The sequence below is a fragment of the Arachis hypogaea genome, chromosome 7, assembly GCF_003086295.3.
Source record: "Arachis hypogaea cultivar Tifrunner chromosome 7, arahy.Tifrunner.gnm2.J5K5, whole genome shotgun sequence".
NCBI lineage: Eukaryota > Viridiplantae > Streptophyta > Magnoliopsida > Fabales > Fabaceae > Arachis > Arachis hypogaea.
Genome location: NC_092042.1, coordinates 9,909,319 through 9,981,407, shown reverse-complemented (window position 1 = coordinate 9,981,407; position 72,089 = coordinate 9,909,319). Strand labels below are relative to the sequence as shown.

Below are 72,089 nucleotides of genomic sequence, written 5' to 3'. Positions count from 1 at the left end.
CATCACTTTTCCCGCCTGCACATTTTCTGACTTAGGCGTCGGAGTGTCTTTGCAGGTGGCACCCCCCCTCGTCCATTCACCAGTACAAGTGCTCGCTAGCCCGGCAAACCCACAATCAGCGCGACCAAAGCTAAGGCATCCTCACCTATCCACCCCTTCATTTGTATACCCGACCTGTCCGGAATCCGATTACCGAACAATTTTAATTGACATATGTTAATGTGACTAATTAATTATAATTGAATCTATATTTATTATTAATAAAAAAATCTAGATAACAAATAAGTCCATAAAAATTTATCAATATTTTTCTATAAAAAAATACATAAATTGTTTATTAACGAATTACATGTTATTAACATAAACATAAAGACAGAAGAGAGGAGGAGGGATTATTGACTCCAAGAGTGATCTATAGCAACTAGATTCGGTAGAATGATAGATGAAGATTAGGAATACATTTATTTTTGGAGTCACCATCAATAAATTTTTTTATGTATATATATTTATAATTACATATAAATACTTGAGAGAATTTCAACTACCTTAAAAACACTCCTTCAATTCAACAAGGTTGCTATATTCATGAAAAAATCAAAATGTAGTTAATCAGTTAAAAATTACAATTTGGTTAACCAATTTAATAAAATAGTTTTAAAAATTATATCCATATTTTTTAGAATTGGTTAACTAAAACCAAATTAAAAAACTAATTTTTAATCGGTTAACCAAAACCAAAACCAAATTAAAATAAAAATTAAAAACGGTTTTATTCAAATTCCAAAATTAGTTTTTACATATGCTTTCTCTCCCTCTCTCTCTCTCCCTCTCTCTCTCCCTTTCTCTTTCTTTCTCTCTCCCTCCCTTCTTTCTCTTCATCATCTTCTTCTTCTTCTTCTTCTTCTTCTTCTCTCTCTCTCTCTCTCTCTCTCTCTCTCTTTCTCTCCCTTCTCTCTTTTTCTTCCTATCTCTCTCTTTCCCTTCTCTCTCTCCTTCCTCTATCTCTCATTTTTCTCTTTCTCCTCCTCCTCTTTGTCTCTCTCTTTTTTTCTCTCTCTCCCGCTCTTCTCTTTGTCTCTCTCTCTCTCTCTCTCATTCCCCTCTTTCTCTCCCTCCTCTCTCTATTTCTCTCTCCCCTTCTCTCTCTCTTCTTTCTCCCCTCTCTCCCCCTTCCTTCCCCTCTCTCTTCTCTTCTCTCTCTCTCTCTCTATCTCACTCTTTCTCCCTCTCTCTCTCTCCCTTCTCCCTCCTCTCTCTCCCCTCCCTTTTTTTCCTCTCTCTCTTTTTCTCTCATTTTTTCTTTCTGAGCTCCACCTTCCCTTTCTTTCTCTCTCTCTCTCTTGTCTCTCTCTCCATCTCTCTCCTTTGCTATCCCCCTCTCTCTTTTTCTCCTTCTCTTTTTGTCTTTTTCTCCTTCTCTCTCCCCTCTCTCCTTCTCTCTGTCTCTGTCTCTCTCTTCTTGACCTCTTTCTCCCCCTCCCTTCTCTTTTTTTCTCTCTCTTTTCCTTTCTCTCTCTACTCATCTCTCCCCTTCTCCTCTCTCCTCTCCTCTATCTCCTCCTCCTCCTCTCTCTCTCATTTCCCTCCTCTCTCTCCCTTCTCCCTTCTCTCTCTCCCCTCCCATCTTTTTCTTTCTCTCTCTCTCTCTCCTCTTTTTTCTTTTCTCTCTTTCTATTTCTTGCTCCTCTCTCTTTTCTTTCCTTCTTTTTCTCACTCCCCTTCCCTTTCTCTCTTCATCTTCCTCTCTTCCTTCTCTCTCCTTCTCCTCTTTTCTCTCGTACTCTCTCTTTTCTCTCTCTCTCAGCCTTCTCTCATTTTCTATCCCTCTCTTCTCTTTTTTTCATCTTCTCTCCAAAACAAGAGAAAGGGAGAGGAGAGAGACGAGAGAGAGGATGATGAGAGAGGAAAATGAGAGACATAAGAAGAGAAAAAAGGGGAGGAGAGAAAGAAGAAGAGAGAGAAAGAGGACAAGGAGAGAGAGAAAGGGAGAGGGAAGAGATCGAGAGAGGAGGGGGAGAGAGAGGGAGAGAGAGACAGAAAGAGAGAAGGAGAGAGAGAGGGAAAAAGAGAAAGGGAGAGGGAAGGAGAGAGGGAGAGGAGGGGAGAGAGAAAGAGGGAAGGGGGGAAAGAGAGAGAGAGAGAGAGAGAGAGAGAGAGAGAGAGAAAGATCGAGAGCATGGGAGAGAATGTAACACCCTCACTATCAGAATGTCATGCTTCCGGCTACGCCACTCTGATAGCAAGAAGTATTATGACGACTTCATATACTTAATAATATAATAGGAGCTTTAGACTCGAAACTGTACCGCTGATTTTCTTTGAAAACCGAAAAAAACTACTTTATCTTGAAAACAAACAAGCATATACCAATATACATAACTTATTACTCAAGTAGCTTATACATAATATATACATACAACTCATACAACTCCTATTCCTCTTACAAAATTATAATATTAATGGCGAGGGAAGAATAAACAATAACTGAACTAATACATCCATATCGCATAAGCTAAACTCAAAAATTCTTCACGAGCTTTTTTGTCCGTTCCCTGAAAGGAGATGTCTGTAGGGGGTGAGAACATCATCCACGAAAGGGTTCTCAGTAGAGGGTTTTGAGAATTATCGTAAGAAGATATTATAAGGAGAATTGTCGTAATTCCCGAGCTATCAGAGTGGCGCAGCCGGAAGCGTGACATTCTGATAGTAAGGGTGTTACAAGAATAATTTTAAAATCAAATGTACTCCGTTAAAAATATTTAAGAACATTATTTATCAATATATTGTTAAGTTCAATTAATTATTTCTAATTTAAATTATAAAATAAACATATTAATCACATTTTTATAAAATATAGTTTAAACTCAATATTAATTATTCAAATTAAATTATATAACTTTTCATTATTTTTCTATCATTGAAACTTTAATTTTAATTTATAAAATAACTAATTATAATAAAAATTATACATAAATATTAATTGACTTAAACTTAAAGTATTTATAAAAATCAATGTAATCATTTTTAAGAAATTAATTTCTAAGAGTTCAAATTAATAACATAATTCATTCATAATAGAATTTATTTAAATTAAACTATACAATTCTTTCTATTTTTATCAATTACTGAAATTATATGAAACATCCCATTATAATAAAAGTATAATAAAATTCTAATTAATTTAAACTCTAATTATTATTAAAAAATTACATATAGCTCCTAATTATTTTTAAATTCAAAGTATTATAAAGCTTTATTTAATTACTTTTAGTAAAATAATTTTCTTAAAATAAAATCCTCAACAAATATAATAAATTTAATTATCTAAAAACTTGGGATGTTACAGAGAGAGGGAAAGAGGGAGAGAAGGATAGAGAGAAAGAAAGGAAAAGGGGAGAAAGAGGAGAAAGAGGGGAGAAAGAGAAGGAGAGAGAGAAAGAGATAGATAGAGAGGAGGGAGAGAGAGAGAAAAGGAAGAGAGGAGGCAAGAAAGAGAGAGAGAAAAGGAAAAGAGGAGAAGAGAAAGAGGAAAGGGTGAGAGAGAAATGGGAGAGAGAGAAATGAGAGAGAGAGAGAGTGAGAGGAAGACAAAGAGAGGGGAGGGGGAGAAATAGGAGAAGGGAGAGAGAAAGAGAGAGAGAAGGAAGAGATGAGACTAGGGGAGAGAAAAGGAGAGAGATTGAGAGAAGGAGATAAAAAAAATTACTCGTATCATTTAGAAAGAAAATTATTTACATTAGAAAAAATTATTTATAAAAAATGATGAAAAGGGATAATAAAAAAAAACAAAGCAATGGAAGGAATTTCATTATTTACAAATGTTACTTCTATCATTTAGAAAGAAAAAAATTAATTTTTAGATTAAAAAAAAGGTTAAAAATTTGGATTTTTGTATATAAAAAAAATTTTTTTGTGTAAACCAATTGTTAGGTGTAAAAACTAATTATTTGGTATAAAAATCAATTTTGGCGTAAAAAACTGGTTTTTTTTGGTGTAAAAACTGATTTTTTAGTGTAAAAAAACGGTTAAAAACCGATTTCAAATTTTACTAACCGATTAATAACCGGTTTTAACATGTACAATCAATTTGGTTAATTAACTAAGACTATTTTTAGTTAATCAAAAAATTGGTTTGGTTTTTGGATTAACCAAACTATGAACACCCCAATATATATTAGAGAGGAGCAAAACCTAGTTGAGGCAATGGGCCACGGCCTCCTAAATTTTTTATAAAAAAAATTAATAATATTTTTTCAAAAATTAAAAAATAGTTTAATTGGGTTAAATACTTTACTATGACTTAAAGCACCCAAATTTGATCATCGTCTCTTACTTTTATTACACAATAGTTTTTAGTTTTTGTTACGGACCATTGCAAGTCCAGTCCGACTGGCCATCGAGTCGGGACATCACCTCTGACCCAAGCCCGAACTATCCCTCACAGCAGGGAGAATTCGACGGTCGGTTCCTAACACCCGACCCGAGGCACGCCCGACTTGTTATCTGTACGGCTCAAGTCACCGCGACCAGCAACCAGTCGGGTCGGTTCCCTCGGGGCAGCACCCAAAGCCCCGACCTGGAAACCGAAACGACCTGCTCCACCCACACGGACCAGGATAGATCATAGAAGCTTCCTGGCCAGTAGGCTAGGTCACCTATGGGCCCACCCAACACAGTATATAAGGGAAGAGGCTAACTCTTCCCCTAAGGTACGCACTATTTTACCTCATTTGGTAATTACCTCGTACGGACACTAACTTTATCGTCGAAGTGTCCTTGCAGGTAGCCACCCCCTCGTCTACACCACCTCCGGCGTCGCCAGCTTTCAACCCACATCTCGACACCCGCTCCAAGTCACTCCGAGGCCTCACCCTCTCATCCTCTCCTCGCTACCCGACTCGCCGAGCCTCCGACATTTCCAGGTAACAAACAGTTTTAAACATTAAAAATATGTTGGATTTGGATTGAATTGGGTGGACCTTTATTGGCTATCACAAAAAAAAAAGATAAGAATAAAAAAAAAGATCATCTAACAATCAAATCAAATAAAAAAATTATCTATTCAAATAAATTAGGATAAGCAACCCTCTCTCGATCTTTGAGTTCAAATATAAAAAATTAGATATTTTTATTTTTATTTATTTATTTTAATATTATTTTATATTTTATTATTTATTTAATTTAATTTTTTATGATAAAAAATATTAAAATATTTAATAAATATTGATATTATTATACTATTATAAACTATTTTATATTTTTTATCTATAGACTTATTTATTTATTATTTTATTAATAACAAACTTAAAAATTAATGATATTTATAATTTTTATTTTAATATAAATATTGTTATTAAATTTTTATGTTAAATTTTTTGTGTCTCCAAAATTTTGTTTCAAGCATTCAAACTATTATGTTGAAATCTACTTTCCTTTCTTTCTTTTTAGTTTATATTTTTTGTTTGGCAATTGTAAGTCCTAAGACTTTTGAAAAGTCCTTTTTTGTACTAATCTCAAATCATATATTTATTTATAGTTTTAATTTTAGAAATTATTTTTAGTGAAAATAATTAAAGGCAATTAATTGGATTTGAAATAAATTAAGGTTTTTATCCAAACTCTATACTTATGGATTATTTTGCTATTCATGATTAAAGTTCTAGAAATTTGAGAAATAATGAGGTTTGGCTATTTAAATTAGAATTTTGTCTAATTTTATAATTATTGAATTATTTTCTATATTTAAATTATAGAATTGGTAGTTATGAAATAATAAGAATTTTATATGATTTGGTTTTAGATAATTTAATTTATATCATTTAAGACTTTAAGTTAAAGATAAAAAAATTAATTATATTACCATGAATTTTTAATTAGAGTAATTTATTGAGAATTAATTAGTATTTTTATACCACAAATAATATTTTAAAGTAACTTTAGAGATTAAATTAGTTTTTCAAATATTAATACTTTATGCTCCAATTTTATTAAAATTATTCTACTCAAATTAAATCCAAAATTTCCAATTCCATACACAAACCCTTACCCTAATTAAACTACATTTTTTCTATTCCTAATGAAACCCTAAACCGTCTTCCCTTCACCAGTAAACAAAACAGAAACAACACACACACACACCCCCCAACATATGAGCCTTCAACCAAAACAGAAAGGGAAGAGAGGAGAGGGATCTGCGGGAGAAGAGGAGGGGAGAGTAAGGGCGGCGTCGGCGGGCGTCACTGTCGCCGCACCGTCATGTCGCACAGAGAAGAGAGAGGGAGAGCCGAGGAAGGAGAAGAGAGAAGACCGCGCTACTGCCTTGCCGCCGCTCGCCACGCTGTGTTGCGTCGCCGTCCAGCCGTGTCAAAGAAGGAGAGGCGTCACCGTTTTGAACCCGCGTTGCTATCACTATCGATTGGGCCAGCTGAGGGAGAGTGAGAGATGAACGAGAGAGGTCACGATGGAGAAAGGGGAGATGCCGCCACCGTACCAGTCGCCGTCAATCCCGCCGAGCAGAAGCTCATCGCCGCCATTCGCGCCTCTATCATCGTCCGAGAAGCTTCCATGGCCGTTGCCGTCGAGCTCACAAGTGAGAGAAAGAGAGTTCGCAGGTGAGAGAGGAAGGTGTTGCGCCACCGTTCGTTGCTGCGCAACCACCGCCACGCCTTATCATCGCCATATCCTTACTTGATTATGTTCCTAATTGTTGCTTGAATCTTTAAGGAACATTCAACCTTGACACTATTCATAAATTTGGTATTTATTGATTTGATCTTGAATTAGTTTTGGTGCAATGCATAATCCTTGATTCCTAAATCATTTGAAATCTTAAGAGTCGCGATTCGTAGTAAACTAATTATGCGATTTAGTTCTCCTATTTCGTGTTTTGCAACTATTGTGTGTCCTGCTCGGATTACAATCTTTGGTTTTGTATTTCTTTGTAAAAATGATAAAAACTGACCTTGTTTTGATAAAATGTATCAATTTTAGTAGTTTTCTTTTACAACTCTTGGAGTCTCTTTTGAAAATAGTTCTATTTTGGTTCTTTTTCTGTTTGATTCTAATTGTAACCATTATTTGAATTCTGAATACGATAACCTTTGATTTTATAAATACTTCTCTACAAAAAATGAATAATTTCTTTATATAGTTAAAACATGCTTCTATTTAAAAGTACTACTTAGTCTTTATTTATTTTTACAAGAATACATTACTTTAGATTTTCTTATTTGAACATAATTTGATCTTTTTACAACATTTTTCGAATTTTTATGCATAATATATATATATATATATATATATATATATATATATATATATATATATATACTTAATTATGTATCTACGAACTCTTCAAACTTTCTAAACCAAGATTTCTGCTTTCATTCCAGTTAATTTTCATTTAATAAACTTCACACAAATCATTTTAATTTGAATTTGATTTAGCATAACATAAGATTTATCTTTGTTTAGTTTTTTTTTGAAATATATTGAATTTATATACTTTCTTTAGAAAAAGATAAACCAATTCCCTTAGGTTCAATTTGAAGTTGATCTAAACTGCTATACTCTCTTTCCTATTATTGCCCATGTCGAAGCTCTTTGATTCAGAATTCCTTCTTAAGCTTTTGAATTAACTCCCTTTACACTACACCTCATTGCTTATATACATCCTTGTCTGTTGATAATCTCATGTATTCTTTTAAATCCTTGCGAAGTACCATCCTTGTCCAACTGCGAACCTGAGTATTCTCCCGATTTCTTGCAAATACCATTTGTGTGATTTGTAATCTTCTCAAGTTTAGTATTTCTTATGTGTTAGTTTTTAGAGACACAATTTATGCGCGCAGAAAGTGAATTTGGTAAGTGTACGAGGTTATAAGGAGTCGCAGAGTTTCGAGGTAACACAACATCTATACTTTGTTCAGTTCCCTCAATTGTTTATTTCATATCTTCTCTTTTTACTAAGTAAGATGATCTTCCTCTTAAGTTTATCTATTCCTTGTGAACCTTTCATTTGATTGCGTTCCTACACATTCTCTTGGATTTTGCAAACGACGTCCTTGACTCTGGTCATTTTTTTTGTGAATCTTGTACCTTGATTCAGCTTGAATTCAATTCTAATGAATGCACCGTTTTCTTCTTATTGTCTCTATTGAAGTTCTTTAATCTCTCCATACGTCCGTCTCTTATTTATAAATTACTATTGGCTTATGTGTTCTAAATTGTGCCATTCAATTTGATGTGTCGTTCCTCCTTTTCTTTTCTTAGAATGTAATTTAAATTTCCTTGCTTTGCCATTTGTACCTTACGCATATCTTGACTGTTTACACTTCTGACTATGTTAAAACTCTTGCAACACGGCTATTGATTCTATATTCCTCCACGAACTATGAAACCCCATGATCATTTGAAGTTGTTCCGCAGTAATGCGTCACCATAGTCTTTAATCATTCCTTTTCTATGAAATCTCATACTTCTTCAACTCAGCTTGGATATGTTTCAAACTAATGTGCTGATTTTCTTCTTATTGATCCTATTGAATTTCTTTGATTTAAGAGTTATTCTTGAAATTATCAATCGATTTCTTTCTAACAAACTTCATTGCTTGAACATCCTTGTTTACCTGCAATTGCATTTATTCTTTTAAATTCTCGCGAATGCGGTCCTTGTCACTTTTCTTTCTTTTCTATAGTCTATTATCCTTCTGGGTGTACTCCAAATTAGTTTTGGTATCTTGTGCGACCGTTAGACTTAGTAAACGATACATTAGTCCTTTAGGACACGTTTGGTGAATGCAAAAGGTGAAACTCGTGAGTGTACGATGTCACAGGGAGTTGTGAAACATTGTTTTACGTGAAAGAGTTCTGTTGATGTGGGACTTATGACCAGTAGTAAGATTTGCGAAGTGTTTGACAAAGTCGAGAACCTTTGGATGGGTTACTCAATGAAGTATAGTTAAGAATGGTGGAGATAAGTTATGCTGAAGTTTGAATAGTTGAATCTCTGAAGTTGGCATGAGATTAGTATGCGAACGTTAAGCACATCCTTTTAACCCCGACTTGTTTTATAACCTTTTGCCGCCTTACTTTACCATCACATGTTTGAAACATATCACCTTGTACATCAAGCCTATTTTGTAACTTCTGTTTCGCATAACACTTATACCCTTTATACCTTTATGCCATATGAAAATTCTTGTATTTGAAACTATATATATATATATATATATATATATATATATATATATATATATATATATATATATATATATATATATATATATATATATATATATATATATATATATATATATATATATATATATACTTACTGAGAACTTTTTGCTTTTTCTTTAAATGAATTCAAGAGTCAAGTAATATGAAATCTCTTTTATTTTGTATCAATTTTTGAGGACGAAAATTTTTATAAGGTGGGTAGGATGTAAGACCCAAGACTTTTGAAAAGTTCTATTTTGAACTAATCTCAAATCATACATTTATTTATAGTTTTAATTTCAGAAATTATTTTTAGTGAAAATAATTAAAGGCAATTAATTGGATTTGAAATAAATTAAGGTTTTCATCCAAACTCTATACTTATGGATTATTTTTCTATTCATGATTAAAGTTCTAGAAATTTGAGAAATAATGAGGTTTGGCTATTTAAATTAAAATTCTGTCTAATTTTATAATTATTGAATTATATTTTATATTTAAATTATAAAATTGGTAGTTATGAAATAATAAGAATTTTATATGATTTGGTTTTAGATAATTTAATTTATATCATTTAAGACTTTAAGTTAAAGATAAAGAAAATTAATTATATTACCATGTATTTTCAATTAGAGTAATTTATTAAGAATCAATTAGTATTTTTATATCACAAATAATTTTTTAAAGTAACTTTAAAGATTAAATTAGTTTTTCAAATATTAATACTTTATGCTCCAATTATATTAAAATTATTTTACTCAAATTAAACCCAAAATCTCCGATTCCATACACAAACTCTAACCCTAATTAAACTACATTTTTTCTCTATCCCTAATGAAACCCTAAACCGCCTCCCCTCCACCAGTAAACAAAATAGAAACAACACATACACCAACATATGAGCCTTAGCCAAAACAGAAAAGGAAGAGAGGAGAGGGATCTGCGGGAGAAGGGAGGAGAGAGTGAGGGCAGCGCCAGCAGGCGTCACTACCGCCGCGCCGTCATGTCGCATAGAGAAGAGAGAGGGAAAGCCGAGGAAGGAGAAGAGAGAGAAGATCGCGCTGTTGCCTCGCCGCCGCTCGCTGCGCCGTGTCGATTCGCCGTCCAGCCGTGTTGAAGAAGGAGAAGCGTCGTCGTTTTGAACCCGCGTCGCCGTCACTATCGACTGGGCCAGCTGAGGGAGAGTGAGAGATGAACGAGAGAGCTCACGATGGAGAAAGGGGAGATGCCGCCATCGTACCAGTCGCCGTCGCTCTCGCCGAGCAGAAGCTCATTGCTGCCATTCTTGCCTCTATCACCGTCTGAGAAGCTTCCATGGCTGTTGCCGTTGAGCTCACAAGTGAGAGAAAGAGAGTTCGCAGGTGAGAGAGGAAGGTGTTGTACCGCCGTTCGTTGCTGCGCAACCACCGCCACGCCTTGTCGTCGCCAGGGTTGCCACCACCACGTCTCACCGCCAAGGGGAACCTTGCCTACGCTGTTGCCGAACCGGGCCAAATTCAACGATTAATGCTACCACCACCAGAACGGATTTTCTGGTCTGATTTCTGCTTCTTGTGGCTCTATCATTTTGTTTTTCTGTAGCTACAGTGAGTTTTCGATGTAGAACCCTTATTATTATTGTTGTCATATGCTTGTTCTGATTCGATTTTTGATATATGTCCTTGTCTTGGGTTTCTTGAAACTGTTTCAGTCGCTGTAATTGCAATTTATATTAACACGGCTATTATAAGAGGCGTCGGGGCTGTTGCTGTCCCGTGGGGTTATTGTTGTCAAAAGGGAATTATCACGATAAGTTACGCGGACTCAGCTAATTGAGGTAGAGTTTTTCTTAAAATCTATTTTATATTATAGAGTTGTTATAAATGGATATTGATGCAAAAAAATATACTTTTGTGATTATATTTATCTTGTGAATGTGATGATTTGTTAGACTGAATTATTGGTTGCTTGATTGCATGAGTGGTATATGGTTGTTGATAAGAAATTGGTTTGAAATATTATTTACTTGATTATTATGAGAAGTGAATTTTTTTGGTTTTGGAATTTATTTGGTAATGTAAATGAATCGATTTTTTTGGAAATGATTTGAGATACGAAAATAAATTGATTATGGAAGCGGTTTGATTTTGAATTAGTCTGATTTTATAAACGATTTAATATTTGAGCTGATTTGATTTAAAAAAAAAGTTTTATTATTGAAATTGGTTCAATTTAAAAATAATTTGATATTGGAACTAGTTGAATTTTAGAAAATGATTGAGATTTGAAAATGGTTGAGAAAAGGTTTGAGAATTATTTAGATGGGACCCGAAAAGGGTAGCAGAGTCTGAGTTTTAGAGGAGATATGTTGGCAAAATTTTATAAAATTGGAAGTTTCGTTTGAAGTATTTATTTAAAAAGATTTAGTTTTTAAACATTATATGTTTTAAGATTGATTTATTTAGAAAGGAAAGAATTATGGTTTGGAATGGGATTGTTGATGAACGGAATGGAAAGAAGGATGATGAGAATTTTCTTTGAAACCTGATTTTTGAATGAATTTGAAAATGAGACATGGATTGACGAATGATGATGATATTGAGAATGGCTTAGACATTGATGAATGTTAAATGAATTATTCATATGGCTTATAAATTTGAATTGTCTAAGACACAAGTTTTCCTAGGTAGACGCAGTGGCTTGCCACCACTTGCTCCAGGTTGAAACTGATACTCTGTTGATCTTACGACGTAAGGGTGACCGGGCACTTATAAATTCTCGAAAATGGTACCCCCATTGAGCGATTTGATATATATATATATATATATATATATATATATATATATATATATATATGAGAAAAAGTTATGCATAGACTCATCAGGATGCGCGTCAGGGGACAGTCTAAGGTTTTCGGACTTGTCGGGTTGGCTGGATAACCGACAGATGAGCTCATTAGCCAAGGACAGGCATACATCATATGCATTTGTATGCTTTGCTTGGGTTTGAACTTGTTTTGGTTTGCCTAATTGTTAAACTGTTCTTAACTGCTACCTGAACTATTTGCTGTAACTGCTACCTAAACCTGTGCTTTCCTTGTCTGTCTTGTCTGTGTTTGTCCTGATGTGCTACATTTAAGAATGAACTTTGGTGCTAAATTGATTATTGTGTTGATTGATTGCATGGTTGGTTTCTTATTGAGATTTTCTTATAAGAAAAGAAAGATTTTTTTGGATTTATGAAGGATTAAACATTGTTTCTTTGAAAAGGTTTTGAACGATTAGCTATTGGTTTTTAAAAGGATTCATAAGGCAATGGTAATCAATGAGCTTGAAAATAGTTTTTTTAGTAAATATCTTCTTATGACAATTCTAAAACTCCGTGGTGAGACCGTGTGATTAGGTTCTCACCCCTTTACAGCTTTACCTTTTCAGGAATCAAATGAAGAACTATTATGAAGAGTTATACTGCGTTTTGGTTTATATGATGTTGTATTAATTAAGTTACTTTTCTTCCCTCGTCTTTGTTATTACAATTTTGTAAGAAGGATAGGAGTTTTGTGTTTTATATGTATATTATTTTATAAGCTATTATATAAAAAATATTGTATATGAATCTATACGTTTGTGTCTTTTAGATAAAATATTTATTTTTGGTTTTCAAAGAAATTAGCGATAAGGTGTCGAGTCACAAGCTCCTATTTTAACATTAAGTATATAAAGTGGTCGTAATATTTTTTGCTATCAAAATAATACGGCTGGAAGCGTAACATTCTTGTAATGAAAGTGTTACAGCAATGGTTTTCTAGGTTGGATTGTACATTGATATAAATTATAAGTAATGAAGAATGCGACAAAAATAAATTTATGTGTTGGCTTTCCCTAATAAATGATAGAAAAATTAAATCAAAGTGCAAACCCCAAAACATAGTAAATAGAAATCCAAGTAAAAATCAAATCTAAGTTTCAAATTATTAAGTATTCATATTTAACAAAATTACGTTAAATTACAGCTCAAACTAGAAAAAAAAGTTCAAATTTACTTTTTTTTTAATATTTACAATTAATAAATATTAAATAAAATAAATTTAGATTATTTTTACTATTATTTTTTTGTGTCTCAAACATTATTGCTCGGTAAAATTAATATTAAATTTTCAATTAGCATAAATGAAAAACAAAATAAATCTATATTTTTGTTAAAGATTTTTCTTTTAAAACTAAATTTTAAAATATCCAAGATCCAACCCATATTATTATTCAGTTCTCAACAAATTTCACATTAATCTTATAACAGAAAAGTGAAAATAAACAACTTGAAATACACATTAATCTGTAAAAATAATTAGCTTTAAAATAAATAAAGCAATGGTTGAGAATTGATTGGTTTAAGCTTTCAAACACCAACTTCTTGCTAAGCAAATCATACGGTTTTGATAATTTTTTCCTTATCAAACAGAAACTGTATCATGTAAAGATATTCTGATAATAGTTTTTTTTATCCTCGAATGGAAAGAGTAAGATAAATAAAAAAAAATAGAAAGTTTGTAGAATAAGAGAATGTACTTTTATAGTTTTATGTCAATGTATCTAAATATTTTATTATAAATATTCCAAAAGTCACAGAAAAATCAGAATCCAAACTCATATTTAATTCCAAGTTCCAACAAACAAGAATAAATTAAACTAAACTACCTCTAATACTAACTATAAAAAATTATCAGAATTAATTACTCTCTTTATGTTTCATTCCTTGCTCTCTCACTGTCACGCTATTAAGACCTCTTCTAGTCAACGCAATCAACAAACCTTCAAAAAAAAAAAGTAAAGAGGAGAATTTTGAGTTTTGATGAATAATATATTCCATCAACTTATTCATTTGTATATTTCTTGACATGTAGTTGAACTAAAATTAATCGAATCTAATTCAATATTAAAAACTAGCTTAATAACCAAAAACAAAAAATCATTAATAAAATCAGTCTTTTCACATACCTTATGGATTAGGCTTCTTCGAATCAGATTGACTAGGTCCCCGATAATAACCATGACTCCCAAAATACTCTGGATACTGATAATAATAATCATTAATAAAATAAAAAGGTTAATGATTGCACTAATAATCAAGAATTATAAAAGAAAAAAAAAAGAGAACTGGTTTGAATTGAATTGAATTTAAGAGTTTTACCTCTCTAACGAAAAACGACCCAGGTTGAAATTGATGGTAGCTTTTTCTTCCTTGTTGGTTTGAAGAACTTGAATGAGAACTGGAACCCGAACTCCAAGGAGTAAGAAAAGAATTATCTTTCTCAAGAAAAGATGTCAGACGAGGAGCAATGTCCACTGCCTTGGGCGTCGCGGTTGCACCACCACCACCAACGGTTGTTCTTTCTTCCACAGAGTAACCACCTTGTTGTTCTTGGTTCTTCTTCTCTTGCTCCTCTATTATTTTCTTTATCAATTGTTGATGCTCGTAATTCTCCATCTGTTTCTCTTCATTATAACATATGCCAATTAGAATAAAAATTAGTTTAGTTTGCTAGTTATTTAATGTATTCCTCTACAATTAATTATAATCTTGCATTAAATAACTAACGACTTAAACTAATTTAAACTAATGCTGAAGTTAAAATTTGGAATTGAAGGAACAACGTGAAGAACCCAATCGCGGAACCCGCAGCCACCGCAGCCACCACAGCCCTGCAGCATCGCGTCGTCGCCTAGCTCTTTCTCTCTCTGTTTGCCGATGTCGCCGTCTGTTCTGTTGTCGCCGTCACTCCCCTTCCTCCTGGTCGCCGGTAAGCAATGTGCTTGGATTTTGATAGTACTTGATTTTAAAATTGAAACTGAAACTGAAATCCAGTCCCATTCCCACCCCTCTCCTCTCTGAAACAGAAGAAAATTTGAAATTGAAAGAACAAAGAACCCTAGCCACCCACAGAAAATTTGAAATTTAAAATTGATTAGCTGGGTTGTGTATATTATAATGATCATCCCGTCTGCCTTTCTGCTTGAAAGCTTTGAACCAGGTCTTGGAACGAACATAGGGGCGCTCAAACGCTTTCAAAACTATAGTAGCGACTAGCTCACTAGCCGATAGAGATGCTACCTAAGCAGAGAAGCAGCCTAATACTAAAGTATAGGATGAAAAGCAAGAATCGATTTTCCCAAGTTCTAACTACAGGAAAGAGGAAAGCCTCGTAGGAGAGAGTGATTCAGCGGTATTCCATTCATAACAAGGCAGATACAATAGTTTAGTAAAGGACAAAAAAAACTTACATCAGTATGTAAACAATTGTTCAAAAGTTATAGCATATAAAGGAATATTATTTAAATATTTAAGACATCTAATAATAGGTACATGCCATGATGAAGAGAAAAAAAATAACAAATTTTTTCATGAATTACTGGATAATTATTTTCACTGCTGTTTGAAATTATTTTTGTTATTTAAAATTATTTTATTTAATATTTAATTAAATTGATTAAATTTTAATTTAACCAATAAATTATTGAACCAGTAATTTTATTAGTTTATTGATTGATTTGAATTTCTCGTAACTTTAAAAGAGTGGAGAGAATTATTGACTCAAAGAGTAATAAATAGTAACTAAATTCAGTCAAATAATAGGTAAAGATTAAAAATATATCTATTTTTGGAGTCATCATCAATAAATTATATCTATATATATATATATATATATATATATATATATAAATACTTAAAAGAGCTTTAGTTACCTTAAAAAAACTCCTTCAATTCAACAAAGTTGCTATGTATATCCAAAAGTCGCACACACCAATTCTTTGCTATCAATTGTTGAAGTGTTAATGCTGTGTTGTTGCAATTATATATATAAGCATAAAAAATTTTTAATTTGTTACTATCTTATCAAACAAAAAAGATTATTTGGGTAAATTTTTAAAAAATATCTTTTTAAGTTATCTTTTTTTAAAAGATTTTATAAAAAAATAAAATTAATTTTATGTTTGAATATTTTATATAATTTTTTATTTATTAGTTATATTTAGATATAGCTGTATAAAAATATTTTTTTATTTATTTATTACGTAAAAAATATTTTTTTAAAAAAATAAAAAAATATAAATTATAACTTAAAAAAAGATATTTTTTCTACCTCTATACATTTGTGAATTTTTTTTAGAAATAAAATAAAAAAAATTTATATTTTTCAAACACTATTTTTGAACTTTAATTCTTTAAATATGATTTTTTTATTCTATAAAAATTATAAAATTCGCCTTACCCCAGCGAACTCCTTTTAAATTTTTTAAAATCCGTGTTTTTAATCTATTTTAATCTATTATTATCATCTCTAAATAGTATATAGATATACAAACAGTATATAGAAGTACACAAAAATACATAAACAACAAACATAATTTCTTCCAAAATTTTTTTAATTATAAATTAAAAAAGTCATATTTAATAATGATCAGCATTTCAGAGATACACAAGTATATCGGAATAAACTATATTTAACAAGAATTTTTTTAATTATAAGTTATATTTTATTTTAAATAAATATTTATATTTTTTTAAAATTTTTTAAAATAAAATACTATTTATAATTAAAAAAATCTTTGTTAAATATAACTTATTTTGGGTGTATCTTTGTTAAATACCTTCCGTTACACACAAGTTACACCACTTCCAATAAACTTTACGACAACATAAGCATAGTTAGCTTCACATGCAAATCCACCATGGCTGAAAGAATGTTTTTGCCATTTAAATGTAGATACATGACTCATCCTTCGCCTGTCCCGGACACTCGTCGGAGATTGACCACCTCTCTCACTGACGAAATCCTCATCTATTTCACTACTATCTAGACGGTGTCCATTTTGATGAGATCATTCATATGTCCTTTATGAACTATAAGGAGTGGTTAGGTGTAGATCCTTTTTGTTGTTGATGGCAATGCCGAAGATGACAAAGGGATAAGCATTAGTGTTGATAGGAGTTACTTAGATTGCTTTATGATATTCACTAATTCTTATGTTGCTTCGCTCCACTTGTTGTGTTGAACTTCTCTCTTTCAAAAAAAAGATTTACACTAATTTGAGAACCATTATTACTGCTTGTGGCATGAGGTAGAAAGAGTGATGTTAAATAGCCACAAAATAATTATAATGTAAAAATATTACATGAAAATTTCTATTTTTTTGATAATCAAGTGACATATATCTTTTTATTATTTATTTTTTTTATCATTTACTATTTTGCTGTATGTTTGGAGTCATTAATGTTCTTTTTAAAATTAATTTCAGTTTCTTCTAAATCAAATTCCTAACATCTCTTAATCACATTATTATTCATTAAAATGCAATAATTCTTTGTAAAAAAATATAAAAATTAAATTAAAAAATTTTAACAACTTCTATTATACAACTTATATTTTACATATAGACTATTAAAATATAAAAAATAAAATATAAAATATAAACAAAAATTAAAAAATAATTTTTTAAAAATAATTATTAACTCGTTATATTAAAATCAATAAATAAGCATACATATGAATATTAAATAAAAATATTAAAATAATTAAAATCATGGCCTATTAGTGTACATATGAGATAATTTAAAAAATACAATAAGACGTATAGTTTAAAATTTGATAATATTAATTATAAAAATTTATTAATTATAAACATTATAGGTATGAAATTATAAATATTATGAATACAAATTATGAATGTTATTAACATGAAATTATGGATGTTATGTGTATGAATTTATAGATGTTATGTGTAAATTTATCAATTGAATAAATTAATTTAAGAATTTGATATTTTTTTAAATTCAATTATGATAAAATTTAAAAAACATCTGTGTTAACTTTATATTTACATATGCAATAACTAAAAAATGATATGTGTATGCACTACAACAAATTTGATTTTTACCGACAAATTTTTAACGGCAATAGTAATATAGCCACAACTTTTATTATTAAAGAACTTTTTTTATGGCAAATGAATAATTGCCGTTAATACTTCGTTTGTTATGGCAATAAGAGAAAATGGCCGCTAAACAATTACCAACAGTACATAAAATTGTTCTCGTCTACCCTTTCAGCTTTAGGCTTTTTGAGTTTTTTCCCTGTGCATTTCTCTCATTCTGCGTCGAACTACCGTCACCCACCGCACTTCTTCTTCGTCGCTTCATCCGATCTCGTCGCGTAGAAGCACTGGCTCTTCACTTTTCCATCACCGCCACCTTCTCCTCCTCTTCACACCACGTTCTACACTGAACTACTCAATTGATGTTCTTCGCTGTCGCTTCCACCTCACTCTGCATTCTCTGGCGCTGGTTCCTGCCACAATCTCTGTCTTCGTTGCTGCCTCTACCACATACTTTGATCTCTGGTTTTAGTTTGCACCTCATAACCTTTTGATCCTTTTCTCATTTAATTTCGATCGCTTAACTGAAAAATTCTCATTTCCTAGGGTTTATGTGATTTAATTGATATTCTGATCCGATTGGGAATTTTTTGAAAATTTCATGTTAATTTTGTGATTTTATTATGTGCAATCTGTTTTGATTCTCTTGTAATGATCATGTAGTGCTAGGAATCGAAATGCAAGTCGATGTGCTTCAATATTTGCTGCTTAACTTGATATCTGGCAGAATCCATTGCAATTAGTATGATTCTCTGGTCTGTTAGCGCATTAGATTCTCTTGATTAATAGGTTTGATAGAAGTAACCTGATTTATGGTGATTCTTCAACGGTTGAACTCGATAATTCTAACATGGTAAAATTCTCATTTATGCCCCCACGTCTTTTTTTTTCTGTTGCATGTGATATGTTAAGTACAATTTTAGCTTCAAACTTGTGAGAATTTTGTTATTTTGCTATTTTTTTTTGTTTGTTTATTTTCTTGTTGATGTGCTTTCATTAAGGATTAACTGTTTCATTGGTTATGTGTAAGGCATGTTTTCTCACTGTGGTTACGGTTTTGTATATATTCATCAGGTTCCTTCAAAGGGTGGAAGCTCTCCATCAGATGCAAGATCATGTGTGTCATCTGTAAGAGATGCATATGGGAATGGTATAAAAGGAGATGTGGATCATGAGTACCTTGCTATGGATCAGAGTGTTCCTTTTCCTGATGGTGGCTATTATGGCTACTACTATCCAGGTGAAAGAACCCTCCCTCAAATGGTTCTCTATTTTGTCTTGATTGTGATTATATATTCATATGTTTCTCTTTCTTACGTTATAATGATCACAGGTTATGGTGGTTTCTTTGAAGAGCCAGATAATCAAGGATACTATGTTGGTGCTGATGCAGTTGATCTTCAGTATCCTGTAAGCCTTATCATTTATTGGTATCTTTTATTAATTTTTTTTCTACTTCTTGATAAACAATAAATTTCTGCTCCTTGTTTTTGCTTCATATAGCTAAGGATCTAAGCCCTGCATATCTTTTGAGATAAGGGCATGGCTTCTATTGTGTCATATATTATTATTCTTTGGTTCATTCTTTTTCCACTTATCTAGTTTCTTTTTCATTTTTCTCCCTTGTTTTACAGGTACACTTATTTTTTAAGTTACCCTTGGCATTGGAACATCATGTGCTGGGTCAAGTTCTTCCTATGCCCCAAAGGAGGTAAACAAAGAAGTTACGCCTGAAAAGGTTAACATGTTAATCTTTTCTAACTAAAATAGATTTCTATTGAATTTTTTAAAATAGCTAATTTGCTTAATTCTGTATATAAGGCCCTGGCATCTGAGATAGAATAAATTCACACACACAATAGAATTGAAGCAAACATTGGGTGAATCCAGGTGATTGCAACACTACAACAACAACAACAACAAAGCCTTATCCCACTAAGTGGGGTCGGCTACATGAATCAAACGACGCCATTGTGCTCTGTCATGTATCATGTCTACAGAGAGACCGTTTACATGTAGATCTCGTTTGACCACCTCATGGATGGTCTTCTTAGGTCTTCCTCTGCCTTTCGCCCTTTGTCCATCTTCCATCTCATCCACCCTCCTGACTGGATGTTCTATCGGTCTTCTTCTCACATGTCCAAACCACCTGAGACGCGATTCAACCATCTTTTCCACAATGGGTGCTACTCCAACTCTCTCCCTTATATCTTCATTCCTTATTTTATCCAATCGCGTGTGACCACTCATCCATCTCAACATCTTCATCTCTGCCACACTCAGCTTATGTTCGTGCTCTCCTTTAGCCGCCCAACACTCCGTACCATACAGCATAGCCGGTCTTATAGCGGTGCGATAGAATTTACCTTTAAGTTTTAAAGGCACTTTTTTGTCGCATATAAAACCAGATGCACTCCGCCATTTTGACCAACCTGCTTGGATCCTATGATTTACATCATGTTCAATCTCTCCATTATCCTGTATGATGCACCCAAGATACTTAAAACTTTTAACTTTTCGTAAGGTGTTCTCTCCAATTTTCACCTCTATATTGGAGTTTTCCCTTCTCAGACTGAACTTACATTCCATATATTCCGTCTTGCTACGGCTTATGCACAGACCATACACTTCTAGAGCTTCTCTCCATAACTCCAACTTCTTATTTAGGTCTTCCCTTGACTCTCCCATAAGGACGATATCATCGGCAAAAAGCATGCACCATGGCACAGGCTCTTGGATGTGCTCTGTGAGTACTTCCAAGACTAATGTGAAAAGGTATGGACTTAAGGATGATCCCTGGTGTAATCCTATACCAATAAGAAATTCCTCTGTCACACCACCTTGAGTCTTCACACTAGTTGTGGCCCCATCATACATGTCTTTAATTGCCCGAATATATGCGATCCTTACTCTCCTCTTTTCTAAAACCTTCCATAAGACCTCCCTTGGTACCCTATCATACGCTTTTTCCAAATCAATAAACACCATGTGTAGATCCCTTTTATTACTACGATACCTCTCCATCATCCTTCTTAATAGGTATATCGCTTCAGTGGTAGATCTGCCTGGCATAAATCCAAATTGGTTCTCTGTTACTTGTGTCTCTTTTCTCAACCTCCGTTCTATCACCCTTTCCCATAACTTCATAGTATGACTCATAAGCTTAATCCCTCTATAATTTCCGCAACTTTGTATATCCCCCTTATTCTTGTAGATAGGTACCAAGGTGCTCTTTCTCCACTCATCAGGCATCTTCTTTGACCTTAAAATCTCATTAAAAAGCTTGGTTAACCAGTTGATGCCTTTTCCTCCAAGACCCTTCCAAACCTCAATCGGGGTATTATCAGGTCCTACTGCCCTGCCATTTTTCATCTGCTTTAGAGCCTCTTTTACCTCGAAGTCTCGAATCCTTCGATAGTAGTCAAAGTTTTGATCTTCTTCCCTTGTGCATAATCGACCAAGGCTCGGAAGAGTCTTCTGTCCCTCATTAAATAACTCGTAGAAGTAGCTCTTCCACCTTTCATTAATCTTCTCCTCTTGAGCCAACACCTCTCCATCCTTATCCTTTATGCACTTAACCTGATCCAAATCTCTCGTTCTTCTTTCCCGGCTCTTTGCAATTCTATATATACCTTTTTCTCCTTCTTTCGTGTCCAAAGACTGGTAGAGACCCTCATATGCTCTTGTTCTTGCTTCACTTACAGCCACTTTTGCCTCTTTCTTAGCCGCCTTATATTTTTCCCAGTTATCTGCATTGCGGCATAAAGACCACTCTTTAAAGCATTCTCTTTTTATCTTTATCTTTTCTTGTATACTCGCATTCCACCACCAGGACTCCTTGTCTCTTGGTCCTATTCCTTTAGATTCACCAAAACTTTCTTGAATGAGAAAAATTGAATGAGAAATAGTATTATTGAATGAGAAAAATTGCAGAAATACAAGAACAGTAAGATAGATTGGCTGAGAGTTGGGACAACCAACCTCTCTCTTGCTACAATTTTGTGTTTGACCTCCTCTATAAATTAGGAGATATGGTGTTGCTATGCTAATTTTGATGAGGAAGAGAAAATGTGTTGATAAATATTTGTAAATCTGGAATGTGATATAATAAGAATGATATTTATTTGATATCATTTTGTATAGATATTCCATTATTTTTTTTATCAACATAATTCATTGATTAGGAATTGCTTTAATTTGCTATAGGTTTCGTTACTTCCCATGTTACCACAGCTTCAATAAAGTGAAATGCCTTCTTTCTTCTTTAACCATGAGGAAGATCCTGATTTTCTTCAAATGCTAAGGGATCAGTTTTCTAACATTGACAAAGCTGATTGGGTCCTTTACAATAGCTTCTACAAGCTGGAAAAACAGGTAATTAATTAGCAGTTCATCAAGTTTTGGATGTTTTCAGTGTTTTATATAACACAAATTAAATTGTGATATAGCATCCTAAACTTCTTGTTAAATATTCTCATAAATTTTTTCACAATATCGCAGCAAAATAAATGTGTCTTTTTTGTATTATAATTTTTATCTGAAAACCATCTTTGTCGTTTCAAAATTTCAGTTCTCCAGGATACCAAAAAATGATTAGTATAAAATTAATAAATTAATATTATATTGCAAGTATGATATATCGTTGGGCCTAAATACCTTTGGAGTTAAGCACATCATAAACTTGTCCAAAAAATGCACTAAACTCGAAGTGTGTGTACATATATCAACAGGTTTGTATATATATATATATATATATATATGATTAGCTACTAATCTGGCTATTAAAATGAGACAAGGAGTGATGCCATGCTCCAAGATTTGTATCAAGTATTTTAATTTTTTGCTTAAAAAGGGGCATTGATCGTTGTGAATATCCAAGAAACCAAGAGTGGTGCCATGCTCCAAGATTTTTTTTTTTTTTTACTTTGCCTTTCAATCTCTATTCTTATAGAGTCTTAGGTCGTGTCAGGATGTGATTATTTTAGTAGTCTCTATTAAAGCATTTCCTCCTTTTTTTCTCTGTTCTATAATCTGCAATACTCGTCTCTCACTCGAACTACGCTTGGCACTGTTGTCATGTTTATATTGAATATATATGAGTGCTGCCGATATGTTTTTCTTGGTCTTTTATGTCTGTTACTTGTTGCTCTATGCCCTTCTAAATCAGGAAAATGTCAACACAAGACATCCTCAGTTGCTGTATGAGTCCAAGTTGTACAGGATTCTCCAGGGAAGAAGTAAGGACTACTGTCTTACATCTTTATTTCATTAGTGCATTTTTCTGGATCGCTCTCTTTTAATCTGCAGAACATACTTATTATATAAGTTCATAAATTTAATATTGTCACATTAAACTTCAACTTCAAACATAATCTCCTCAATTTTCCTTGCTCCATTGGTTGGTTGCTTTCTGTTATAACCATAGTTGTAAGAACCGAACCGATGATCGAACCGGTCAGGTTACTGGTTCACTGGTTTATTGGTTTAACCGATAAACCGCTGGTTGAACCGGTAAAATCGGTTTCACATAAATAAAAAATATAAAATACTAAAAATAGTCATAAACTTAATAAATTCAACATTATGTTGCATTTCCGTTTCTTCAAGGCTATACTCAAAACTAATCTTCAAAGGATTGTAAGCATATTTTTGTTTTATTTGCATTAGAGCTATACATATTTGCTGTTGGTTTTATGATCATATCATATATAATAGTTAACAAAGAGAGTTTTTATTTAGAAGGTAATTTATTCATCTATTCATTATTATTATCATCATCAACAGGCGAGAGCATTCCAGATGTAATAGCCATCTTCAGAACAAAAATAAAAAACTAAAAGCAGGAATTTATTTATTTTTATACATAGATGAAAATTATAGTTTAGGCTATTTTCTTTGTTTGTTTTTTTATTTCTGGTTAAGGTGTTAGAACTTTTGGCACACTAACTAACAGGTTTTCACACAGAAAATACCCAATAAGTTTTCAAGGAGACATGGAAGCGCTCTTTCAAATCCAGTGTTTCTTAAGCCTCCAGATGGCACTCTATGGAAAGTGTATTGGACAAAAAAGAATAGTGATGAAGTTTGGTTTGTAAAAGGATGGAAGGAATTTACCAAAAACTACTCTCTTAATGAAGGACATTTAGTTGTGTTTAAATATGAAGAAACTTCTCAGTTTGATGTAATCATACTTGAGATAAATGATCTAGAAAGGGTTGGTGCATTTGTTCTGTATTGTTGTGAGTGTGTGTTTGGTGCAACTGAAAGCAGAAGATGCATACAAGTATTTCACAGCACAAGCATATTCATCCTAGAGACCTAGACAAGCATTAGTCAACAAGCAATCTTAAATAGTTAAATTTCCTATTCAGCAAGACAAGGATATTCATATTTCATAGATTCAAGCATATAATTCATATTTCATATTTCAAGAACAAATCAATAAAACAACAAATTTTCAAGTTTTTAACAAGCATGTAAAACACAGAACAAATCAACAAAACAACATAATTCATATTTCATAGATTCAAGCTTTCAACAAGCATATTCATCCCAGAAATTTCAACAAGCATATTCATAACACTGTAACAGCAAGAAGTGCAGAACAGAGCAGACTACAGAGGAGAACTGGAGCTAACCTGTTTGACAGAGCAGAAGAGCGAGGCAACGGCGAGTTCGACGGCGCAGCAAGGGCGAGTTTGACGGCGCAGCAAGGGCGACGGCGACGGCGATGATGGACAGCCGCGGCTCTGTTCTGTTCGGCTGTTCCTACTTCCTTAGTTCCTTCAGAGTTCAGGCCGGCGGTGAGACGAAGAGGATGATGGCTGGCGGCTGGGTGACACTGTAAAAGAGTGAGGTGAGGCGGAGAGGGTTAGGCGCCGTTAGGGTTGGGGGGAAATCAGAAATGTGGAAAGTGGAAACTGGGGGTGGGTCGGTGGGGTTTGGGGCTGGGGTACCCGTAGGGCTTTTCTTTTTTTTTTTTTTAAAATAAACCAAAAGTCCAAAACGACGTCGTTTTGGAAAAGGAATTAAAAAAAAAAAAAATTCTGAACCGGTCGGTTAACCAGAAACCGCCGATTTTTCGATTTTTATCAAAACCGGCCGGTTCAACCCGGTTCAAAACGATTCTCTTCCTTATCCGGTTACATCATTCAACCGGATCGGTTATAGGTCCGGTTCACCAGTTTTCCGGTCGAACCGGCCGGTCCGATCCGGTTCTTACAACTATGGTTATAACCTCTAAGCCTTGGTTTTGTGCTATCTAGTTCATGGTTCAAGTTTCCGAGATAGAAGATATGAATATAAAGGCCTTAATAAGGTTTGGAAGAGAAAACTGTCAGAAGCCAAGGCCAGTGGAAATCCTATGAAGATCTAGGAAGCACAAGTATGGATTATATTTATAGGCTTGTTCATGATCAGGTTACTATGGTTAATACATTTTTATGTTGGGTTTCATTTTGTTTGATTATGTTGTGATCCAGGACATGGTTGTATTTATGATTCATTGCAATTTGCTCACAAGTATATACTTAAGAGAAATTTGTATATCAATATTTTAAGTTTAATGAAATATCTCATTTTGTAGTAATTAATTTCAGTATATTTATATATATATTATGCATAATAATAATAATAATAATAATAATAATAATAATAATAATAATAATAATAATAATAATAATAATAATAATAATAATAATAATTGGTGACACAAATAATTGAGATTCTAGAAAAAAAAAAGTAGTTCGTTGTTTCTAAGAAATGAGTATAATATAAATAAAAAAGTCTTAAAATTTTAGCGGCAATACTAATGGCAACTAAAAGTAAATGACATTACAATTTTAGAATTATTTTTAGTGGCCATATAAATTGCCGGTAAAATGGGTTTTGGCGGCAATAGTAATGGCCGCTAAAAATGAATAACATTGTAATTTTAGAATTACTTTTGGTGGCCATATAAATTGCCAAGAAAATGGCCACTAATAGTTATATACTTTTTGCGGCAATTAAAAAGGCCTTTACCGACAAATGTTATAATTGCCGCTAAAACCTTTTAGCGGCGAAGCATAAGACGGCTAATGTCTAATTGCCGGTAAATGTATTAGCGGCTATTTTTATTGCAGCTAAAAGCAAAATAAATGGCCGCTAAAAGTGATTTTTCTTGTAGTGATGGATGTAATATCTAATAAACATAAATTTAATTTTTAGATGTTAGCTGTATGTAATTATGGATATTATGTATATGTATGTATGAATGTTATGTGTATAAACTTAGTTAGTATACAATATAATTATAAATACACATAAAAGCACAACAACAAAAAAATAAATCAATTTATTATCATACCTCATCAAAGCTAATGTGGTTTTTCATATTCTCGAGAATTGGTTGACTGACAACAATTTTGTCGGGTGAGTCCGTCTGTTGTTCAAATTCTTCATCAGCACCTTCTACCATAGGTACCGTATTAAGGTCGAATTCAAATGCCATACTATTTGCAACAATAAACACGATTTCTTATAAAATTTCTTGACTTGTACACTATTGTGCTTGCAATGGTATTAAAGTCATAATTTTTAAATGATCATAATTAAATTAATGGAAGGTATATATTACAAAGAATCAAGTGCAAGTAAATGCCTTAACGGAAACAAAGAATTAATAATTTTTTTGTATTTTCATTGATTGATATTAAATGCCTTAAAAGAGAAACAAAGAATCAAGTGTAATTAACTCAATTAATGTATATTATCATTACCATCCATTATTATTATTATTATTATTATTATTATTATTATTATTATTATTATTATTATTATTATTATTATTATTATTATTTAATGTATTCTTAAATATAAAAATTAAATTATAAAAAGAATATTAAGTATTGTTTACAAAAATGCCTAATAATAAGAAATATGATATTATAATTAATATCATTAATAAGTAGAGTTGATAAAGATATGATAAGTTAAATGATAAGAAAGTGAGATAAAAAAATAAAACTATTATTAAATAATATAAATGAGATAAATTATAAAATTTTTGGTTAATTATGACTGAAAATTTGTTGTTACCAAACTTTTTTCGTATAGAAAATATGAAGAAGCGTACCATATGCCTAATAGCCATATCCAAGGATTTCTTTGAGAGTGTTCTTCCAAAACCTGAGCTATTACCATGGGGAGAGTTTTTGTCATCCAGCCTTGGTGGCGCTAATTTCCGCATACTCTTATTACCCTCTCAACCATCTTGGTGCCAATTAAAATAGGATTGACATTGTCATTTGCTTGTGAGTACCCACGACTGACAGCAGGCATAGAGCTTCCTGTAGGATGAGAACCGCCAGAGGAACGTCCTCTAGAAGTTGCAGGTCTTGATCGTGGATTTCCTGATGATGATGAGGGCCTCCTAGTTACGCCACTAGATGAACTTAACCCGGGCAAGGAAGCTGATTGTGAATATATGTTTAAAGATTTAGTTATATATTTTTTAAATTAGTAGAATATTTCTCTCAAAAAATATATGTTTAAAGATGTAGTTATATTTTTAATTGTAAATATTTTTAATTTACAGATAAATATTTAGTTAATTTTAATATTTTTAACACTAAAAATAATCTAATTACAAAATTAAAAATATTATAAGAACCTAATTAATATATATATATATCGAATTGAGAATTTAATAAAATGAGTCTGCTACACATCCATGTAATCATGTAATCGAGTTGGTCCAAACCTAAAACAAATAATTAACGTGCTTCCAATCTCACTAAATAAAAATGACTTCTACGCGCCCAGTACAAACGAAACGACTCTTCATTCGCGCTTCATTATGAAAAAACGTTCCTTCTTCTACAACACACACGAAACCACTCCCTCTCTTCAAATCTCTCTCAAAATCACTCAGACTTCAGTCACGTTCTCTGTGAAAACCACTACTCCAGTAGAATCCGGAGAAGATTTGGCAAGGAAGAACAAAAAAAGAACGAAAACAGCATCACAGACTATAAAAGGTATGAAAAAAACTACTATTCATCTGAAATATTACAATGTCGCGTTTCTCCTAATTGCATTTTAGGTTTACTGAATTTATTTTCTTCGTTTAGTAGATCAAACTATTGTACATGCATTTCTACAGTATAACTAGGGTTTGGAATGAAATTTATTGTTTTTTATCATTCAGTTCAGTACTTTTTTGCATGAAGAAATACTTCATTTTAGTTTTACTGGTTTGATTTACTTCGTTTAATAGATTGAACTATTGTAAATGATTTTTACAGTATAACTAGGTTTTGGAATGAAATTTGTTGTTATTTTTATTCAATTCAGTGTAACTAGGGCTTTAAGATATACGTGCTTGTTCTTATTGGTGTGGATATTTAACTAGAGCTTTGTCACTATCTTCAGTACTTCTTATGCATGGAAGAATACTATTCTTGTTGATTGAAAGTTGAACATCATTTATTAACCACATGAACGTTCATTTTTCAGTTTATTGGCCTTTTTTATTTTGGTTCTGTGCATGAATGAGTTTCAGTTTGGTAGGTTCTAACATTTTAATTAACTTGATTAAGATATGCATGCTTGTACTTGTTGATGTATTCAATTAGTTTTGTTTAGGACAATTGACATTAGAGACAACTCTTTCACTTTGATAAGCCATACTACTGTAAAATTGTCTCATTATATTGGATAGGTTTCAGCACGAATGGTAGTTGACTTTAATACTTAAAGGAAGATATTAAGTTTCAGTAAGAGTTTTTAAAGAAACCAATCTACAAATGTCATTTTGAAAGAACATCTACTTGATGAAATTTGAAAAGCTTTTTTTTGGAAGATGTTGATTTGATTAAGATATATGTGCTTGTTCTTATTTGTGTGGATAGTTTAACTAGAGCTTTAAAAATGATTGTTACTGGGAAAGGCTAAGTCAAGTCAATAAGAGAGGACCATTTTCACCATAAGCGAGAAGGGAATTTACCGGATTCTAAGATAAGACGGAGTTCCCCCCTTTTTTAGCCTCAGTCTTTTGTTTTGGTGTGTTCATAAAGATGACAAGTTGAGTACCAGAGTAGGATGGGACTTCTGAAGATCCTAACAGCCAGTAGTGACTGAAAAGTGGTTTTTGTCGAAGGCTATCCCCTTGCTTCCTTCTTTCCCGAAGCTGATTAACTAGCCTTCTTCCCTCTCCGTGGGGGAACTCAAAAGAGTTCCTGCGAATGCAAAGTGTTACTACCTTAAGAGGAAAACCTTACCAAAACCAAGAACCAACGGGAATCAGTATGCAAGGCAGGCTCAGGCAAGCGAGTTCCTCGTAAGCGCTAAGAAGACCAAGCCTAGCGACTGTCATACCTGGTAAGTCCATCTCTAGTTGTTCGGTAGGATCTGGAAAAAGCATGCCATGAATGACTCTAGCCCTCGGCTCACTGAACTACAGGGGTTTCTATCCATATTAAATGAAAGCGGGTGTGAACTCCGACCTTCCCCTCTAGCCAAGTTAAGCTTTTGCAGCTCTATATCCAATTCCTACTGCTAAGCAAGCCCACCTTCAAGCTAGTCGAACTAGAGCCTTATCCCAATGAGAACCAAGAGAAGAAGGAAATTGGTTAACCTCTTTTGTATATAAGCAGTCAAACAAGATCGGATTGAATCTAGCCTGACAAGCAAGCAATGGGAGTTCGAACCTCCCTCGATCTATTCTATGGTGATTAAAGCGCGTGTTTACCTTTTTGAAAAAGATGCCTGCTCTCCTAAGCATGAAAATTTCCTTAACTCAGAGAATGCTTTGGTACAGAATAAGCTGTTGGTTTAAATCAATGAATCTGTGTCTAAAGTTCATTCCAAGCTAGACAATGTCCATGAAAAGGTAACCCAACACTCAAAGCTGGTTAGAGATCTTAACTGGTGGACGAAATTGTGATCACTATTCTTTGATTTGCATTTATTGTAAAATTGTGGAATTGAGGTATTTGGCACGAGTGGACACAACTCCGTTCAACTAACCAGCAAGTGTACTGGGTCGTCCAAGTAATAAACCTTACGTGAGTAAGGGTCGATCCCACAGAGATTGTTGGTATGAAGCAAGCTATGGTCACCTTGTAAATCTCAGTTAGGCAGATTAAATTGATTTATGGATTCGAAAATTAAAGAAGAAATAATAAAAGGGATAGAATACTTATGCAGATTCATTGGTGGAAATTTCAGATAAGCATATGGAGATACTGTATGGCTCAAGGATGCCTGCTCTCCCACTGCTTCAACTCAATCCTTCTTACTCCTTTCCATGGCAAGCTGTATGTAGGGCATCACCGTTGTCAATGGCTACATCCCATCCTCTCAGTGAAAACGTTCCTATGCTCTGTCACAGCACGGCTAATCATCTGTCGGTTCTCAATTAGGTTGGAATAGAATCCCTTGATTCTTTTGCGCTTGTCATCACGCCCAGCCTTCAGGAGTTTGAAGCTCGTCACAGTCATTCAATCATAGAGTCCTACTCGGAATACCACAGACAAGGTTTAGACTTTCCGGATCCTCATGAATGCCGCCATCTATCTAACTTATACCACGAAGATTCTGTTGGGGAATCTAAGAGATACACATTCAAGCTCTTGTTGCATGTAGAACGGAAGTGGTTGTCAATCACGTGCGTTCATAAGTGAGAATGATAATGAGGGTTACTTATCATCACATTCATCATGTTCTTGGGTACGAATGAATATCTTGGAATAAGAATAAAAGAGAATTGAATAAAAGACAATGGAATTGCATTAATACTTGAGGTACAGCAGAGCTCCACACCCTTAATCTATGGTGTGCAGAAACTCCACCGTTGAAAATACATAAGTGAAAGAGGTTCAGGCATGGCCGAATGGCCAGCCCTCTCCATGATCAAGTGACCGAATGATTAGAGAGATTAAACTGTCAAAAGATGTCTAATACAATAGATAAATGTCCTATATATACTAGACTAGCTACTAGGGTTTACATGAATAAGTAATTGATGCATAAATCCACTTCCGGGGCCCACTTGGTGTATGCTTGGGCTGAGCTTGATCTATCCACGAGTTGAGGCTTCTCTTGGAGTTGAACTCTGAGTTATGACGTGTTTTGGGCGTTCAACTCCGGATCATGACGTTTTTCTGGCGTTTAACTCCAGACAGCAGCATGTACTTGGCGTTCAACGCCAAGTTACGTCGTCATTATTCGAATAAAGTATGGACTATTATATATTGATGGAAAGCCCTGGATGTCTACTTTCCAACGCCGTTGAGAGCGCGCCAATTGGAGTTCTGTAGCTCAAGAAAATCTATTTCGAGTGCAGGGAGGTCAGATTCCAACAGCATCAGCAGTCCTTTTGTCAGCCTTTTTCAGAGTTTTGCTCAAGTCCTTCAATTTCAGCCAGAATTTACCTGAAATCACAGAAAAACACACAAACTCATAGTAAAGTCCAGAAATGTAAATTTAACATAAAAACTAATGAAAACATCCCTAAAAGCAGCTTGAACTTCCTAAAAACTATCTAAAAACAATGCCAAAAAGCGTATAAATTATCCGCTCATCACAACACCAAACTTAAATTGTTGCTTGTCCACAAGCAACTGAAAATCAATTAGGATAAAAATAAGAGAATATACTATAAAGTCCAAAATATCAATGAATATTAATTTAATTAGATGAGCGGGACTTGTAGCTTTTTGCTTCTGAACAGTTTTGGCATCTCACTTTTTCCTTTGTAGTTTAGAGTGATTGGCGTCTCTCAGAAACTTAGAATTTGGGATAGTGTTATTGACTTTCCTAGTTAAGCATGTTGATTCTTGAACACAGCTACTTATGAGTCTTGGCCGTGGCCCTAAGCACTTTGTTTTCCAGTATTACCACCGGATACACAAATGCCACAGACACATAACTAGGTGAACCTTTTCAGATTGTGACTTAGCTTTGCTAAAGTCCCCAGTTAGTGGTGTCCAGAGCTCTTAAGCACACTCTTTTGCTTTGGATCACGACTTTAACCACTCAGTCTCAAGCTTTTCACTTGGACCTTCATGACACAAGCACATGGTTAGGGACAGCTTGATTTAGCCGCTTAGGCCTGGATTTAATTTCCTTAGGCCCTCCTATCCATTGATGCTCAAAGCCTTGGATCCTTGCTACCCTTGCCTTTTGGTTTTAAGGGCTATTGGCTTTTTCTGCTTGCTTTTTCTTTTTCTTTCTCAATTTTTCGCCATTTTTTTTTTGCAAGCTTTCTTTTTCACTGCTTTTTCTTGCTTCAAGAATCAATTTCATGATTTTTTTCAGATCATCAATAACATTTCTCTTTGTTCATCATTCTTTCAAGAGCCAACAATTTTAACACTCATAAACAACAATATCAAAAGACATATGCACTGTTCAAGCATTCATTCAGAAAATAAAAAGTATTGTCACCACATCAATATAATTAAATTAAATTCAATGATAAATTCGAATTCTATGTACTTCTTGTTCTTTTGAATTAAAACATTTTTCATTTAAGAGAGGTGAAGGACTAATGGATTTATTCATAGCTTTAAGGCATGGTTACATACTAATGATCATGAAGTAGAGACACAAAACATAGATAAACATAATATTAAAACCGAAAACAGAAAGAAAATAAAGAACAAGGAATGAATCCACCTTTAGTGGCGTCTTCTTCTTGAAGGACCAATGATGTTCTTTAACTCTTCTATGTCCCTTCCTTGCCTTTGTTGCTCCTCCCTCATTGCTCTTTGATCTTCTCTTATTTCTTGGAGAATGATGGAGTGCTCATGATGTTCCACCCTTAATTGTTCCACATTGTGGCTTAAATCTTCTAAGGAGGTGTTGAGTTGCTCCCAATAGTTGTTGGGAGGAAAATGCATCCCTTGAGGCATCTCAGGGATTTGTTGATGATGAGCTTCCTCATGCACTTCTTGAGGGCCGTGAGGAGCTTCCCTTGCTTGCTCCATCCTCTTCTTGGTGATGGGCTTGTCTTCTTCAATGGAGACATCTCCTTCTATGATAACTCCAGCTGAGTAACATAGATGGCAAATAAGGTGAGGGAAGGCTAGCCGTGCCATAGGTGAGGGCTTGTCGGCTATTTTGTAGAGTTCATTGGATATGACTTCATGAACTTCTACTTCCTCTCCAATCATGATGCTGTGAATCATGATGGCCCGATCCACAGTAACTTCAGATCGGTTGCTTGTAGGGATGATGGATCTTTGGATGAACTCCAACCATCCTCTAGCCACAGGCTTGAGGTCCAGTCTTCTTAGTTGGACTGGCTTGCCTTTGGAGTCTATTCTCCATTGGGCGCCTTCCACACATATGTCCATTAGGACTTGGTCCAACCTTTGATTAAAGTTGACCCTTCTAGTGTAGGGGCGTTCATCACCTTGCATCATGGGCAAGTGAAACGCCAACCTCACATTTTCCGGACTAAAATCTAAGTATTTCCCCCGAACCATTGTGAGATAGTTCTTTGGATTCGGGTTCATACTTTGATCATGGTTCCTAGTGATCCATGCATTGGCATAGAACTCTTGAACCATCAATATTCCGACTTATTGCATGGGGTTGGTTATGACTTCCCACCCTCTTCTTTGGATCTCATGTCGGATTTCCGGATACTCATTCTTCTTGAGCTTGAAAGGGACCTCAGGGATCACCTTCTTCTTTGCCACAACATCATAGAAGTGGTCTTGATGGCTTTTGGAGATGAATCTTTCCATCTCCCATGACTCGGAGGTGGAAGCTTTTGTCTTCCCTTTCCCTTTTTTAGAGGATACTCCGGCCTTAGGTGCCATTGATGGTAATGGAAAAACAAAAAGCTTATGCTTTTACCACACCAAACTTAAAATATTGCTCGCCCTCGAGCAAGAAAGAAAAGAAGAGAAGAAGAAGAAGAAGAGAATATGGTAGAGAGGGAGAGAAGTGGGTTCGGCTATGTGGGAGAAGAAAGGGGTTGTGTTGTGTGAAAATGAAGAAGAATGGAAGGGTATTTATAGGGAGAGGGGAGGGTTAGTGTTCGGCCATTTTGGGTGGGAATGGGTGGGAAATTGAATTTGAATTTTATGAGGGTAGGTGGGGTTTATGGGGAAGAGGAGGTTGATGTGAATGGTGAATGGGGTGATTGGGAAGAGGAATTGAGGTGATTGATGAAGAAGATTGGGAATTGTGACATGGGGAATTCAAATCACAAAAATAGGATTAGGAGGTAAGGTGGGAATATGGTAGGTGGGGATCCTGTGGGATCCACAGATCCTGAGGTGAAAAGAAATACCATTCCTTCACCATATAGGCATGTAAAATGCCCTTGTGCATCATTTTGGCGTTCAAACGCCCATTGGTGCACGTTCTGGGCGTTCAACGCCCATGTAATGCATGTTTCTGGCGTTGAACGCCAGTTTCATGCTTGTTACTGGCGTTCAGCGCCAGTTTGTCCTCTCTGTGCACATTCCTGGCGTTTAACGCCAGGTTGTTGCTTGTTTCTGGCGTTCAGCGCCAGAATGGTGCTCTGTTCTGGCGTTGAACGCCAGCCAGATGCATCTTACTGGCGTTGAACGCCAGCCCGTGCGTCCTCCAGGGTGAAAAATTTTTTTCTTCTGTTTTTGACTCTGTTTTTAATTTTTTTTGATTTTTTCGTGACTCCTCATGATCATGTACCTAATTAAACACAAAAATAACAAAGAAACAAAATAAAATAAAATTAGATAAATAAAATTGGGTTGCCTCCCAACAAGCGCTTCTTTAATGTCAATAGCTTGACAGTGGCTCTCATGGAGCCACAAGGTGATCAGGTCAATTTTAGTGTGTAGTCCCAACACCAAACTTAGAGTTTGGATATGGGGTTTGAACACCAAACTTAGAGTTTGACTGTGTGGGCTCTTCTTGACCTTGAACTGAGAGAAGCTCTTCATGCTTACTCTCTTTTGTCACAGAGGGATGGCCATGTGCCTTAAACACAAGGTAGTCCCCATTCAATTGAAGGACTAACTCTCCTCTGTTGACATCTATCACAGCTTCTGCTGTGGCTAGGAAAGGTCTTCCTAGGATGATGCATTCATCATCTTCCTTCCTAGTGTCTAGGATTATGAAATCAGCAGGGATGTAAAGGCCTTCAACCTTTACTAAAACGTCCTCTACCATTCCATAAGCTTGTCTCAAAGACTTATCTGCCAATTGTAATGAGAACAAGGCAGGTTGTACCTCAATGATCCCCAGCTTCTCCATTACAGAGAGTGGCATAAGATTTATCCCTGACCCCAGGTCACATAGAGCTTTTTCAAAGCTCATGGTTCCTATGGTACAAGGTATTAGGAACTTGCCAGGATCTTGTTTCTTTTGAGGTAGAGTTTTCTGAATCCAAGTATCTAATTCACTAATGAGCAAGGGAGGTTCACTTTCCCAAGTCTCATTACCAAACAACTTGGCATTCAGCTTCATGATAGCTCCTAGATATTGAGCAACTTGCTCTCCAGTCACATCTTCATCCTCTTCAGAGGATGAATAGTCTTCAGAGCTCATGAATGGCAGAAGGAGATTTAATGGAATCTCTATGGTCTCTATAGGAGCCTCAGATTCCTTTGGATCCTTAATAGGAAACTCCTTCTTGCTTGAAGGACGTCCCAGGAGGTCTTCCTCACTAGGATTTTCGTCCTCCTCCTCCCTTGTGCATTCGGCCACTTTGATTAAATCAATGGCCTTGCACTCTCCTTTTGGATTCTCTTCTGTATTACTTGGGAGAATACTGGGAGGAGTTTCAATGACTTTCTTGCTCAGCTGGCCCACTTGTGCCTCTAAATTTCTAATGGAGGATCTTGTTTCATTCATGAAACTGAAAGTGGCTTTTGACAGATCAGAGACTATATTGGCTAAATTAGAAGTGTTTTGTTCAGAATTCTCTGTCTGTTGCTGAGAAGATGATGGATATGGCTTGCTGTTGCTCAGCCTATTGCGTCCACCATTGTTAAAGCCTTGTTGAGGCTTTTGTTGATCCTTCCAGGAGAAATTTGGATGATTTCTCCATGATGGGTTATAAGTGTTTCCGTATGGTTCACCCATGTAATTAACCTCTGCCATGGCAGGGTTCTCAGGATCATAAGCTTCTTCAGAAGCTGCCTCTCTAGTACTGTTGGATGCATGTTGTAATCCATTCAGATTTTGAGAGATCATGTTGACCTGTTGAGTCAACACTTTATTCTGAGCCAATATGGCATTCAGAGCATCAATTTCAAGAACTCCTTTCTTCTGAGGTACCCCATTATTCACGGAATTCCTCTCAGAGGTGTACATGAACTGGTTGTTTGCAACCATGTCAATGAGTTCTTGAGCCTCTTCAGGCGTTTTCTTCAGGTGAATAGATCCACCTGCAGAATGGTCCAATGACATTTTCGAAAATTCAGAGAGACCATAATAGAATATATCCAATATGGTCCATTCTGAAAACATGTCAGATGGACATCTTTTGGTCAGCTGCTTGTATCTTTCCCAAGCTTCATAGAGGGATTCACCATCTTTTTGTTTGAAGGTTTGAACATCCACTCTCAGCTTGCTCAGCTTTTGAGGAGGAAAGAATTTATCTAAGAAGGCAGTGACCAGCTTATCCCAGGAGTCCAGGCTATCCTTAGGTTGTGAGTCCAACCATATTCTAGCTCTGTCTCTTACAGCAAAAGGGAAAAGCATGAGTCTGTAGACTTCAGGATCAACTCCATTCGTCTTTACAGTCTCACAGATCTGCAAGAACTCAGTTAAAAACTGATAAGGATCTTCAGATGGAAGTCCATAAAACTTGCAGTTTTGTTGCATTAAAGCAACTAGTTGAGGCTTAAGCTCAAAGTTATTGGCTCCAATGGCAGGAATGGAGATGCTTCTTCCATAAAACTTGGACGTTGGCTTTGTGAAGTCACCAAGCATTCTCCTTGCATTATTATCATTATTATTTTCGGCTGCCATCTCCTTCTCCTGTTCGAAAATTTCTGAAAGGTTATTTCTGGATTGTTGTAATTTAGCTTCTCTTAATTTTCTCTTCAGAGTCCTTTCAGGTTCTGGATCAACTTCAACAAGAGTGCCCTTTTCTCTGTTCCTGCTCATATGAAAGAGAAGAAGACAAGAAAAGAAAAGAAAGAGGAATCCTCTATGTCACAGTATAGAGATTCCTTTATGTTAGTAGAAAAAGAAAGGGGTATAAGAAAGAAGAAGGATGGATTCGGATTTTTTGGATGAAGAGAGGTGAAGAGAAGTGTTAGTAATTAAATAATTAAATAGAAGAAGAGAAGAGAGGGAGAATTTTCGAAAATATTTTTGAAAAAGAGGTTAGTAATTTTCGAAAATCAAAGATAAGATAAGATTAAAATTAAAATTTAAAACAAAAAGAATTTTTGAAAAAGAGATGAAATGTTTTCGAAAATTAGAGAGGGAAAGGAAGTTAGTTGGTTTTGAAAAAGATAAGAAACAAACAAAAAGTTAGTTAGTTGATTGAAAAAGTTTTGAAATTAAATTTGAAAAAGATAAGAAGATAGGAGGTTAGATAAGATATTTTAAAATCAAATTTTGAAAAAGATGAAATTTTTGAAAAATATAAGATAAAAGATAAAAAGATTTTAATTTTAAAAATTTGAAATTATTTACTTCACTAACAAGAAACTACAAGATAAGATTCTAGAACTTAAAGATTGAACCTTTCTTAACAAGAAAGTAACAAACTTCAAATTTTTGAACCAATCACATTAATTGTTAGTGAATTTTCGAAAATATGATATAAAGATAAGAAAAAGATTTTGAAAATATTTTGAAAAAGATTTTTGAAATTTTCGAAAAATAGAAAAAAATGAAAAAGATATGATTTTTGAAAAAGATTTTAGAAAGATAAGATTTTTAAAATTGAAATTTTGACTTGACTTGTAAGAAACAACTAATTTTAAAAATTTTTGACCAAGTCAACCCAAAATTTCGAAATTTTGGAGGGAAATAAGGAAAAGATATTTTTTTGATTTTTTGAATTTTTAAAGAAAAACACAAAAATGACCCAAAACATGAAAATTTTGGATCAAGACACAAGATGCATGCAAGAATGTTATGAATGTCAAGATGAACACCAAGAACACTTTGAAGATCATGATGAACATCAAGAACATAATTTTGAAAATTTTTTGATGCAAAGAAAACATGCAAGACACCAAACTTAGAGATCTTTAATGCATGGAAAATATGAATGCAAAAATGCACATGAAAAATAACAAACAACACAAAACAAGAAATCATCAAGATCAAACAAGAAGACTTGTCAAGAATAACTTGAAGATCATGAAGAACACTATGAATGCATGAGATTTTCGAAAAAATGCAAGAAAAATTTTAAAAGCATGCAATTGACACCAAACTTAAAAATTAACACAAGATTCAAACAAGAAACACAAAATATTTTTGATTTTTGTGATTTTCTAATTTTTTTGTATTTTTATTATATTTTTTTTTTCGAAAATATTTTTTGGAGAAAACGAAAAATAAAAGAAAAATTTTTGAAAAAGATTTTTGAAAAGAACATTACCTAATCTGAGCAACAAGATGAACCGTCAGTTGTCCATACTCGAACAATCCCCGGCAACGGCGCCAAAAACTTGGTGGACGAAATTGTGATCACTATTCTTTGATTTGCATTTATTGTAAAATTGTGGAATTGAGGTATTTGGCACGAGTGGACACAACTCCGTTCAACTAACCAGCAAGTGTACTGGGTCGTCCAAGTAATAAACCTTACGTGAGTAAGGGTCGATCCCACAGAGATTGTTGGTATGAAGCAAGCTATGGTCACCTTGTAAATCTCAGTTAGGCAGATTAAATTGATTTATGGATTCGAAAATTAAAGAAGAAATAATAAAAGGGATAGAATACTTATGCAGATTCATTGGTGGGAATTTCAGATAAGCATATGGAGATACTGTATGGCTCAAGGATGCCTGCTCTCCCACTGCTTCAACTCAATCCTTCTTACTCCTTTCCATGGCAAGCTGTATGTAGGGCATCACCGTTGTCAATGGCTACATCCCATCCTCTCAGTGAAAACGTTCCTATGCTCTGTCATAGCACGGCTAATCATCTGTCGGTTCTCAATCAGGTTGGAATAGAATCCCTTGATTCTTTTGCGCTTGTCATCACGCCCAGCCTTCAGGAGTTTGAAGCTCGTCACAGTCATTCAATCATAGAGTCCTACTCGGAATACCACAGACAAGGTTTAGACTTTCCGGATCCTCATGAATGCCGCCATCTATCTAACTTATACCACGAAGATTCTGTTGGGGAATCTAAGAGATACACATTCAAGCTCTTGTTGCATGTAGAACGGAAGTGGTTGTCAATCACGTGCGTTCATAAGTGAGAATGATAATGAGGGTTACTTATCATCACATTCATCATGTTCTTGGGTACGAATGAATATCTTGGAATAAGAATAAAAGAGAATTGAATAAAAGACAATGGAATTGCATTAATACTTGAGGTACAGCAGAGCTCCACACCCTTAATCTATGGTGTGCAGAAACTCCACCGTTGAAAATACATAAGTGAAAAAGGTTCAGGCATGGCCGAATGGCCAGCCCTCTCCATGATCAAGTGACCGAATGATTAGAGAGATTAAACTGTCAAAAGATGTCTAATACAATAGATAAATGTCCTATATATACTAGACTAGCTACTAGGGTTTACATGAGTAAGTAATTGATGCATAAATCCACTTCCGGGGCCCACTTGGTGTATGCTTGGGCTGAGCTTGATCTATCCACGAGCTGAGACTTCTCTTGGAGTTGAACTCTGAGTTATGACGTGTTTTGGGCATTCAACTCCGGATCATGACGTTTTTCTGGCGTTTAACTCCAGACAGCAGCATGTACTTGGCGTTCAACGCCAAGTTACGTCGTCATTATTCGAATAAAGTATGGACTATTATATATTGCTGGAAAGCCCTGGATGTCTAATTTCCAACGCCGTTGAGAGCGCGCCAATTGGAGTTCTGTAGCTCCAGAAAATCCATTTCGAGTGCAGGGAGGTCAGATTCCAACAGCATCAGCAGTCCTTTTGTCAGCCTTTTTCAGAGTTTTGCTCAAGTCCTTCAATTTCAGCCAGAATTTACCTGAAATCACAGAAAAACACACAAACTCATAGTAAAGTCCAGAAATGTGAATTTAACATAAAAACTAATGAAAACATCCCTAAAAGCAGCTTGAACTTCCTAAAAACTATCTAAAAACAATGCCAAAAAGCGTATAAATTATCCGCTCATCAATAACTAATCAAAGATGACTATGTCTATGAAGTTTCTAATAAAGAGTAAGTTTCACATAAAAATTCTTTTTTATAAATTTTAATAGTATAGGATAATAATTCTGGATTGTTATTGAACTGTTTTCTATTTAATGCAACAGCCCTGCCAAAGAACAACAACAACAATCCAAAGAACACTCGATGGCACAACAATCAGAACAAGAAGCACATGTTAATGTGTAAACATAAAATTCTTTAATATCACTTTTGTTTAATATAATTTAGGTTCATTATAATATTTAATATAATTTAGGTTCACTACCAATAATGTTTACTGCTTATACATGAATTAATTATGGTTCAGTTGAAACCAGAAATTAATTCAATGTGCTGTTGTCTTTGGCTCTTTCTGTTTCTTATAGCTGCCCTCCAGAACTCAAAAATCAGAATGTTACGGTGTCACTTACGAGTTCTATTATTGAAGTGTTTTTCAAAGATGATGATGTCAATGAAATTTCTGATGAAGAAGAATAGCAACAATCCCAAGAACCTCCGGTGGCACAGAAATCAGAACAAAAAACTCTAATCTTGTCATCATTTGATAGGTATGTTACTTGCTATTCTTTAATATCATTTTTCTTTAATATCATTTCAGTTCACTATAAGTTTGGATTTAGGTTCATTATTTGTTTAAATCTCAATTCACTACAATGATTAAATATAATTTTTGTTCAATATCTTTGTTAAATATCTATCATCTTGCAGTGCTTCTCAACCTGGGGAAAGAGAAGATGAAATATTTTCCTTTAACCTTGGGATAAGTCCACCAGCATCTCAACCAAGTCAACCCTCTCAACTGAGTGTTTCACAGCTTGAAATCCTGGAAGAGGCGGTGGTAGATGCTAGAGTGACAGCAGCATTAAAGTTTGCTGAAGCAACAACTTCAGAACCAACCTTACCAGCTTCTGAAGTTTACAAAACCTTGAAGAAAAATACAAAAATCACAAATGAGTTGATTGAAAAGTTTTATCATTGGATGACACATGTAAAACAGACAAAAGATGGTAGCAATGTAATGTATATGATACAATATTTGTCTTGAAACATGAGGCACTTTACGAGGGATTAAGAGAATATTTCATGTCTCTAATGCCCAAAGAACAAATTCATGCCACGGTAAATTGATGCGTGAGCATCTTTCCTATCTTTTCCTAGTGAATTTTCATATAATTTGTTGAGTTTAATAAAGAATTAATTATCTTTTAGCCAATATGGATGCTACTTTGAGTCTTTTGCAATTTTGTTTATTTTAAGTAGCATTCGGCGGAATTTGATGGAGTTTCTGCAGCACAAGAATCAAAGGAGATGGCAGCAACAAGCGACGCGTACGCGTGATTTGGAGGTATCCATGGCGATGCGTGCGCATGACTGACGCGTACGCGTGAATTGAAGATTTGCTCAACGACGCGTCCGCGTGACTTGCGAAAATGACCATCGACGCGTACGCGTGACTGACGCGTACACGTGACATGCGCCACGTGCAGAAAATGCAAAAAAACGGTGGGGGCGATTTCTGGGCTATTATGACCAAGTTTTCAGCCCAGAAAACACAGATTAGAAACTGCAGAATGGACAAAACATGTGGTCCCCACCCATCAACTGAAGACTTGTCAATTAAATTCAAATTTAAATTCAAATATTATTTTTAGGAAAAGATGTTATTTTTAATTTTAGATAATTAGATTTTAAATTTATTAGGATTAGTTATAAATAGGAATCTAGATGCCATCAAATTGAAACTCTGTACATTTTACCAGAATCCTAGTTTTTTTCTCTGAACCATAAGCAACTAATCCTTTATTGTTAAGGTTAGGAGCTCTGTCTATTTGAATGGATTGATTTTATTGCTTTTTCTATTTTAATTTATGCATGGATTTATAATTTAAGAATTGTTTTTGCTCTTTATTTTATGAATTTGGGTGGAACGGAAGTATGACCCTCTTTCTATTTGAGTTCTTGTAAAACTTGGAAAAGCTCTTCACTTGAACAACAGCTTGAAAACAACTTTTCCTAAATTTTAATTATTTGGATTTAACGGGATACGTGACATATAATCCCCTTATTTTTGGGTAATTAGAATTTTTGTGGCATATAAACTGGAATTTGAACTTCACCTTCTAATTGGAATTAATTGACCAAGGAATTAGCAGTTAATGAATTTTAGAGGAGACTAGAAAGGTCTAAGAAATTAGGGTCTAGTCACATATAGTTTGCCATAAATTAAATCCTACATAATTAAATTAGTTAGTAAGAAAAGTTAATCCCAAAAATAGATAACTTTGAAACTTTAACAATCTTCTCCATATTTTATTCCCAATTTATTCACTTATTCACCTGTCTCTTCTAACTCTTCTTTACTCTTTAATGCTTTTTGAACATCTAAACACTATTTTCTGCTTGTCTAACTAAGCCTATCAAACACTATTGTTGCTTAATCCATCAATCCTCGTGGGATCGACCCTTACTCACGTAAGGTATTACTTGGTATGATCCGGTGCACTTACCGATTGGTTGTAGGTTGTAAATCACCGCATCAAGTTTTTGGTGCCGTTGCTGGGGATTGATAGTGATTAACAACTATTAGTGGTTTGATTGCTTAGATTAGGCGTTTTAATTTTAATTTTATTTAAATTTTATTTTATTATTTTCGGAAAAAAATATTTTAAATAAATAAATAACACTAATATTTTTCTTAATTTATGAAATTAAGTTTGGTGTTACCTAGTTATTTTTATTTTAACTTTTTTCTATTTATTTATTTATTTTATTTAGTATTTTTTATTTCTTTACACAGGTTACCTCACTGGGAATTCTCTGCACTCTGACGTAGAGATTCCCATTCTTTCTTGTTTTCTGTTTGTTTATGCGCAGGAACAGAGACAAAGAACATCTCTTAGACTTTGATCTTGAACCTGAAAGAACTTTCAGGTGACGCTTACAACAAGCAAGATTTTACAAGGCTGTAGAATCCACTATGGATCCGAATAATACTGATAATGCCAATGTGGCAAACCCGAATGGGAATGAATAACAAAGGAGAGTACTTGGCTCTTTTTTCGCTCCTACAGCAGATCTGTATGGAAAAAGCATTGTGGTGCCTTCTATAGCTGCGAACAACTTTGAGTCACAATTAGTCACCCTGGTACATCAAAATTGCCAATATCACGGTCTTCCCCATGAAGATCCAAATCAATGTATTTCTAATTTTTAGCAAATATGTGATACTGTGAAGACAAATGGAGTGAACACAGAGGTGTACAAACTCATGCTCTTCCCGTTTGCTATGAGGGATGAAGCAAAGCTATGGCTAGATTCTCAATCCAAGGAGAGTTTGGATACTTGGAACAAGGTGGTTACTGAGTTTCTCACTAAATTTTTTCCACCAAAGAAGCTGACTAAGCTTATGGTGGAGGTTCAGACCTTCAGACAGAAGGATGGTGAAACTCTGTATGAAGCTTGGGAGAGATACAAGCTACTGACTAGGCAATGCCCTCCGGACATGTTCTCCAAATGGACACAACTAGACATCTTTTATGAAGGTTTGGGTGAAATGTCCAAGATGTGCTTAGATAATTCTGCAGGAGGTTCATTGCACAAGAAGAAGACACTAGAGGAGACTATTGAGCTTATTGAATTGGTTGCAAGCAACCAATATATATACTCATCTAACAGGAATTCTGTGAACTCTGAAACCCCTCAGAAGAGAGGTGTGTTGGAAGTAGAAGCTGTTAATGTTCTTCTTGCTCAGAACAAGCTGATGTCTCAGCAAATAAATCTACTTACTCAACAGATGGGTGGCATGCAAGTCTCAGCTATCAACACCCAAAATCCACCATAGGAAGTCTCCTATGACATGGCATGTAACTTTATGCAAAATGATAATTATGATTATGCTCAACCCTCTTCTGAATAGGTGAATTACATGGGGAGTGGTCCTAGGAATCCCAACAATGATCCATATTCTAAGACATACAATCAAGGGTGGAGGAATCACCCAAATTTTGGATGGAGGGATCAACCTCAGAGACCTCAGAACTTCAACAATAGTTCTCAGGGTAGTTTCTAACAGAACAATTATTTGGAAGCAATATTAACAGGTTTTAGATAGGAAACCAGAGCATCCATCAAGAACCTGGAGATTCAAATGGGCCAATTAGTCACAAAAGTTAATGAGATTAATCAAAGGACCACTAAATAGCCTTCCGGGTAACACAATTTCAAATCCAAGAGAGGAATGCAAGGCTATCACCGTGATAAGTGGACAAGTGGCAAGTACAGAAGCACAAGTTATGCAGGAAACTAGAACCTCCATTAGAAACTTAGAGGTGCTAATGGGCCAACTGAGCAAGCAATTACTTGAGAGGTCTGCAAGTACATTTAAAGGTGATACAGTGGTGAACCCAGGAGAAGATTGCAAGGTTATTCAATTGAAAAGTGGTAAAGTAGCTGGCTCTGAGACCAAGGTCAATGAAAAGTTAGTTAAAAAAGAAGCTCCAGAGGAGAAGAAGGAAGAAGTAGAGCACGCCCCTCTAAAACGTGCAGACAACCCATTCTCAGACTCTCTTGACACTTATCCTACATTGCCAAAGGCTCTTGAGTACAAGCCTAAGATGCCATATCCTCAGATACTTCAAAAGGAGACCAAGGACAAGCAGTTTTTAAAGTTCTTAGAAGTCTTCAGAAAGTTGCAAATCAATATTCCTTTTGCTGAGGTTTTGGAACAAATGCCTATTTATGTCAAGTTCATGAAGGAGCTGTTGTCGAAGAAGAAGCCTTTAAAGGGAGATGAGACAGTGGTCCTGACTAAAGAATGCAGTGCCATCATTCAGAATAACTTACCAAAGAATATGCCAGATCTAGGGAGCTTTTAAAGTCCATGCACCATTAGAAGCACAACCTTTGAGAAAGCGTTATGTGATCTGGGAGCAAGCATCAATTTAATGCCCTTGTCTGTGATGAAGAAGCTGCAAATCCAAGAGGCACAACCCACAAAGATAGCATTACAGATGGCGGACAAATCTTTGAAGCTTGCATACGGATTAGTGGAGAATATTTTGGTCAAAGTGGATAAGTTTTTCCTCCCAGTAGATTTTGTGATTCTTGACACAGAGGAAGATGAGAATTCCTCTATAATTCTAGGAAGACCATTCCTAGCCACAGAAAGAGCTCTGATTAATGTAGAAGTGGGTGAATTAGTGCTTAGAGTGCATAATGAGCAACTGGTCTTTGATGTATTCAAAGATATACATTCAACAGTTGAAGAAGAGAGGTGCATGCAGACTGAGCTTATTGATCCAACCCTTAAAAACCCCCTGATGATACACAGTAGAATCTGCAGCTCAAACCTTCCTTGGCAACAATCAATAAAATTCCTCCTGACATCAAACCTAAGTTTGGTGTTGGGAATGCATCATCTACTAAGGAGGAGGTTCCCAAAAAGAAGAAAGTACCCAGAGGATGGAGAAACAAAAAGATCCCCCACTGAAGCTTTCTCCCCATGAATGAAGGTGGTGTTGACCAGCAATCCAACATGGGTTTATACAGTAATCAGAATCCTCTCTCTAGAGTATATTGAGCTACATTATGGAGACACAGGAAAGAAGTTCAAAGTAAGGGGTGAAGAGCTGAGCCCCTATGATCCTACTCCTTAGAGGAGCTGACCATCAAGCTAGTGACGTTAAAGAAGCACTTGTCGGGAGGCAACCTGATAAATTCGTATCCTTAGCTATTTTTTATAGTAGTAGTTTTCCTTTTTTTTAATTATTTTTATTGAGTTTTTACTGTTTCTCTGATCATGCAGCTATGTTATTCCAGGAACCAAACACCTCAAGCTAAAAAAAGAGAGAGAGAAGAGAGCACACGACGTGCAAGCGTCGCTGACGCAAAGCGTCAATCATGTGTGCGTGAAAAACAAAATTTGACAGAGAGTTGCACGGGAGTGGCGCTGGACCCATGCTTGGCGCACAAACATGACCACGCGTGCGCGTCGTTTGCAGTTATCACCATCCACGCGTGCGCGTCATTGATGCGTACGCGTGACCTGCAAAACCGATGTAAAGGAGTGTTTGGGCATAGAGTTGTGCTGCCTTGGGGCTGGAAGCATGCTAGAGGCACAAATTTACTCACGCATACGTGTCCCTGACGCATGCGCGTCATTTGCAAAAATGGTCCTGCACGCGCACGCGTCGTATGAAATAATTGGTTCCCAAGCCATGCGAACAGAAAGTTGTGCGTGCGCGTGGCTGGCTTTGCGCGAATCACACAAAACCACGCGTGCCTAACGCTAACGCGTCATTAAGAAAATTCGCGACCCACGCGTACGCGTGCTGCACGCGTACGCGTTGCCTTTGCCGCACAACTACACTTGTTCGCCGCACAGTTTTCACTTTTCTTTCTCTCTCTCTCAATCCTAATTCTCTCTTGTTCTTTTATCTTTATATTCTTCTTTCCTCTCATCATTTATTTTTATTTACAGTTCTTCTCAAGCAAACCTTTAAGTTTGGTGTTGACGCTTTGCTTATGGGTTTTCTGGCACAAAAGGGAGGCGAATCATCTTCACGGAAGAGCACAACCTGAAGAATAAAGCGATCACTAGGATAACTAAGGTGGTTGAGTTCATTTCATTTTATATTCCTTCCCACTTTTACTATGTTATGTTCCGGTTTTCTGCTATTTTGCTTTGTTTGTTGCATGATCCTTTATTAGTCAGAATCCTAGGACTAGTTTAGTTTTCTCTTAATTTCTTTAATTCTGAAAAGGTGTCTCATGTATTACTCACTGAGCTTGAATTCAAATAAAAAATACAGAAGTGATGTATTGCATGAGAAATTGAGTTAATTTTAAGATTAGTCTTATTTACTTAAATGTGGTGGAATTAATTATAATTCTGAATGCATGACATGAACAATACATATTTTTTATAGTGAAGTTTATGAATGTTAAAATTATTGGCTCTTGAAAGAATAATGAAAAAAGAGAAATGTTATTGATAATCTGAAAAATCATAAAATTGATTCTTGAAGCAAGAAAAAGTAGTGAAAAACACAAAGCTTACGGAAAAAAGAAAAAAAAAGAAAAAAGAAAAAAAAAGAAGAAGAAAAAGCAAGCAAAAAAAGCCAAGAACCCTTTAAACTAAAAGGCAAAGGGTAAAAAGGATCCAAGGCTTTGAGCATTAATGGATAAGAGGGCCTAAAGGAATAAAACCCTGGTCTAAGCGGCTAAATTAAGTTGTCCTTAGCCATGTGCTTGTGGCATGAAGGTACAAGTAAAAAGCTTGAGACTGAGCGATTAAAGTCGTGATCCAAAGCAAAAAGAGTGTGCTTAAGAACTCTGGGCACCTCTAACTAGGGACTCTAGCAAAGCTGAGTCACAATCTGAAAAGGTTCACCCAGTTATGTGTCTGTGGCATTTATGTATCCGGTGGTAATACTGGAAAAACAAAATACTTAGGGTCACAGCCAAGACTCATAAAGTAGCTGTGTTCAAGAATCAACATACTGAACTAGGAGAATCAATAACACTATCTGAATTCTGAGTTTCTATGGATGCCAATCATTCTGAACTTCAACAGATAAAGTGAAATGCCAAAATTATTCAGGATTGCAGTTGTAAACCCCACTATAAGAAGAGACATGAGTTTAATCGAACTCTCATTCTCATGCAAATTCACATCCTAAACTTATATTAGTTTTGGTTGCTTGAGGACAAGCAACAGTTTAAGTTTGGTGTTGTGATGCATAAGCATCTTTCTTATATTTTCCTAGTGAATTTGCATCTAATTTGTTGAGTTTAATAAAGAATTAATTATCTTTTAGCCAATATGGATGCTACTTTGAGTCTTTTGCAATTTTGTTTATTTTAGGTAGCATTCGGCGGAATTTGGAGTTTCTGCAGCACAAGAATCAAAGGAGATGGCAGCGAGGAGCGACACGTACGCGTGACTGACGCCTACGCGTGATTTGGAGGTATCCATGGCGATGCGTGCGCATGACTGACGCGTACGCGTGAATTGAAGATTTGCTCAGTGACGCGTCCGCGTGACCGACGCGTCCGCATGACTTGCGAAAATGACCATCGACGCGTACGCGTGACTGACACGTACGCGTGACATGCGCCACATGCAGAAAATGCAGAAAAACAGTGGGGGTGATGTTTGGGCTGTTCTGACCCAGTTTTTAGCCCAGAAAACACATATTAGAAGCTGCAGAATGGACAAAACATGTGGTCCCCACCCATCAACTGAAGACTTGTCAATTAAATTCAAATTTAAATTCAAATATTATTTTTAGGAAAAGATATTATTTTTAATTTTAGATAATTTGATTTTAAATTTATTAGGATTAGTTATAAATAGGAATCTAGATGCCATCAGATTGAAACTCTGTACATTTTACCAGAATACTAGTTTTCTTCTTTGAACCATGAGCAACTAATCCTTCATTGTTAAGGTTAGGAGCTCTGTCTATTTGTATGGATTGATTTTATTACTTTTTCTATTTTAATTTATGCATGGATTTATAATTTAAGAATTGTTTTTGCTCTTTATTTTATGAATTTAGGTGGAACAGAAGTATGACCCTCTTTCTATTTGAGTTCTTGTAAAACTTAGAAATGCTCTTTACTTGAACAACAGTTTGAAAACAATTTCTCCTAAATTTTAATTATTTAGATTTAACGGGATACGTGACATATAATCCCTTTATTTTTGGGTAATTAGAAATTTTGTGGCATATAAACTGAAATTTGAACTTCACCTTCTAATTGGAATTAATTGACCATGGAATTGGCAGTTAATGAATTTTAGAGGAGACAAGAAAGGTCTAAGGAATTAGGGTCTAGTCACATATAGTTTGCCATAAATTAAATCCTATATAATTAAATTAGTTAGTAAGAAAAGTTAATCCGAAAAAATAGATAACTCTAAAACCTTAACTATCTTCTCCATATTTTATTCCCAATTTATTCACTTATTCACATGTCTCTTCAAACCCTTCTTTACTCTTTAATGCTTTTTGAACATCTAAACACTATTTTTTGCTTGTCTAACTAAGCCTATCAAACACTATTGTTGCTTAATCTATCAATTCTCGTGGGATCGATCCTTACTCACGTAAGGTATTACTTGGTATGATCCGGTACACTTACCGGTTAGTTGTGGGTTGTAAATCACCGCATCATAAATCCTTTGCCAATTGCGTTAATGTTAATGATTTTTCTAAACAATCTTATATAGTATATCTCATAAATTTTCATCCTGTAGGTGGTTTGTATATACAACATGATTCTCAACGAAATAAAAGTTCGGCAGTATCAAGAACTAATATACATTGTGCCGCTGGATATTGTGGTAAGCTAAATTTCTTATTCATTGCTGATTGTTGTTTGGTAGAATGAGAATGTTATTATTGATTCACCTTATTGTTATGTGTTTTGTTGAGTTATTTTGCATAAAAAAAACTTTTCTCATGAAAATCGAATGTTTTTCAAGTATTATTCAGCACATGAATTGTTTTTGGTTCGGTGCATAAATTATGTTGGGTTCGGTACAAATGTGATTTAACTAATATTCTTTTTGCAGAATTTTATGTTGGGAACACATGATCAGTCCTGCATTGATAAAAGTACAAACAAGGCCTACCGTTTCGATATTGAATAGTATGCCCACCACTGTCAGTTTCTTGACAAAAGAAAACTTGCATCGCATCTATTTGTAAGTTGTAATTTCTAAAAATTCTTCGATAATTATCTTGCTTGCTATTGTCCAAACTTAAACTATTTGTGCTAATTTTCAATGGAGCACATTGGTGGTTGTGGATTGCTGATGTGAACAAAAAGAAATTCTATGTGCTTAACCCTATTAATAAGCTGCCAGAAAATATACCTGATTCGAGGAAGAAACTGAATAAATTTGTTGTAAGTTATTTTCTTGTAAATTATTCAAATTATTCAATAAATAAAATGAGTTCGATTGAGTGTTGTTGATTTATTTTTTTCAATTTTTCATACCTTTTAGGGATTAATAATTTCTCAGATGAAGCTTTTATGCTGAGGGGGACGGGAGAAAACCATTAATGGAGGATGGACTGGGAGTAGAAGCAGAGTATATCCTACTAAATGGTCAACGTATAGAGTAAGAATCGTTCTCTTCTATAGTGCTATTTTTAATATGTTTTATTTTGTAGACTATTAATTGTATTATACTCAATTCTTGCTTAGCTATGATTGTGGGATATACGTCATGAAATTGCTTGAAATAATTCATCCACAAAAGATCAAAAGCAAAAAGAGATATAAATATAGAGATTGGACACAAGTTAGTACTTTCTAAATTTATAAACTTCTTTCTTTTCTGATTTCAGTTGGGTTCATTTCTTATGTAACTGATTCCTTTCAATTGAAATGTAGGAAGAGATTGATAGCTTCAGGTACCAATATGGTCCGCACATTCTGTTGCATGAAATGAACAAAATTAGAGACTAAGTGATTTGAAAATCTCAAGCATTAAGACTCCCAAAACCATTTGCTGCCCTCTCCAGCCCTTATTAAAAATTCATATCTGGGGATTTAGATAGTAAATAGCATATACTAGGACTGTAATTAACAATATTTTTTTAACTTGTTAAAAAGCAAAAAATACTTACTTCAAACGTATATATGTGAATATTAATCTAAATGTTAATGTTAACATTTATATTTAACTCAACATGGATTACTCATCTGAGATGTTAATTTATATATCTATTGGAACTGTTTGACTATTGTTTTACTCCAGGTTCTCAGTGATTGCAATCACTGTATTTACTAACACATTAAGAACTCCAAAAGAACACAATGAACCGAAATTAATACACTTGGCAAACCGAAAGTTGGAAACACACTGAACCCCTAAACCCTGAACCCTAAACCCTAAACACTAAAACCAGAACCCTGAACACACAACCCATAAACTCTAAACCCTAACACCCTAAACCCTAAACCTTAAACCCTGAACACTCAATCCATAAACTCTAAACCTTGAACCCTAAACCCTGAACCCTGAACACTCAACCCATAAATCCTAAACCCTAAACCCTGAACCTGAACCCATGAACCCCTAAAATACTAAAATCCTAAACCCTGAACCCTGAACCCATAAACCCTAAACCCCTAAACCTAAACCCTAAACCTCAACCCTGAACGCAGTGAATCAAAATTACTACACTGAGCAAAAAGAAAGTTGAAAACACACTGCAACCCTAAACCCTGAACCCTAAACCCTAAACTCTAAACCCTAAACCCTGAACCACTAAACTTTAAATCCTAAACATTAAAACCAGAACCCTGAACACTGAACCCCGAACCCATAAACCCTAAACCCCTAAAAACCCAAATCCCTAAACACTAAATCCTGAACCCTAAACCTTGAACCCCTGAACCCTAAATCTTGAACCCTGAACACGAAAAATGTAACTAGCACTACACCTGATTTCCATTTCTCAAAACAAATTCTAAATATTCAACTTAGAAATTAATACACTAGACAAATCCAAAAACTGCATATATCAATATAGAATTTCACAAAAAAAAGTGACTATTCATTATGTGTAAGTAAATTTTGGCCAGACAATTTAACCCAACTGAAGGGTTTGTCTTTAAAATTGGAGATATCTTTGATTTTCACCTCCCCTCTCTAGTGCATACAATTAGTTGATTCTTAATCTTGTCTCCATTACGAGTCGTGTTCCTTATTTTCATAGAAAAACCGGCAAGTTTAGAATAATGATTGTAGAAATTTTCAACTTCTTCTAGTGTCTTGAAAATCATTCTCACATTTGGGACAAATTTTTCATCCACAACACAGCTGGTCTGCACAGTGAACCAAAATCTTAATTATGATTAACCAAAATCTTAATTACGGTAAAAAAATTATATAGTGCTTACGGTGAATATATTCGTCTAATTATTTCCAGACTCCTTTCTGCATACCGAACCAAACATATACATACGGTGAATCAACTCTTTAGTACTTACCGAACCGAAAAGTTATTCACAGTTACTCACACTCACAGTTATTCACATTTACATATTATCAATTGAATTCAATTCAATTCAGGTATATATTACCTCAATCCATTCAATTCACTTCAAATAAAATTAGCAATTTCGTTCCATTGAATTCGATTCAAAATTCAATAATCCAAACCTCATCAAATTGATGTGTTTTGGAAGAATTATCCAAATCGCACTCATTCAACTGATTTGAAATTGATTCATTCATTATTTCAATTCAGAAGTATAGATTAAAGAAAAAAACGAAGAAGAAGATGAATGACGAAGTTATTTACATTAAAGTCAATCCAGATCCATAATGCAGAGAAGAAAAACGTGGATAGAGGAGAAGAACGAATTTAATTAGGTTAAAGAAGAAGAAGAAGAAGAACAAGAACAAGAACAAGAATGCGAAAAAAGTTTACGTTATGAAAATGTTTACGTTGAGAAAGGTAATCAGAAAAAATAAGGATTACGTTATATAAGTTATAAGAAGCGCGTGTAAAACAAACAAGTGTGTGAGGCGTGGAATAAAAAGTACTTGGATACCATCCATGTAATTTTTGTATGAATACTTTTGCGTTAATGAAATTATAGAGACAATTAAAATAATTAAATCATTCCTAAAACATCATCTGTCAACGCTTAATCTTATTAAAAATTTATCTATTTTAATGAACCTAGATATTGAGACATGCTTAATTTAAGAAAGGAGAAATCCAAAATATAATCAAAAGCATGATATAATCATGGAAGGTATATACTATAAATATGACTTGTATAATGAACAGAGAGTAAATATTATCAACATGCATTAATCCCAAAATCTTTTCTAATTTGATATTATTATTGGATTTCGTTATTGTCGACCATTCAAACTATTATGTATTGAAGTCTACTTTCCTTTCTTTCTTTTTATTTATTTATTTATTTATTTTGTCTAGCAATAGTTTTCTAAGTTGGATTGTACATTGATATAAATTGTAAGCAATGAAAGAATGCGACAAGAGTAAATTTATGTGTTGGCTTTCCCTAACAAGCTAATATCTTTTCCTAGTAAATTGCCATAGAGCATAAATGAAAAACAAAGTAAATCTATATTTTGGTTAAAGATTTTCCTCTTAACACTAATAAGTGTTAAAAGATCCAACCCATAATACTAGTCAGTTCTCAACAGATTTCACATTGATTTTATAACAGAAAAGTAAAAATCATCAACTTGAAATTACTAACTATAAAGAATTGTCAGAATTAATTACTATTGTGCTATTCAAATTCAATTCAGCTCTTCATGTTTCATTGCTTGCTTCCTTACTGTCGTATTAACACCTCTCCCAGTCAACACAGTCAACAAACCTAAAAAAAGAAAAGAGGAAAACTTTGAGTTCTATATATTCCATCAACTTATTCATTTGTATATTTCTTGATATGTAGTTGAACTAAAATTAATCGGATCTAATTCAATTTTAAAAATTAGCTTAATAAAGAACATTAAAATCATATTTAACAAATATATCATATTTTCTAAAACATCTAGAACTGAATATTTAAAATTAAAATATGCTATATACATGTGGCCTAACAAATATAAAATAGCATCTGATACTATATTATAATTAAACAATTTAAAAGAAAGCTTACAAAATAGTGAAGATTGAACATAATTTACACAGCAATACACATCAACGGATATATAACTATTGTAACTTATTGTGTCACTATCAATTTAAAACAATGCAATATCTTGTGTTACAATTCATACACAGAGACGCATAGTTCCATGCAGAGTATAAAACCACCACCTTGGAACAAGGTTTCTTGTGTTACAAGCCATACAAAGATATACCTTTAATTGTATTTGATTGTAACATTGAAATGTATAAACAATAACTGTGATTTGTGAAGCTAACATTGTTCATTCATCAGCATTGTTATATGGACAAAAAATTCAGTCTTTTCACATACCTTATGAATTAGGTTTACTTGAATCAGATTGATGATTAGGTCCCCGATAATAACCACGTGTTCCAAAATACTCTGGATACTGATAATAATATAAAAAAAGGTTAACGATTGCACCAATAATCAAGAATTATAAAATAAAGAAAAAAAGAGAACTGGTTTGGTTTGAATTGAATTTGAGAGTTTCACCTGTGTAGCAAATAACGACAACCCAACGGTTGTTCTTTCTTCCGCAGGGGACGCCGTTGCGGCATCACCATCACCACCAACGGTTGTTCTTTCTTCCACAGGAGACGCCGTTGCGGCATCACCATCACCACCAACGGTTGTTCTTTCTTCCACAGGAGACGCAGTTGCGGCACCACCATCACCACCAACGGTTGCTCTTTCTTCCACAGGAGAACCACTTTGTTGTTCTTGGTTCTTCTTGTTCTTAGCTTCTTGCTCTTGTTCTTGCTTCTTCTTGTTCTTAGCTTCTTGCTCTAGTTCTTGGTTCCTCTTGTTCATAGCTTCTTCCTCTTGCTCCATTATTATTGTCGGTAGCGATGGTGAAGGCTGCTGATTCTCTTCTTCCGACACCGGTCTCCATTGATGATATTTGTTTGGATCATACCTTCCTCTAGAACCCATTAATTACCGATTAGATAATAATATCAATAATGCTGTCTAATAAGAAGATATATTATATGATGATTTTGTTCGTTTGGAAGCTTAAAATGTCAAAAGAACAATAAGAGTTTCAGAATGCAAGGAGGGAAATGAGTAAGAAAGAAAGAAAATGAATGTTGATAGTTGATACGATTGTCTATTTTTTTAGGTATTTATACCTACCCATATAATAAAAATGTAGACAAATAATAAAATAATATGTACATTATATTATTCATGTCAATATTTAATTTTTTCTTAAAAAATATATATATAATATTAATACTTTTACTAAAACACTCTTATATTTTAATAGAAATAAAAAAATATGTTTTTATTTATTTTTATAAAAAAAATACATATTTTTTTTATTATTATTAGACTTAATTATCTATTTAAATTAATCAAAATTTAGAATTCAACTAACTTTAATTTTATAATTTTAAATTTTAAATAATTTAAAAAATAAAATAAATACATTTAATTATTTATATACATTAAAAATAATTGCTTCAATTTTATTAATACTATCCGTAAACCCTAATCTCTCATAATCATTTATATAAAATAAAAATCTCAAAAATAAAAAAAATTAAATAATTTTTTCATGTTCTGGGTATTCTTATCAATTAGTCATCCTCTTAAAAAATATCTTTCACTCTCAATTCTAAGACTCAAACTCTCTCTTCGTTCTGATTGTACTAGCCCACTAGAGTTTCACTCGACTCTCGTCTCCTTCACATTCGCCAACATCTCATCGTTTGCCTCATCTTATCGCTGTCATTTCAACATCTCCCAACCTTTCTAGGGATCCTCGTCGCCAACCTAACAATAGCTTTAATTATGAATATTTCACATCCAAGATCCACTTTCTCATTACTATCAATGTTAAAATAGTGGTCAACCTCACTATCGAGTTACTTTTGTGGCTGGGACGAGGAGCCCTAAAAAGGGCGGGAGACGTTGACAGCGAAGAAATGAGACGAACGACGAGATGCCGATAAGTGTGAAAGAGACAAGAGTTGAGAGTCGACTGAGAATCTAGTGGGCTAGTTGCAGTGAGTGAGAAAAGAGAGTTTGAGTTTGAGAATTAAGAGTGAAAGACATTTTTTGAGAGGATAAACGGTTGGTGAGAAAACTCAAAAGATGAAAAAGTTCTTTATTTTTTTTAATTTTTTAGATTTTTATTTTGTATAAATGACTATGAGAGATTAGAGTTTGCGGAGAGCATTAATAAGATTGAAGCAATTGTTTTTAGTGTGTATGAATAATTAAATGTGTTTTTGTTTTATTTTTAAATTATTTAAAATTTAAAATTATAAGATTAAAGTTATTTGAATTTTTAAACTTTGATTAATTTAAATAGATAGTTTAGTCTAATATAAAAAAAGATATTTATGTCCTTTTTATAAAATTAAATAAAAATATATTTTTTATTTTTACTAAATTATAATGGTATTTTAGTAAAAGTATTGATATTGTATATATTTTTTTAAGAAAAAATTAAATATTGGCGTGGATAATATAATTCACGTGTCATTTTGTTATTTATCTATAATTTTATTATATCAGCACATATAAATTTATCATTATATCGAAATAAACACTATTTTTTATAAGGATTTCCTTTGGTATATAAATTAAATATTATTTAATTATTACTTCTTTGTTTGATTTAATGAAAAAAATATTTATTTTATCGCACAATCTCCCTTTTTTTGGTTTCAAATGGGGGAGGTTTTTTATATAGGAGCCACTCAAATAAAGACGTTTAAAACATCTTTTTTTAAAGATATTTTTTAGTAATTAAAATTTAACACATATAATCAATTAAATCGTATTATTTTTGTCAAATAAGAGTATTTTAATCATTTTCTATAATAAGGATATTGTAGTCATTTTTATAAAAAAAATAATATTAATTTAGATCAATTCAAGATTTGATTCACTATTTTTCGATCAAATTAATTTGTGTGACCTAGTTTTGACAAAAATAATACAGTTTAATTAATTATATGTATTAAATTTTAATTATTAAAAAATATAAAAAAATAATTTAGACGTCTTTATCTGAGTGACTCCCTCTTTATATTTATGAATTGTGATCACATATTTTTCAAATATAATATCTTCCCAGATTTTCTTGTACCGTAAATATATTGATTTTGGGTTAAGTGCGATTTTAATTTCTAAGATAGGGGCAGAAAATATTTTTTGTTCTCGGCCTTTTTTCACTACAAAATGGTCCCAAAAGTTTTAATTTGTTTTAAAATTATTCTTTTTACCAAATTTTTTATTTTTATTACCAAATTACCCCTAACTAAAAAATTATAAAACAAAATAAAAAAGAAAGAAAGGGAACGACGAAGGGGGAAGAAAGAGAATGGGGGCAGGGAAGAAGGGGGAAGGGAAGGTAGCGCCGCCGCGCTACCGTGCCAGCGCCTATAATGGAGGGAACGGAAGGAAAACAGCCACACACACGGATGAAGAGGAGGGGGGAGATAGAGAGCAAGGGAGAAGAAAGAGATTGTAAGGAAGCGGGAGACCGCGTTCAGCGTCGCCGTCGCCACCACTCGCGCGCCGCTCGCCGTTTCTACTCCTCCTCCTCGCTCGGTCGTCGATGTTCTTCGTCATTGCTGCTTTTGCTTCTGCTTCTGGTTTTGTTTTTGTTGTTACTCTGATTTCATTATCCATTGTTGTTGTTGGTGTTGTTCTTCTAGTTATTTACTTATTGTTGTTTTATTGTTGTTGTTTCACTGCTTTTTGCTTCTGTATTCTATTTCTGCTTCTGTATTCTGCTTCTATTTTTGCATTTTGGAGAAGAAGGGGAAAAGACATTTTTGTCAGAATGATAATTTTAAAATAAACTGAAATTTTTGAGATCATTTTATAGTGAAAAAAGGCCTGAAACAAAAAAAAATTCAATCCTTACCTTAGACACCAAATCGTACTTAACCCATTGATTTTAATTACTTAATCGTATATACAGAAAATTTTATATTATCTTCAAATTTTATTGATCAATGATGCAGTTTTGATTTTTATTTTTTTGAAATTTAATTTAAAAGTAATATTAATTTTTTTGGCATACATAGTCATTAATTAACTTTTTCACATGGAAAAGCGGTGTATGTTTTACTTGCCGTTTCTATATTAATTTTAATAATATATATAATCTAATAATTCCATTGTTTATTGATTTAATTAAGATAACTTTAAAATATGGTATCTAAAAAAATAGTTTTACCATATCATAGTTGTCAGAATCGAATTGGTGATAGAACTAGTAAGGTTACTGGATCTGAGTTATTGGTTCAACTGATAAATCACGGGTTGAACTGATTGATCGGTCCTATATAAATAAAAAATAAAAATTAGTAAAAAATTTAAAATTAAAATTTCAAATATATATTTTCATTAATATTTTAAGAATATCTAGCTATTCTAAAATAATATGGAACAAGAATTGTAAGAACTGGAATTTTCATGAATAGAGATATTTAAATGCCCAAATTAAGATCCGGAAAGTTAGAACAGGAATTTGGGGATTTAAATATGATTTTTGGACTCAATCGGCTTTTCTGAGTCAAAAAATGTGTTTCCTGCGAAAAACCGTGAAAAATCGCGAACTGGCTGTTAAACCGATTAAACCGATTGAACCGGTTCAAGTCTGCTCAGTGATGCGCGAGAAAAAGTGAAAACAGTTAAAAACCTTAAAAAATATTAGAAATGGAAACCAGACGTTAGTGTTAAAGGTTTGGCCTAAAGTTTGGCCGAGCGGGTTAAAAACGCTAACGGGTTGGATCGGATCCAAGTTAGGCTCAAGCCCAACATATATAAGGGTTTATTAATGAATCCATTTAACACAACACACCCATAAACACACACACACCAGCTGCAAGAGGAGAGGAGAGAAGAGAGAAGAGTCACTATTCATCTCTTCACTCTTTTCATCATATCTTGAGTTACAGTGTTCCGATTCGCGTGTCGTCAGCGGCTACGTAAAGCTCTTGCCGAGTCCATCATTTCTATCCAAGCTTTGTGGTAAGTCTCTCAAGTTTTTGTGCCCAGTTTTTGTGTCCTTGTGCATTTCCAGTTTTAGGGTTTGGTTTTGAGTGAAATCTTGTGTCTTGGGAGTTTTAGGTACACTCTAACACTTGATTGTTGGTGGTTTTGGCCTCCAAAACTGTTCGACAAGGTAAGAGCTCTTAAAACCCTTGTGAAGTTTTGTTTATCTTGAGCCCTAGGTTGATTTGTGATGGTTTATGCATATATAGCTTGTTTGTTGTGAGTTTAGGAGCTTTTGGAGCTTGTTGGTGGCTTGGATTGTGTTGGAAAGCTTGTTGGTGATTATTGTTGTGCTCGTTTGGGGTTTTGGCATATTAGAAATTGGCCAAGATATGGTTTCGATTTTCTCTATGTAGTATATAATATTCATGGACACTTAGGCTAGTGACCCATAGGATAGGTTTGGATTTATGTGGTTGTTGATGATGGTTGGTTGATGTTCTATGTTGAATTGATATTGTTATGTTGAGAAATAATGATGTTGAGATATGATGCTTGATTATTTTGAATGATTGTATGTTGTTGGAGATTGAGATCAAGTATGAAAGAGTTAATGATGGAAATTGATAGTGATAGAATGATGAATGTGTCGGTGGAAAAATTGTTTGTAAATGTTATCTATTGATATTTGAGATTGAAAATGATGAAGTGTGGTGGAAGATTGGTATAAATTGTGAAATTGTGACCCAAGAGGGTAGGATTTGGTTAAAAATAGAGTTTGGAATGGTTTTGTATGCTTTTGGTTGTGTTTTACAAGGAATTGTGAAATTTGGTAAAAGTGGATTTTTGGTGAACTTTGTCTGATCATAACTTTTTCCTCGATTTTTAAAATCAGTTGAAATTGGTTTAGAATTAATGTTTATTGAAAAATCTTCGAAACGATATAAAGTTCGAAAAATTTGAATTTTGTAGAGGAAGTTATGATCATTCAAAGTTGGTGTTAAAAATCTGAAATTCTGCAAGGTTGCAGAATTTTATGATTTCTGATATGTGCGCACGCGCAGCCTTGTGCGCACGCACAGACCTGTGCGTACACACACGCAGGGGAAGGTTCCCTGCTTGCAGTGTTAGCACAGCTTGTGCTCGCACATATCAATGAGGAATTGCAATCTATGCGTACGCACAGACTCGTGCGCACGCACACATTGGGAAGGCCCATCTGTTGGGAGTGCTAGCACGCCTTGTGCGAGCGAACAGACTTTACAAAATTTGGTACCTGATCTTCCTGGACGTGCACGCGTACACCCCTGTGCATACGCACACGCCCTGTTTCACAAATTTAAACTTTGTTTTCAACTATTTCACCTTTTCAATAAGGTGGTAAGCTTCTATAGCACCATTTTAAGGCTTTTGGGCTAAATTTTGAGTATGAGAATATGGGAAATAACTTAAGAGTTTTAGTTGCTATTATTATGAATAATTAGAAAACGGAGGCTTAGGTTTCGGGTGGCTGAGGATAGATTGATGGTATGTGATGAATGGTGGATGTATGAGACGAGAAATTTAGAAAGTGATGGACTGACGAGTTCGGAATGGAATTAAGAACTGATGATGGTTACCATGAGCTTGGTGGATGTGGAAGGAAAGTGTGCAGGGCCTATATCGCTGGCATAGCAGATTTCTCTGCTACATAAGTAGATATTGTTGAAAGTGATTTGAGATGGAAAATGGTGATGTCTGGTGATGATTTGAGGACGAAGAAGTTATTAGATTGTTGTTGAGAGTGTGCAGGGCCTATATCCCCGGCGTAGCATATTTCTCTACTGCATGACTAGTTGTTGCTGAAAGTGTGTGGGGCCTATATTCCCGACATAGCAGATTGTCCTGCTGCATAATTTGTTGTGGTTATTTCCTTTTCTGCTGCAGAAAGTGTGCGGGGCCTATACCCCCGGCGTAGTAGAATCCCTACTACATGAGTGTGTAGGGCACTATATCTCTGGTGTAGCAAAAGAGCTGCTGCATGAGTGTGCAGGACACTATATCCCTGGCGTGGCAGAAAAGGCTACATTCGGGAGGACGTGACGGGTTGGAATTCACAGACCGACAAGTGATATCACGAGCCAATAGGATAGGTTTTATCATCATGTCCATTTTCTATCTGCTTGTTTGCTTTGCCGACTTGTAATTGTTTGCCTATTTGTATAACATGTCTAATTGCTATTTGAATTATTTGCCTTATATGCTTCTACTTGTGTTTTACTTGTATTGTATATACTTGTGATTGTCTGGGATGGGATCGCATGGAGGATAGGTTGGTGAAAGCTGTGGGACAACGGTGTCTGGTTAGAGTAGCAATCCCCTAAGATAAAGTACCCTGTTTATTTATATTAATATTTATATATATGCTTTATTATTTAATATGCCTTAAGATTGAATCTTGTGATGGATATGGAGTCTAGGATTGCTTTTGGCGTCCCGGGGTCTTATATCCTGCATCATTGGGCATTGTTACCATACTGAGAACCTCCGGTTCTCATACCATATTTCTGTTGTGTTCTTCAGATGCAGGTCGCAACTCACCTTGGTGAGTTGTTTGGTTGGTGACAGAAGCGGAGGATCCTGTTGCTCTTGGAGTCCTTTTGATTTGTTTTGTCTTTATATCTCCCACTTTTGTATTTGTTTTGCCTAGAGGCATGTATTTGAGAGGACAAAACTTGTATAAGCCCTTTTGAACTTCAGTTTCTGTTTGTCGGTATATTTGACTAGCCGGCTTAAACTTCGCGAGCCGTGGCTAGGTTCTTATGATATTATACTAATATATTTTGTTATATTGCATATGTTTCTTGTGCTTTAAGGTAGAAGCTTCGCTAGTTCGTTTTGCATTTTTTTAAATCCTGTTTTTGAGCTATATCCTTTATCGGGCTTCTAGATTATATTAATTATTTCTCTACATTATATGTATGAGCTTAGAACTGTCATAATCTCTGATTAACCTTTGCTTTACGGCGCGAGGTAAAGCTTAGGCTAATTAGAGTGTTACAGGAACAATAAGTATTTTGTTAATTTTATTCTATCATAAATATTTTTATTTTGTTTTTTATATTAAAATAACTATTATTTTTAAATTTTAATAATTTATTAATTAGTTTATATCTATTATACTATTATATGCTACAAGTATTTAGTCACAAAAAAAATATGCTACAAGTATTTATTAAAAAATAATATTAATAGATTTTATATAATAGTTAAAAAAATAGAAATATAATTAATTTAAAAATGAATGAGTTTATAACTAAAATTAAAATAAATTAAGTAGAAGTAAACTATTTTATGAAATATATCTATATGTATTATAATTTGCATAAATTAAAATAAGAAATAAATTAGCTCAGTAGGAAACAAGGATATTTTTATTGTAAACAAGGATATTTGACTGGTTTGCTCCGGTTCTGAACCTTGTGCGGTCCAAATATCGGACTGGTAATGTACCTTCCACCATTATATCTGATAGGGATTCTCGATTCACCTCAAGGTTCTAGAGAGCCTTACAGTGAATATTTGGCACTCAATTAAGCATGAGCACTACATATTACCCTCAGATAGATGGTTAATCAGAAAGAACCATCCAAACTTTAGAGGATATGCTGAGAGCTTGTGTTTTGGACCGAGCATCGAAATGACTCCGTATAAGGTTCTGTATGGTTGAAAATTTCAATCTCCGCTATAATAGTATGAAGCTGGAGAAAGGAGCTTGTTAGGGCCTGAGATGATAGCTGAGACCACGGAACAGATAAAGAAGATCCGTAGCCGAATGCTTATAGCACAAACTCGTCAGAAGAGTTATGCTGATCAAAGGCAAAAACCTTTGGAGTTTGAGGAATGAGAACATGTCTTTCTGAAAGTTATTCCAACCACCGGAGTGGGATGTAACACCCTACCACTCAGAGCATTACACCTAGGATGTAATACAGAGGTGGTGAGGCGCTAAGACCTTTAAAATAAGATATGTACATATAATAACAGAAAGAATATAATAAACTAGGAGTCTTAAAAAAATGGGTAAGACAAAAGTGCAATGCTCTGGAAACGGAATAACTTGCGTGTGAAGAAGACTATAACTATCAAACATAAAATAATAAAAGTAGGAATAGAGAGCCAAAGATACAAAATAGCAAGCTCCTAACTCAGCCTGCGAAGTCAAGGCTGGCCGGAGAATCTTTATATATATATATATATATATATATATATATATATATATATATATATATATATATATATATATATATATAACCAAAATCTAAATGTACATAAACAAAAATCCTGCCTCTCCATGAACCTCTAAGAGGATCAAAAGAGTAAGTTATACAGAGAGAAAGCTAAGTACATATATACATATATATCACTGCACTACAAAATAGCCCAACCACTTTGCTTCAGGTGTCCAGATGCTTAGTGAGATACCTCTTGACCTGCATCTGAAAAATGACAACATAGTATATAATGAGAACCGAAGGTTCTCAGTATGGTAAAGGTGCCACACACATAAGATATAAGATCCTGGGAATGCCAGAGGCAATCCTAGAACGCCGACACTCAGATTATAGAGCTTAAAGTATTAAATAGAAGCCATAAAAGGTGGTTTTCTAAGAATATTTAAACCTAACTTAACTTAACCTTAAATCTAAGTCCTATACTACTATTCCTCTATACTTTCAACTCCATTATGCATTTTCACAGACAAATAGACAGATAAAGGCAAACACAAGAAGGTTACAATTACTGGAGGTAACAGATACGCATTTAACATGGCAAGTACATATAGGCACACCCAATTAAAACACAAGCAAGTAGTTCAAGTAATATGCATATGATGCATGCCTGTCCTATGGCTGATGAGGCTCATTTGTCAGTTATCCAGCCAACCCGACAAGTCTGAATTGTACTTAGACTGTCCCCCAATGTGCATCCCCAAGAGTCTATGCATAGATTTTTCTCAAATAATCAATATTGCTCAATGGGGGTAACATTTCCAGGAATTTATATAGTGCCCGGTTATACTTACGTCGTAGGGTCAACAGAGTACCGAGTTTTCAACCTGGTACACATGGTGGCAAGCCACGGTACTTTATCCAGGAAATCTCATATCTTAGATCATTCAAATTCATAAGCCATATAAATAATTCAATTATAATTCATCAACATCTACATCATTCTCAATGGCATCTTGTTCATCATTATACATCAATCATATTCAATCCTTATCCTTCATTATCACACCTCCCATTCCGTCCATCAATAGTTCCAATTCAAAACATAATTCATTCTTTTCTAAATGAATCAAACTTAAAACATACTCATTTTCTTAATAACTCAAAATCAAACCATATAACCTTTGAATCTAAATCTTTTTAAATAATCATATAAACAAAATCTCTAATTTTTATAAAATTTAGACAATATCTCCTCTAAAACTCGGACTTCGCCACCCTTTTTGGGTCCAAACCTGCATTCTTTCCAATTCAACATACCCTTCCTCATCATCATAACAATCACCACAATAAATCTACCTCAGATCAACAATTATACTCATCAATATTCAAATCCAACAACCAAAATTTAACTAAAAATCAAAGTTCACAAATCCTAGGCTTTTAACACAAAATACCCATTTTTCATTCAAAATTTCCATTCCAATTATTTTTAAACCTTTTACCACCAATCCAAATTGCCAACAATAATCCTCAACAAGTTCCATATCTTTTTATCAATCATCATTCAACCAAACCAAAATATAGCCATATAATCAACAATTCAATCACTTATCCTTTCAAAGATCCAACTAGCAACCAATATCATCTTACAAACAAATCTCCAAACCAAACCAAGCATATTCATCAACCCATTACTAAACATTGAATATACACTTGAATTCCAACTTATCCTATGGTCATCTAGCCTAAGTTTTTACAGAATATTATATATTAAATACAAGAAACCTAAACCATACCTTGGCCGATTCCCACGTAACGTTCAAGGCAATTTTATTTAAAGTAAACACAGCCCTTCCAAAACAAACATAGCCCTTCCAGAATTCATTAAACACCAGGCTCAGCTTCCTCCAAGTTCTAATTTTCACAATTCCAAGCTCCAATTATTTATTTACAACCTAATACACATTTATAACACATATACCCAATTTAATACTCAAAGCTCAAATTCAATGAAATTAAAATGGAATTATCATATCCTCACCTTACCCAAGCTTCACATAAGCAAGAATAAATGTTTTTCTCAAGCTAATTGGATTCTAAAACATCAGAAATCAAAGAAATTTAACATCCCCTCCAATATTTTAAAAATTGGAGAAAAGAATGGCTGGAAGTGATTAATAGCTTACCAAAGAAATTGTTCTAGTAGAAACATAGAGCTCGACACAGTGGACGCGTGGCCATAAACGGTGCGGCGATCGGAGCTCGAACGGAGGAGCTACGGCATTTTGAAATCATCGTAAGGGTTTCGGTGAATTTCTCGTCTCCCTCCCTTAATGCGTCGCTGCTTCTGCTGTCTTTGAAGAGAGGAATGAGCTTTAAGCTCATTTAATGGGTTGGTCCAGTTGGGTCCACGGGCCCGGTTTGTACCCGATTCAATCGGTTCGCTTTGTTCGGTCCAATCTTGGACCGTTTTCTTCGAAATTGGTGTCAAAATTCTCGTTTTGATGAGCTCTATCATAATTTAATATAATATTCGCATTTCTAATCTTCTTTATAAAAAAAAACTAATTTATTGACTAATTATCTACTAATTTAACCGGGGTTTACATGGGAAGGGCCATTAAGACTAAGAAACTGAATCCACGTTACATTGGACTGTTTGAGATCCTGAAGATAATTGGACCAGTGGCTTATAGGATCACTTTACCGCTGTATCTTTCAAACCTGCACGACGTATTTCACGTGTCACAGCTTCAAAAATTTACTCCTGACGCGAGTCATGTTCTAGAGCCAAAATTGGTTCAAGTAAGAGAAGATCTCACTCTTCCAGTAACTCAAGTTAGGATTGATGACATCAGCATCAAGCATTTACGCGGAAAGTAGGTCTCTTTAGTGAAAGTAGCTTGGAGTCGGCCTGGTATTGAAGAGAATACTTGGGAGCTCGAGTCAGATATGCGAAACAACTACCCATACCTCTTTTCAGGTAACTGAATCTGAATTTTGAGGACAAAATTCTTAATTAAGTGGGTAGGATGTAAACCCCGCTAGATAAGTAAATAATTAGTCAATAAATTAAATTTTAATAAGAAAAATTTAAAATGTAAATATTATATTAAAATAGGATAGAGCTCATTAAAACAAGAATTTTGACACTAATTTCGAAGAATTTGGCCCAACATTGAGCCAAACGGGCCGAACCAGTTGAATCGGACCTGTGGGACCAACCGAACCCTTCACTTAAATGAGCTGAAGCTCTTTCTCTTCTTCATTTGGCATGCAACACGCTGAGAAGCTCAGCATGAAGAGGAAAAACATTTAAAGCTTCCAAACCCTAACCATAACATTAATCCCTTTTTCATCCGAGTTTTGATCGTCACACTGTTTGCAGCTACGCGTTCATGGCGTCGAGCTCTACAATTCTACAGGAACAATTTCATAGGTAAGCTACAATCTCGCCTCAGTCTTCTACCCCCTTTGATTTTCGAAAATTCTGAGCCCCTATATTGAGATTTTTGTCGATTTTGGTATTCTAGATTCGATTTAGCTTGTGGAACTTATCGGACTTGAGTTGTTTTGTCCATGGGTGCGAGAAGGATCACTAACCTTAGCCAATTCTTAATTTTAGTATGTAAATTCTGAATTTTGAAGTATATATGTATGATATGTGTGAACTATATATATATATATAAGTACTGGAATTGAATTGTGGGTATTTGGAGGCTTAGTGGAGGATTGGTGTCAAGGTTTTGGTGATCTTAGAACTTGTGGGGCTGTGTGTGTATATTAAGTGATTGACTTGGACAAATGTGATAATCGGCCAAGAAATGGTTTAGGTTTCGCGTATTTAATATATAATGTCCTATGAAAACTTAGTTTAGATGATCATAGGTTAGGTTGAAACGTATGAATGTACTTAATACTTAGTAACCTTGGTAAGAATTGTGACATGAATTGGGGTGCTTGTTGAATGAACCAAAAATGATGAATTGATGATGTTATGTGTATGCATATATATGTTGAATAAGTGAAATGATATTCTATTGAGGTATTGAAAGGTTGAAGTGATATGTTGTTGAGTTGAGAAATGGTAGGATTGTAAAGATTGTTGTGATATTCTTAAAGGTATGTTATATTGATGATTATAGGTATGATGAGTTGGGTTGGAATGAGTTTTAAAAAGAAAATGGAGGTTTTGAGTTGTTGTGAAATTTGATTTTTGGCCAAACTTCGGCGACCCATAACTTGGCTTCCGGACCTCCAATTGATTTCAAACTTATTTTGTATGAAAATTGGGTTTGTGAATTTTACGCCGTTCAAAGAACGGAAGAAAAAAGATTTTTAATAAAAAAGTTATGCGCGTCAGAAGTTAGGATTAAAAATAAAATTTTGCAGCTTTTTAAACTTAGCAAAATTTTTGGAAAAAATGGTCGACACGTATGCGTGACCCGGCATTTGCGTACGCGTTCAGCTGCTCATGACGCAACCAACCCTTTTAGGTTGGGGTTCTCGCGTACGCCAGCAGGGAGTTTGCGTACGCGAGTAATGACTTTTTCATTCCCACGCGTACGCAACCAGTCGCTCGCAACGTGACTAACCCTTTCGGGTTGGAATTCTCGTGTACGCAAGCAGAGGGCTTGCACACGCAACCAAGGATTTTCGCACGTACATGCGTACGCGTGGCCCTTGTTTTCTGCAAAATCAGATTTTGTGTTTTTGAACCAAATTTCAAACTTCCAAACCTCTATTATCATTCTTCTAGTCATAAAATATAATAGTAAGCCTAGTAATTAGCTAAAGCTAGAAAAATGGGGTAACTTGGGGATGAAGAAAAGGGTAAACATGGTAAATGATAGGAGTATGATGTGAAAGCTAGAAGAATTCATGATGACATGGCTATGATAAATGATTATGGAATGGATATGAATGTGATAAATACTTATGTGGCTTATGCATTTAATGTTATCTGAGATACGAGTTTTCCTAGAAAGAATACAGTGGCTTGCCACCACGTGTACCAGGTTGAGACTCGATACTCTGTTGACCCTACGTCGTAAGGGTGATCAGGCACGTATAAATTTTCGGGAATATTTTTCCCCCATTGAGTAAAATTATATATGAATGTATGATTTATGAATGAAATGAGAAAAGCTATGCATAGACTCATGGGGATGCGTGATCAGGGACGGTTCAAGGGTTTCGGACTTGTCGAGTTGGCTTGATAACCGACAGATGAGCCTCATTAGCCATAAGATAAGCATACATCATGTGCATTCTGTTTGTTTGGTTTATAAAGAGGGAAATGAGCAAAAAAGAAAGAAAACCAATGTTAATACTATTCTCTATTTTTTTATAAGGATTTTTTTTGTTTATAAATATTATTTAATTATTACTTCTAAATATTATGGTGCCTATGACATTATTGGGCCTAATTTATTAAAAAAGACAAATAAATTATATTTAATAAATTTTAAATATTTTATTTTTATTTTATATATTTTATTTTTTAATTATAAAAATAAATTAGACAATTTAGGCACCATAATAAAAAGAACCATAGAATTCACTTTGATTTAATAAAAAAAATTTATTTTATCGCACAATCTTCTTTTTTTTTTGTTTCAAATCGGGGAGGTTTTTTATATGGGAGCTATTTAGATAAAGACATCTAAAACGTCTTTTTTTAAAGATGTTCTTTAGTAATTAAAATTTAACACATATAATCAATTAAAACGTATTATTTTGTCAAAATTAGGCCAGACAAATTAATTTGACCAAAAATTGGTGAATCAAATCTTGAATCGAACTAAATTAATATTATTTTTTATAAAAAATGACGTAATATCCTTATTATAAAAAAATGACTAATATACTCCTATTATATATACATATTGAAAATTCTAAATCCTAACCCTATAACGGCCGGAAAAGTAATGGGCTAGAATTTAGGGCTCTCAAAATTAATATTATATAATAAGAGTATTTTAATCATTTTCTATAATAAGAATATTGTAGTCATTTTTTATAAAAAAAATAATATTAATTTAGATCAATTCAAGATTTGATTTACTATTGTTCGGTCAAATTAATTTGTCTGACCTAATTTTGACAAAAATAACACCGATTTAATTAATTATACGTATTAAATTTTAATTATTAAAAAACATCTTTAAAAAAAGACGTTTTAAATGTCTTTTATCAGAGTGGCTCCCTTTTTACATTTATGAATTGTGATCACATTTTTTTTCTTTCAAATATGATATTTTCCTGAATTTTCTTGTACCGTAAATATATTGATTTTGGGTTAAGTACGATTTCGGTCTCCAAGGTAGGGGTTAAAATTTTTTCATTTTCGGCCTTTTTTGCTACAAAATGGTCCTAAAAGTTTCAGTTTGTTTTAAAATCATTCCTTTTACCAAATTTTTTATTTTTATTACTAAATTATCCCTAACTAAAAAAAAATTATAAAATAAAATAAAATAAAATAAAATAAAATAAAATAAAATAAAATAAAAAAGAAAGAGAATGTCGAAGGGAGAAGAAAGAGAATGGGAGCGGGGAAAGAAAGAGAATCGGGGGGAGGGAAGAAGGGGAAGGGAAGGTAGTGCCGCCGCACTGCCGTGCTGTCATCTGTGATGAAGAGAACGGAAGAAAAAACTGCCACACACACATGGATGAAGAGGGGGGAGACAAAGAGCAAGGGAGAAGAAAGAGATCGAGGGGAGCGGGAGACCGCGTTCAGCGCCGCCGCCGTCACTGGCGCACCACTCTCCGTTTCTACACCTCCTCCTCGCTCGGTCGTCGATGTTCCTCGCCATTGCTGCTTTTGCTTCTCCTTTTGGTTTTTGTTTTTGTTGTTGTTCTAATTTTATTATTCATTATTGTTGTTGGTGTTGTTCTTCTAGTTATTTACTTATTGTTGTTTCATTGTTGTTGTTTCACTATTTTTTGCTTCTGTATTCTGTTTCTGCTTTTGTATTCTACTTTTGTCTGTTTCTGTTTTTGTATTTTGGGAAAAAAAGGAGAAGGGTATTTTCGTCCGAAAGACGATTTTAAAACAAACTGAAACCTTTGGAATTATTTTATAGCGAAAAAAAGGCCAAAAATAAAAAAAAAATTTCAGCCCCTACTTTAAAGACTAAAATCGTACTTAACCCATTGATTTTAATTACTTAATCATATATACAGAGAATTTTATATTATCTTCAAATTTTATTGATCAATGATGCAGTTTTTATTTTTAGTTTTTTGAAATTTAATTTAAAAGTAATATTAATTTTATCTTGGAATACATAGTCATTAATTAACTTTTTCACATGAAAAGCAGTGTATGTTTTACTTGCCTTTTCTATATTAATTTTAATAATATATATAATCTAATAATTCCATTGTTTATTGATTTAATTAAGATAACTTTAAAATACGGTATCTAAAAAAATAGTTTCACCATATCTAAGTACTAATATATTTTCCTCTCTAAATAATTATCTGCATAACGAAAGTGATATATTCTTAAAATAAATGTATTTTGATATAATTATATCCAAATATATTGACTTAATTAATGACAAATTAAATTTATCAAGTGAAAGCTTATTTATTAATATTTAATTAATTTGAGTTGAGAAATTTGTGACTATCATTTTAGAATTTAGTTTTTACAAGACTCGAAATTTAATATCATTAAAAAATGAATAAATTTGTCTGTCACTTGATTAAATGATTTGTTATCTATTTATTTTTTAAAATCATACTAAAAACATGCATTTTTATAGTATAAATTATAAATTTAATTCTAAAGTGCTATCAGTATAAACAATTTTAAACATTTATTTAATTAAATAATAATATGTCGACAAAAACAATTATTTTTTATCATAATTGATTAATGTATCAAAATTAAATTCAAAAATTAAATATTAAATTTTAAGTAATATAAAATTATTTAGTATTATTTTTTTTTTTTTTGCCACAACAAATACTTCTTGTACCCTTAGAAGCTTTAATAATAAACAATTTAAAGTAGCCTTTAACTCATAAGATAATGTATAGCCTATTTTTTTCCCCAAACAATACAAGTAAACTAAAATGTTGAATGACCACACAAGTTATCCAATAAAATATATTTTCTCGATCAAATTTGTTACATAGATCATCTTCTATTAGCAATAGATGTGGACTTAATTATAATTAATTAATTATTTTAGTATATGTCAATTAGAAAAAAAATTAGTTTAATTTATTAGTTATTTAATGTATTATTTTATAATTAATTATAGTCATGTATTAAATAACTGACAACTTAAACTAATTTTTATTTTAATTGATATATACTAATGTGACTAATTAATTATAATTAAATCTACATTTATGATTAATAAAAAAATCTAGATAATAACTATTGATAAGTCCATAAAAATTTATTAATATTTTTTTAATAAAAAATACATAAATTGTTCATTGACGAATTACATGTTATCAACATGAATTATGTTACGTGTATACTAAAATTATTTACTAAAGTCAGCTATTAGTATAAAATATATATTAAAATACAAATATATATTAAAAATAAATAAAATTGCATATATATTTATATATAAATACATTGATAACTGATTTTAGTGATTAATTTTAATATACAAATAATATTTTTCTATTAACATACATATAGAGAGAGGAGAAGGGATTATTGACTCCAAGAGTGATCAATAGCAACTAAATTCGGTAGAATGATGGGTAAAGATTAGGAATATATTTATTCTTGAAGTCACCATCAATAG

At 33.9% G+C, this 72,089-nt stretch overlaps 1 protein-coding gene across 18 annotated transcripts; it reads left to right on the top strand.

The window, feature by feature from the left end:
• Positions 1–18,248: 18,248 nt before the first annotated feature.
• Positions 18,249–25,718, top strand: LOC112702389 (uncharacterized). 18 transcript variants are annotated; one of them, XM_072199063.1, is made up of 8 exons: positions 18,271–18,592; positions 18,791–18,980; positions 19,202–19,367; positions 19,461–19,537; positions 19,762–19,838; positions 22,334–22,501; positions 23,295–23,364; positions 24,719–24,995. In XM_072199063.1, exons 6-8 carry the CDS (start codon positions 22,376–22,378, stop codon positions 24,859–24,861), a joined length of 339 nt encoding a protein of 112 aa, XP_072055164.1. In that variant the 5' UTR covers positions 18,271–18,592; positions 18,791–18,980; positions 19,202–19,367; positions 19,461–19,537; positions 19,762–19,838; positions 22,334–22,375; the 3' UTR covers positions 24,862–24,995. The 18 variants fall into 18 exon arrangements, 17 of the variants coding, with proteins under 17 accessions (XP_072055167.1, XP_072055163.1, XP_072055171.1 ...); XM_072199058.1 differs by lacking the exon at positions 24,719–24,995 and adding an exon at positions 24,093–24,599; XM_072199068.1 differs by lacking the exon at positions 24,719–24,995 and adding an exon at positions 24,093–24,592 and having other exon boundaries at positions 19,762–19,865.
• The last annotated feature ends 46,371 nt before the right edge of the window (positions 25,719–72,089 follow it).

Coding starts and splice junctions, on each gene's coding strand:
- LOC112702389 (XM_072199057.1), top strand. CDS start 19,160: ATGTTTTCTCACTGTGGTTACGGTTTTGTATATATTCATCAGGTTCCT. Junction 19,368..19,460: donor TTATGGCTACTACTATCCAG/GTGAAAGAACCC, acceptor TAATGATCACAG/GTTATGGTGGTTTCTTTGAA. Junction 19,839..22,333: donor CTTCCTATGCCCCAAAGGAG/GTAAACAAAGAA, acceptor AATTTGCTATAG/GTTTCGTTACTTCCCATGTT.